Source organism: Elaeis guineensis, chromosome 16 (assembly GCF_000442705.2).
Source record: "Elaeis guineensis isolate ETL-2024a chromosome 16, EG11, whole genome shotgun sequence".
Classification (NCBI taxonomy): domain Eukaryota; kingdom Viridiplantae; phylum Streptophyta; class Magnoliopsida; order Arecales; family Arecaceae; genus Elaeis; species Elaeis guineensis.
Genome location: NC_026008.2, coordinates 22,056,037 through 22,128,125, shown reverse-complemented (window position 1 = coordinate 22,128,125; position 72,089 = coordinate 22,056,037). Strand labels below are relative to the sequence as shown.

General features: G+C 35.1%; 1 protein-coding gene across 8 annotated transcripts; it reads left to right on the top strand.

The window, feature by feature from the left end:
* Positions 1-19,698: 19,698 nt before the first annotated feature.
* On the top strand, positions 19,699-48,333 carry LOC105060652 (putative acyl-activating enzyme 19). 8 transcript variants are annotated; one of them, XM_073250045.1, is made up of 18 exons: positions 19,701-20,136; positions 20,390-20,848; positions 21,707-21,903; positions 22,318-22,521; positions 26,892-27,611; positions 28,339-29,042; positions 29,686-29,761; positions 29,883-29,969; positions 32,887-32,930; positions 33,340-33,448; positions 41,759-41,893; positions 42,247-42,306; positions 42,979-43,063; positions 43,236-43,300; positions 44,647-44,706; positions 46,621-46,665; positions 47,097-47,206; positions 47,288-48,333. In XM_073250045.1, exons 1-18 carry the CDS (start codon positions 19,809-19,811, stop codon positions 47,514-47,516), a joined length of 3,717 nt encoding a protein of 1,238 aa, XP_073106146.1. In that variant the 5' UTR covers positions 19,701-19,808; the 3' UTR covers positions 47,517-48,333. The 8 variants fall into 8 exon arrangements, 5 of the variants coding, with proteins under 5 accessions (XP_073106147.1, XP_073106148.1, XP_073106146.1 ...); XR_012137479.1 differs by lacking the exons at positions 47,097-47,206; positions 47,288-48,333 and adding an exon at positions 44,801-44,906 and having other exon boundaries at positions 19,699-20,136; positions 46,621-46,652; XM_010944441.4 differs by lacking the exon at positions 41,759-41,893 and having other exon boundaries at positions 47,288-48,332.
* Positions 48,334-72,089: the final 23,756 nt, after the last annotated feature.

Below are 72,089 nucleotides of genomic sequence, written 5' to 3'. Positions count from 1 at the left end.
ACTCAATCATTCTCCTTGGTTTTCCTATATTATTAATTACTTGGCTATAGGATAGATTCCTTGTCATTGATCAAAGCAGGAGAATGATCAATTTTTTTTGGTAAGTCAAGTATTATTTTTGGGAGGAACTTGAGTTGTTTAAATATTATCCTGACCTAATAATTCATCAGTATGTCCTTGAGAGTGAATTTTAGAGCATTCTCACTTTTTGCCACTCTTGCATGTGGAGAATATTTTAATGGAAGGAAAATTATAGCAAAAGTGTTGCAGAGTGGGTTTTACTAGCCAATACTCTTTAAAAATGCACACAAATTTGGCCGTAATTGCTTAAGGTGCCAACAAATAGGGAATATATCAAGAAAGGATATGATGCCACTTAGCCCTATCCTACTTGTCGAGATTTTTGATGTTTGGAGGATTGACTTCATGGGACCCTTTTTAGCCTCATATGGATTCGAGTATGTTCTGATGGCTATAGATTATGTATCAAAGTGGATGGAGGCTATGGCCATAAGGATCAATGATCATAAGGTTGTGATCAAATTCATTCAGAGTAATATTTTCAGTCGTTTCAGCTTCCTAAGAGTTATCATTAGTGATAGGGGTACTCATTTCATGAAATGATATTTTAAAATATTTATGAAAAAAATATTGTATCATGCACAAAGTAGCAACTCCTTACCATCCCCAAACTAGTGGTCAGATAGAAGTGTCCAATAGAAAAATTAAAAGTATTCTAGAGAAAATGGTTAGGTCCGACAGAAAAGACTGGTTCCTTTGATTAGATGATGCATTATGGGCCTATCATATTGCATTCAAGACTATTGGCATGTCTTCTTACTGATTAGTTTTTGGGAAGGTATATCATTTACCAGTTGAATTATTAGAACATCGCGCATTTTGGGCTATAAGGACATTCAATTTTGACATGACAAATGTGGGTTCGAATAAGAGGCTTTAATTAAATGAACTAGAAGAGTTACATAATGATGCCTATGAGAGTTGTTATATTTATAAGGCTCAAACCAAGGCATTCCATGATAAGTATATTTCAAGAAATTATTTGAGTCCAATCAAACAGTGTGGCTCTTCAACTCGAAGTTACGTCTCTTTCTCGATAAACTTTGCTCTCATTAGGATGGACCATTTATTGTCACCCAAGTATTCTCTCATGTAGCGATTAAAATCCAGAATTCCCAAAATGGCAATACTTTAAAAGTCAATGGTCAACGTTTAAAGCCATACATAGATGGAACTAGCAACGAAGGACAAATTGACACCATGAACTTGGTGGATCTGGTATACGAGACATGTTAAGATTCAGAAAGTCTAGTTGAAGACTCTAAATTTAATACTTTTTGGAAGGTAACCCAAATTCTTCATCTTGATTTCTTTAGGTTTAAAAATAATAAATTGACTTACATTTACTTGTAGGGACTGGGTTGGAATTATAAAGGTACCTATCAACTCAAGAGCACATTTATCTCAAGTGACATCTCTCCTTGTTCTTTCTTTTTGCCTATCACTTTATTTCTCTTACTCTATTAAGGATAATGTCATTTAAATTGGGAGGAGGGATAAACTAATAAATCTTCAAATATGTTCGTGATTATATACTTGATTATGCTTTAGACTTAAGGTTAATCATGCATTTTAAGAAACAATTGATGCACAATCTAGAGGATTTTTGAAATATTGAGGGATCAAATATTAAAAAATCTAATAAATAGTTAAGTCTAGAATGAAAATCAATTTTTGAGTATTTCTAACCCTCCCGATTAGCATCAATAAAAAATCTACTTTTTATGGATATGAGTGAAAAATGTTGATGAATACAAAAGTTTCTTCATAGAATATAGAAAGATAAATTTTATTTTGAGTACTTTTTGCTGAATAATTGGGTCTTTTTGCCTAAATAAGTATTGATGTTCACATCAAAAAGTGAGAAATATGAAGAAATCTTGTTGTACAGCGAGTTTTAATCCGTAGCCTATTTGATTCGAGTTAGTTAGTCTGAAGGGTATTTTACACCTAATATCCTAGAGCCAACTGGTTAGAGAGTCATTAGCCTAAAACTCATTACATGAATCAGATAGAAAGCTTAAGTGGTTAAGGTATTCGACAACAAATATATTTCAAAAAAATTATTTGAGCCCAATCAAAAAGTGTAGCTCGTCAACTCGAAGTTATACCTCTTTTCTGGTAAACTTCACGATTAGGATGGACCATTTATTATCATTCAGGTATTTTCTCATGGAGCTATTGAAATTCAGGATCCCCAAAATGGCAACACTTTTAAAGTCAATGGTCAATATTTAAAGCAATGCATAAATGGAACCGGCAATAAAGGATAAATTGACACCATCAACTTGGTGGATCCGGTATACGAGATACGTTAAGATTCATGAAATTTGGTTGAAGACTCTAAATTTAGCATTTTTTGGGAGGCAACCCAATTTCTTCATCTTAATTTCTTTAGGTTTAAAAATAATAATAAATTGATTAAGTTACATTTGCTTGTAGGGACTTGAATTGAAATTATGAAGGCATCTATCAACTCAAGAGCATATTTATCCCAGGTGACATCTCTCCTATTTGCTTGTAGGGACTTGAATTGAAATTATGAAGGCATCTATCAACTCAAGAGGATATTTATCCCAAGTGACATCTCTCCTTATTCTTTTTTTTTGTCTATCACTTTATTTTTCTTACTCCATTGAGGATAATATTGTTTAAGTTGGGAGAAAAAATAAATTAATAAATTATAAATCCTCGAATATATTCATGATTATGTTCATGATTATATACCTGATTATACTTTAAATTTAAGGTTAATCATGTATTTTAAAAAATAATTGATATAGTCTAGAAGATTTTTGAAATATCGAGAGATCAAATATTAAGAAATCTAATAAATAGTTAAGTCTAGAATGAAAATCAATTTTTGAGCATTCCTAACCCTCCCTATTAACATCAATGAAGAATCTACTTTTTATGGGTATGAGTGAAAAATGTTGATGTATGCAAAAGTTTCTTCATAAAATATAAAAAAATAAATTTTATTTTGAGTACTTTTCATCAAGTAACCGAACTTTTTTGCCTAAGTAAGCATTGATGTTCGTATCAAAAATTAAAAAATATGAAAAAATCTTATGGTACAGCCAATTTTAACCTGTAGCCTGTTTGATTCGAGTTAATAAGTCTGAGGGGTATTCTACACCTAATGTCCTAGAGCCAACTGGTTTGGGAGTCATATATCTAAAACTCGTTACAAGAGTCAGACAGAAAGCTTCAAAGATTAAGGCATTACATCGATTGTATATGTAAAAAAAAAAGAAGAAAGGAACAAAAGTGCATGAAGACAATACACCAATCCATCTTGGAGTTGAGAGTCGGTCAAGAAAAGGCTCTGAAATATTTTATATTCTCTACTTAACCACTCTATTGGATAGGATTAATATCCCAATGATATACTTCACTAATTTTCTGACTGTAGATTATTTGCCTTTAAATTTGCCTGATAGAACACTCATCTCTAAGCAAGAAAGTATATGATACTGACTTTTCTCTTACTCAAAGATGAGTAAAGTTCAAGTTGGAGGGTGTGATCAATGCATTAATATGATATAAAAAATATTAAAATCTTCGCTATTTAATCTCTATTATTTAGTATTGGATGCTTCTTACTTTCTTTTTTAGGAATTGTTAATCATGGAGAATTATTCACAAACTAACCAACAAGGTTCTTAATGAATACATGCTATCCCATCATACGTATTTCCACAGTTACCAAGTTCAAGATGAAACCCAAGTTAATTAATGCCCAAGTTAGTCTGCTTTTATCGATAAGTTTTCAGCCAACACAAATGTGTGATCCAAATCAGAAAAAAGCAACCACGGAGCCTACAGCAAGCCACGAACTAGTGGAAAACAGTCATGCAGTCCACATGTGCAGTGCACAAAGACGGCTACACAATCTACATGCATGGTGCACAGAAACGACCATGCAGTCCACCCACGTGGCGCACAGGCAAAGCATGAGGTCCACACGTGCGAGCGCATGGCTCACCAATACAGATGCGCACGGTCTATGCACATGGCTCATAGATGGGCGCGGACGTGGGCAGGCATGCATGCGGGTGCCTGGGACATGTAGGGATAGGGGCTTAGGGTTTTTAAAAGAGTTTTGAGAGAGGGTAGCTAAGCTTTGTGGTCACTAGGGTTTGGGGTGTCCAAGTCAAAATAGGAAAGAGGGGAGGCATGAGAGAAACAAAGACTTGGGGTGCGTAGGGTTTGAGGAGGTCTTGAAGGCTATAAAAAGGGATGTGGGGCGGCCCAAAAGAAGGAGAAAAAATTTATAGAGAAGAAAATACAGAGGAAGAGAAGGAGGCTGCTGAGTTTTGGAGTTTTGGGGGAGAGTTTTTGACGGCATAAGGAGGTTCTGCTGCTTCTTCTTCTTTAAGTTCTTCTCCAATAATAAAAAAAGATGAAACTTTTAGCGGCGAGCAAGATCCAACCCATGAGCAATTAAGCATTTTATCCTCGGAGGAGTAAATGAATTATCTAAGATCAAATTTGTATTTAATTTTTTAAATCTTATTATATTTTTTTTCTTATACAATCAACTACTTGAATATTGTAAGACATCTTTCTTTCAAATCTTATTGAATATTTTACAAATATGAATAGTTTTTGTGATTCTATTCATACATTTAAGTAGTTATATTTTTTGTTTTATGATAATTATTCTTGAATAGTTTATGGCTATATAGAGATGAGTCAGGATCTGAAGATACGATTCATACTCAGCGAGATAAATTATGTTGAAAACTAAACCATGAATTTATTTCTTGATCATCACTAAGGCTTGTAGTTTTTAGTGATCTTGATTGCTTTAATTAAATACTGATCTATGATTAAGGATGCATTCGAAAACCCTAAGTCACTTGCTTCTATTTGATTTTTTTAAAACTTTATTTCTGTCAACTTGTTTCTTTTGTCTTTTCTAAATCCTAAAATTCTTATTCATTCATCATATTTTCTAATTTGAACACAACTCAGCCCATTGATTTTTGAGGATTCGACACTTGAGCTCATACTATTCTACATAATATTTGTGTTAGATTAAAGTTTTATTTTTGATGCTTGTGACAACATCAAATTTTGGGTGGACCGCATGTATGTACCGAGCGGCATCTTTGGGCCATGGCTTGCTTTCTTCTAGCCTGTGGAACGTCTGTGGGCCATGTGGTTGCTATGGGCCATGCAGTTGCTTTCTTCTGACCTGAATCATGAATTTGCGTTGGCTGAAAACTTGTCAATAGCAACATGAAAACTTAGGCTTTAACTTGGGCTTCATTATTACAAATGTTGGGGGTCTTTATCAGTTGGTGTGTGATTAAGTCTTCATAATTAATAGTTCTTGAAAAAAAATATAAAAAATATTAAATATTAAATAATAGAGATTAAATAATAAAGATTTTAATATTTTTTATATCATATTAATGCATCGATCTCACCTCCCAGCTTGAACTTTACTCATCTTCGAGTAAGAGAAAAGTCAGTGTCATATACTTTCTTACTTAAAGATGAGTGTTCTATCAAGTAATTTTAAAGATAAATGATATTCAGTCAGAAAATTAGTGAAGTATCTCATTGGGATATTAATACTATTCAATAGAGTAGTTAAATAGAGAACATAAAATTTTTTAGGGCCTTTTCTTGACTGACTCCCCACTCCAAGATGAGTTGGTGTATTATCTTTGTGCACTTTCATTCCTTCATTTTTTATTTTTTTACAAGTACAGTCGGTGCAATGCCTTAACTTCTTAAGCTTTCGTCTGACTCTTGTAATGAGTTTTAGGCCAATGCTCCTAAATCAGTTGGCTCTAGGGCATTAGGTGTAGAACACCCCTTGGATCTACTAACTCAAATCAAATAGGCTATAGGTTAAAACTATCTGTACAATAAAGTTTTTTTATATTTTTTATTTTTTGATGTGAACATCAATACTTACATAGGCAAAGAGGCCCAGTTACTTAATAAAAAGTGCTCAAAACAAAATTTATTTTTCTATATTATATGAAGAAATTTTTGTATTCATCAACATGTTTCACTCATATCCATGAAAAGTAGATTCTCCATTGATGCTAATAGGGAGGGTTAAAATTACTCAAAAATTGATTTTTGTTCTAAACTTAACCATTTATTGGGTTTTTTAATATTTGATCACTCGATATTTCAAAAATCCTCTAGACTGTGCATTAATTGTTTCTTAAAATGCATGATTAACCTCAAGTTTAAAGCATAATTAGGTACATAATCACAAACATAATCATGAACATATTCGAGGATTTATTAGGGGTGCATATCCCCTTTTTAGGAGCTTCTTTTATAGAGGATTTGTTCTTCTTTGGACCTTTGTAGGTCCTAGCATTGTGCCTTCACTGCATACAATTGCTACACCTAAGATTGCCTCTAGCCATTCTCACCTTGTGAGGGTCCTACACCTCATCCTTCCCCCTTCTTTTGACTTCTTTGGCCTGCCAGGGGGTCTTCTATATATAGGTGCATCTAGTGGCTCATAAAAAGAGGGCTCTCATGACTGTATATTAGGTACAGAATTGATAACTAACTCGTATGCTTTCATAAAGGTCTCTTTAGTGTATCAATAATATACATATTGTTCAACTTCGTTCCTACAGAACATGATTATAGCCCTACGTGACAGCATGGTATATCAGTCAACTCAAACTTTCTGCACCCACAAGTTCTTTCCTCAAGATCAACAACATAGATATATGCATAATGATCCACCTCAAAGCAACTGCCTCCACCCCATATGATATGGCACTGCATGGCCTGCAACTTTGCTAACTCAACTTTTTTATGAATCTTTGGACATATAGGACTATTGTACTTCAATGTAGCCTACCTCTTTGCCTGAAATCTCTGCATTAGAAGCCTTATAATGGTCTCCAGACAAATAATAATTGGCTTGTCCCTAGCTTTCATGATGTAATTGTTAAATGATTCATATATATTATTCAATATCATATCATCCTTCGGCCTGAGATTGAATGCATGTCTACACTATAGAGATAACTCTTGTCTAAACAACCAATCTACTGCTTTCTGATTCAAGTCAGCTAAGACCTTCATCCTAAGCTTGAATTTAGATTGGGTAAATACTCGAGCTGCTACATAGGGCATCTTTGAAATTTTTTTCTTTGAACAACTTCCTAAAGTTGATATGTAAATGCTTCACACAGAACTTATGATTAGCATTTGGCATCATGCAATTGAATGTCTCTATGAACCCCTATCAGGATAAGACAAAGGTGAGTATATATTTATGAAATATTAGAAAACCTAACAAGGATAGATATGTGTTGGTACCTTCTGTCTGTCCAAAATAAATGTCCAACCTCATTTTTCATAATTTTTTATGTCCACTAAGAGGTTAGTCAGAAACCACATTCAGCACTCTTTATTCTTAGCCTCAACAACAGCCTATAAAATAGAAAAAATGTCATCATTCTCATCTCTCTCAATAGCCGACAGAAGTTGTCCATCCATAGCTCTTTTCAAGTGGCACCCATCCAAACTAATAATGGGTCTACATCCATCAAGAAAGCCTTTCTTGCAAGCATGAAGACAGACATACAACCTTTGGAACATCGACTGCTGCCTTTCTCTGGACAATAAATTGATGTGCATGGTACTATCAGGGTTATTCCTCTTAATGACATCACAATATTCCCATGATTTTCCTTATTGATCTCCATATGACCTATAAATGGGTAGGAGTGCCTTCTTGGCAATGTATGTTTGATCCCTGGAGATCTGTATCTTGACATCCCTTTTCACCCTTAAATCAAATCCTTTCACACTCTATTTGATATCATCCCTAATATCTTCCATGTAGGCTTCAGACAACAATCTAGATTTTACAAGGTGATTATCAAAATATCTACCATATTTATGTGTGGGTTGAAACTTTCTAATCTGATAGGTGGATACCCTCTGTAGGATGGAGGCATATATTCTCCAATCATAATTTCTCTTACACATTGCAGTTACTCTAGCTTTTTCATTGTGCTTGTAGTCATAGTCAAACCCTTATTCTATAGCATATTGCTTCAAAGTCTTTCTAAATACATTGACCGAAGAAAAAAGCATTTTCAACTTCAGATTTATAGGCTTTGAAAAATCTTTGAGCTCATTAAACTCTAGAAAGCTAGAGCTGTCCCCTTTCTGATCTGATGAGCTACCAATGCTTTTGAGCTCATCACTATCAGCAAGCTCAGACTCTTTTCCAACTATCTCCTCTTCTTTCACAACTCTTTCCTCCTATCTTTTAATATTTGTATTAGTATTTGAATCATCAAAAAACTCCTCAAACAATTCATCATCCTCCTCACCAGAACCTAAAAAGTCACTCAAGGGTTGACTACGATCACTGTCATAACTGATTGTGTCGTATCCTTTTTTATCCATAGGTATTTTATTAGGCCTTCCACCCTATTCTTGCTACTGCCATTACTCCCGTTCTTGGTCATACCCTTGTTGCTGCCTCTACTCCTGATCTTGCCCCTGCTCTTAATCCTATCCCTTTTATTGCTACCCTCCAGCTGTCTCATCATTGTTTTGGATGGCCAGAAGTGTAGTTGGTGGCTCAATTGTATTTAGATCAACTTCGTCAATTATATGTTCTATATAAACTACTATATTCCTCTCCCCCTTACAAATAGCCAATATTTGGAGCACATCTTGATTAGTGTATAGAGACTTTAGTCCGTCTTCCAAAGACTATCAAGACACTGCGTAATATGGTTGTTTTACATTCTGGTAGGCAAGCTGCTTCATCAGATTTTTTAGCTCTATACAACTCATTAAGTCTGGGTCACAATTGTCAAAATAGCTGATAGAGCCACCAATATACTGCATACTGGGGGAAAAACAAAAATATCCCCCATGGTGGACCTCTAGTGTAAATAGGTCATCCATTTTGTATATATACATAAAATATTATTAATGCAATGTTGTTACGTCATAACGATGTTATCTAATGCATGGTCCCCTCCCTTCATCACTTCCAAGCACTTTAGGTCCACTATCTCCATACACTAATGCAGCAAATGCCTTCCAATGCATTTGGACAGTGGCTCCAAAAAAAGCTTTCTAACTTCAATGGAGTGGAATCCCAACAATGCATATGGATGGATGCCCCAAAAACAAACAATTTCATACAAACCCACCACCAGAATTGACTAGAAAATCCACAAAATCGTACACATTATCAAATACAAACAAATTGGAAGCATGAAAACACAATAAATTGACTATTATCAAGCACAAAGAAGATTAAATGGTAATGGATCCATTTCAAGCACAAACACCAAAAGAATTTTGAAGCCAGTCTCTTCAATTTGCCGAATCCATTGAGGAAATGTACCTAAGAATCGATGGCTAGTGAGAATTTGGGGAAGATTGAATTTTTGCATAGAGTTGGAGATGAAACGTCTCTAGTGAATTTGAAGATTAGGGCAACAAATCCCTTCTGATGGAGATAAAAAGGCTCTAATGATTTTTTTCCTAAAAAACAAACCCCCTGATAGTTAAAAAGTATGAAGGGTATTTTGGTCTTTACAAGTTTTTCGTTGACACTGTTAAGACAACGACCGATGATTAGGGCTCTTTGCAACATTCATAAAGTTTTGGTGGTTGTTTAGAACTTTTTTCTTTGGGGATCTAAGTGTAAAAAAGCCAAACTTTGAGGGATGTCTTTATAATTTTTTCTAAGTTTAATTGAAGAATTCAAGCATGACTTAACATATGTTTATTCATGCATCGAGTACATTCAATGTGTAAACTAGTCTTAGTTATACATCACTATAAAAAAAATAATGATTTTGAACTTAATATTGCCGATGCTAGGAGGAAGCATCAGCAAGTTTGAAATACTGCATGCATGTGACGTTTTAAAGCATCAGTAAGTTACGATGATAAAAAGCATTGATGGAGGCCTAAAGCATCATTAAAATTCAATTTCTCCCGTATCCTGTGCCTCCATCCTCAATTGGAGACCTTAGACCTCTTCTCAGATCTCTCCAGCCAACTCTTCGCCTCATCGTCGTTGACCCAAAGTGAACTCCCAACCTCCCATCTCAGTCGCCTTCTATTTTAACATCATCAACATCAATCTACTACTCCTCCTAAGCCCCGATCGCCGTCTTTTATCATTACCTGTTGTCGTTCTGCTTCCCTGCCATCATTAATCTTGCCCTCACCTAAGGTATGTCCTCCTTCTCCTCTATCTGTGCAACATCCATTGCTACCTTTCACCTCCCCAATCGAAACCGTAACCTTCTCCTCGAATCACCCTCATCCTCCTTTGCCCCAACTACCTTAAACCTCAAAATAGACCTCCAGTTTTCTGCTGCAAGCCTGACAAGCTCCTCATCCTCATCGATATATAGATTTTCTCTAGATCTGATCTAAGATTATCCTCTAGTGCCAGAGTTGCCTTTTTTGCTCTTTTTTCTTCATTTTATTTTCTTCCAATGGAGGTTTATTTGGGATTGCATCTCTAACGTAGAGCCTGCTTTTCTTTTTGGCTGAGATCTTTTTGCTTTGGTTGGGGTCAGGGTTCTGGGATGCGCTTTTTTTTATGGATTTTAATTTTAAGAGATGCGGCTCAAATTATGATCATACATTTGATTAATATAGATGAAAATTCACCTCTTGAATTGATAGACTACATCTTGAGTTTGCTGAGAGCTTTTTTTTTTCACAAAAAAGTTTGATTAATATGTTGGGAAGAAAAGATTTGTATTATGCGAGTATCCACTACTGGTGCATGACAAAGTTATTCTGTTAATAATATAGATTTATGAAATGACACTTTCGTTATGTTATTGTACTTTTTTATTAAGAGTCACTTTTTTTTGATAAAATAGGATTGACTTGTTATTTCTTTAAAATTGTATCATATATGAGATAAATGCTAAAAGCTGGATTAGATAAGGGTGTGTTTTGGGTTCACTATAAGTGGCCGAAAGTGGAGGATGTAAGTTATCTGCATTGACTTCAGATTGCCCCAGCCCAAGTCATTTTAGCAATTTTTTAAGAACTTAAAGGCATGAATTGGATGTTTTTGGGACTAGTACTACAAACCAAACACATGGAAGTTGCATGATCTAATTTCCTTTCACCTCTTGCCAGTTGCAGCAAACAATATGTGTCCTTCCTTGGTCAGCATTTCTCAAATGCTTCTGAAGTGGCTGATTTGGTTAAAGTGATTTCCTTTTATTAAAGTTCTAACAATATTAAATATTATTCTGCCAATTCTTTTATATTCTTCTTTTGTTAGCTTTTCAAAATAAGAAGTATGCATCCCTTTGTGCATGTCATATATGTTTTTCTACTTGATGCTTTCTAGCTCAAAAGTAGTTGGATTAGATGCACTTCATTTATTTATGTCTGTGCGCATTGCTTACTTGTAAGGAAGTGCCATAGTCTTTACATAAGCACACAATTTTAAAAACAATACAAACTATATCTTCCCTGTCCATTCTTGAAAATTCAGCAGTAGCACATATTGTTTGATTTTTTTGACATCAATGACTATTATTTTGCAAGATGCCTTGATTCTTTAGAAATGGTTTGGTCTTCATGAAATTGTTTGCCTTTTAGGAGAAGGAGCTTTTAAAGAAGAAACAAAAGGAAATTGAAGAAGCTGCTAAAGCTAGGAGAGGAAAAGTGATTGTTACCTTGGATGTGCTTGGCCACAAGGTTAGAATTTAAGACTCATATTCAGTCAATATGTCTAATCTTCAAATTTCAAAACAATGATCAATCATGAGTTCCTTTTTGTTAGGTCCTTGACATGCTTTTGAATTTTTTGGTCTTCATGCTCTTAATGCTTAAATGTGACTTGTTTTCTTCATTGGTTCTGCTTGTCCTGATGAATTCCCCTTAATCACTAGGAATATGTCTTTTGGTAACAATAGGCAAATCAAAATATAGAAGTTGTTGATCAGGAAAGAGAAGATATATCATCCCTAGCTAGAAAGCTTCTAACATTTTTTTCTATGGTTGTGTGGGACCATGTAGATTCATTACTCAGAGATTTTTATCAAGTGAAGAAGGGCTACTGAGTATGAAAATGAAAATGCATCAGGTTGGTAATAGGTTATAGGCCTGTAGCAGAATGTATGACTATAATGGTACTTTAGGTAAAAAAAAGGATGAGACTATTCACCAAAAAACCCTTACTCCATTTTAAGGCTTAGAATGGCTTTTCATAGGAGTCACATGCTGAAGAATATAAGGAAAGAAAACAAGATACTAAAGACTGTGGACTTTTATGGTTTATTTTATTGCATTAAAATGTTCATTCCTTATATATGTATGAAAAGTTTTTTTTAATTACCTTTCAAAAAGTTTTTATTTGCTTATTCATGCCTTCAAAGGTCAATTTTGTGCATGAAGGGTGTGATTGTAATACGTAGGGTGTAAAGAGAGAACAATATATCTATTAAAAAAATTTCAATATTGGATGTTGAAAGATGCAAATATAAACCATCATTTTGATATATAAAGCTTAAAATGCTAGTGTATTTTTTTTTTAAAAAAAATCACATGTTATAGAGGCTTCTTTCCTATGCATGAACTCCAAAATCAACAAAATGTATCTACCACTAAAACTATATTTAGTGGGTCTTGGTGCATTGGCAAGAAGCTCCATTTCAGTAAGTTTTTTTATATAGATATTGTAGGCCTCGCAGTTCATATCCAACGGTTTAAGTTTGCATCATTGATGTCCAACATTGACTTTTTCAGTGCGTATAAAATCCTCTTTTTAGAACTTGTGTAATATAATGGTGATCGTATGTGTGTGTATGTATAATATATCTCTTAGAAAAATTTTAAAATTTGCATACTTTACTATTACAATAGATGAATTTGCTACAAACCATGATTCTGAAGCTTAAATGATTGCCAACTTCTATTCTACGAATGGTACAAATATTTGAATTCTATAGCTATGTAATAGTTTTAAGTGTGGTGATGGTCAAAATTGTATTGTATGGCTTTTCTTCTAGATGGTAGAGAGCTGCTTGTAATAATACATTTTTAGTTACTAGAATTAATTATATTTCTTTTTTCTGATATCTTTTGTACTTTATTTTATAGTATGTTGGTAACAGGGGATAACAGTTATTATTCTCATATAATGAACAAAAGTTAGATAAACAAGCCAAGGTCCGTTGAGAAAGGATCAATGAATAGGAAGATTTTTTGTCTATATCGAAAATATATAAATAATTCTTCTCTTGATCTATAAACTATTGAAGAACATTTGATGTGGAATAATTTTATAAGAGGATATATTAATGGATATTTCATGAAAAATCTATGTTGCCATCTCTATATAATCAACCCACATATATAGAACATAGATATGATATTGAAACCATTAATCTATCAAAAATTCTGCAAGAGAAGATGATATAAGGAGTTTGCTCAAAGATACTATCGGATTTAGTGCTGAAAATTTAGGAGATTTTAGTGAAGGACAAAAAACAAGTGTGATGCCTAAGGGGCCTATATTTACTAATCCTATGCATATTTAGAGACCCTAGCATTCATCTAATGATGAGATAGAATATTGGTATCACAATTTAAGATTGTGTAAATCTCAAAGAGTAGAAATTTTTAAATTTTAAAAGTTATAATGGTCATATTTTGATGCAAGATATTTTTCTACTAACTTTAAGATCATCAATGTCAAAATAAGTTATTACTATTGTTGCTTAATTGTCATCATTTTTTAAGTCATTATGTTTCAAAATTCTTAATCCACGAGAGCTTGATCAATTAGAGTCTGGTGTTGCACTTACACTTTATTATGTGAAAAAGATCTTTTCTCTCTGATTTTTTACTATCATGATTCATCTACTTATTCACTTAACTATAGAAATAAAATTTGATGGAATGGTATACTATAGATGGATGTATCCTACTGAGAGATGATATTGCTAAACTTTATAGTTATAATTAAAAAATCTTTAGTATAAGTAGTGTGTACTCATATTAATGTTTTAATAAATTTTTAATTTTTGAAGGTATCTTATGCATTTAAAGAATTATGTACGAAATAGAACCTATTCCGAAGGTTCAATTATAAAAAGACATATTGCTCAAGAGTGTTTAATATTTTGTTCAAGATATCTTGAAAATGTAGAGACCATTTTTAATCGATCTCAAAAAATTATAATATTATTAATAACTCAGAACTTTATAAGCTCTCAACTATTAGAAGAGTTTTGAGGAAAGTTGAAAGTATTGTTTTTGATAAAAAATCCTTGGCAAAAGTCCATCGTTATGTGTTACTTCATAGTGATATAATATTTCAGTATCACAGGTTAGTATAGTCATATATTGATTTCTTTTATTGTCTTCATATGTAATGTTCTAAATCAATCAATTAATTTTTGTTTGAAGCTTATCAAGTTTTTGGTTGTTTTTATAGCATATCTCGTTGAGAGAAAAGACCTCTCTTAGTTTAGAAAAATAGAATGAGTTTGGCAACTTCGAATATAGGGTATTAATAGAGAAATTGATGAAACAATAGAACAAAAGAAGAATTGACATAGCTTATCTATAAGAGACCAAATCTAAGAGAAAAGACAAAGAAATTTAGTAAGATAGAGTAGAAACTTTGCTATGCTAGGAAAGATAAGAATAAAAATAGAGTAAAAATTATTATATATAAGAGTTTAAGAGATATGATTGTAGCTATTAAGAGAGTACACGATAGAATAATTTCAATAAAATTAGTATTAAAGAGCAGTACATTAGTATGATTAGTACTTTATGCTCCGCAAGTAACACATTTAGGAGGACATGGATAGATTAATTCATGAGATTCATAGTCGAGAAAAGATATTTATCATAGGAGATTTAAGAAGGCACACATTGAAATATATTGTAGGTTTTGAAAGAATGCATAGAAATTAAGTTTCAGAAGGAAATGATATTTTAAAGTTCATGATGGTATATGACTTAGTATTAGCTAACACGTGCTCTAGAAAGAAGGACTCTTACTTAATAACTTTTGAAAATATACATAATACTAATCAAATAGATTTTTTCTTACTAGAAAGACTAATCGAGCTTATTGTAAAGATTATAAAGTTCTACTAGGTGAGATTTTAAATGCCCAATATAGATTGATGGTTTTGAATGTGTGTATTAAGAAATGGAAAAGATTGTCTAAAGAAAATCAAAACATGAGAATTAGGAGGTGGAATTTGTAAGGAAAGAAATAAGTGAGTTTTAAAGATAAAATATTGAAAGAAGAAAAATAGGGTGTAGATATTGAAATCAATACTATGCAAGAATAGATGGCTAATAATATCAAAAAAGTGGTTACAATGGTATCAGGAGAATCAAAGAAAAAAGGGCTACCTAGTAAGAAAATTTGGTAGTGAATTATGAAAGTTTAGTTGGCAATTAAGGTTAAAAAATGAGTGTTATATAAAAATGCTTAAATATAGGAATAAATAAATGTACCAAAGCTATAAGATGGCTAAGAAGGAAGTTAAGATGGTAGAATGAGAGGTTAAATGCAAAGCATATAAATAGTTATATTATAAGTTAGAAGCTAGAAATAGAGAGAAAAATACACATGAGATTAAAAGATTAAGAGAAAGAAAAACTAGATACCTAATTTAGGTTAAACTCATCAAAGATGAAAATCCAAATATCTTGGTTAAAGAGGATGATATCAAAAGGATGGAGGAGTTATTTAATAAAAGTCGTGTAAATATTATGCTTTACTAGTTTTGTTAAGTATAGAAATGTTATATACACATAGAATTAGAATATCTAAGGTAACAGAGGCTATGAAAAAGATGAAAATAGGAGAAAATATTAATAGAATTTGTATCAGGGTTTGGAAGTGTTTAGCTGATGCAAGTAACTTGGTTGACAAATTTATTTGATAAGATTTTAAAGATCAAGAATATATCTAATGAATAGAGAAAGAGCGTTACAGTACCGATTTATAAGAATAAGATTATTCAAAATTTTCTAAATATCATAGTAATAAACTCATAAGTTATACTTTAAAAATTTAGGAGAGGATAATTAAGTATAGATTGAGGTATAATGCAAAAATATTAGAAAACTAATTTGCTTTTATGCTAGTTAGTTCAATTATGGAATTTATAGTTTCTCCTTAATAGGTTAATGGAGAAATATAAAGAAAAGAGATAAGATCTTTATATAGTTTTGATTTAGGGAATGTCCATGATGGAGTCCATAAAGAAGTTTTATGGTGAGTGTTAGAAAATAAATATGTTTCCATTCAATATACTAATATGATTAAGGATATGTATCACAAAGTGAATTAGTATGAGAAATATTGGTGACAATACTAATAAGTTTGTAATTATAGATTTATATCAAAAATCTATGTTAAATTTTTATCTTATTATGTTAGTTATGGATGAGTTCTCAAAGTATATTTCAGATGATATTTTTCTTGGTGCATACTATTTACAGATGATAATCTTAGTAGATAAAACTAAGATTGGAGTTAATTGTAAATTGAAATTATAGAGCAGTGCATTAGAATCTAAGGATTAGTTTGTTGGGGTATGTCAGATTATAGGATTGTTTAACGATTTTTGAAAATTATTTTTCTAGATAAATTTTATCATGTTTGTTTAGTGAAAAAATTACTTCAGAAAATGGTATGGAAAGAAGATTATTATGCTTGGTTGGAGATAATTTGATATAGAAATATTTCCAAATTTACAATAATGCTCTTAAATAAATAATTTAGGCAATAATTTTTCTCAGTCTATTATTGGCCATTTATAGCCCTCTTATATAAACACCATCAATATTGGCTATTTTGAATATTGAAATATATTTATATAAGTTAATAAATATTTTTAAATATATATATATTAGAAATATATTTCTTATTAAAAATAAATTTTAGTATGTTTTGGTATCTTAATAAATATATTAATTATTACTAAATCCTATGTTAGATTATTGATAATTAATAAACTTTTTTATTAATTAATATTTATTAATAAATCACATCAATATATTAAATATATCATTATTTGTATATATTATTAATCAATATACTAATATATTTATAATATATTAATATAATCAATATTAATCATATTAATTTTATTTATATAATATTAATATAATATAAGTGAGGGTTTTTCTGTCAAGAAATAATCTTTTTAGATCACTACTACTCGATAATCTAGTATGAAAAAATAAATATCACCTCCATAATGGTATTTCATTTATGTTTTCTTTCAGAAAAATAGACATGGGATATATCATTTATTTTACTTTCTCATCCATTTTTTGTATCAAAGATGGTAATCTAATATGAGATTTATTTTTCATGTGAGAATATCCCCAAACAAATAGGTCACGATGATTTTAAGTTAAGCAGAACCAAGATGGAACTAATGGCATGTAGTTTTTGTAAACTTAGAAATAGAGAAAGATGTAATCATTTTTTATATGCAAGTTCGATTTTTTGCATGGAAAAGGAGACAGAAGAGGATGTTACTCATAAGATTAAAATAGGATGGATAAAATAAAGAAGTGTAACTAGGATACCTTTATAAGATATATGTTAAGTTGAAGAGAAATTTCATTGGATAGCCATACGATCAACTACTTTATGGTATAGAATATTGCATAGTTACAAAACAGTATATGCACAAATTGAGTGCAGTCGAAATGAGAATATTGAGGTAGATGTGTAGTAATATAAGAAAAGATAAAATAATAAATGGAATCATATCTGGTAAAGGTAAAAGCAACAATAATTGAGGATAAATTGAAAGAAAGACAACAGAAGAATGCACCAATACAATGGAGTGATTTGATACATATGGAAAAAAAGAGATGTGGAGGTAGATTTAAATTATATGAGATAAAATAGTAAGGAACGACTTGATATTATTATATTTTTAGAATGTATTGCCCTAAATAAAGTGGAATGAAGAAAATTGAATTCATGTAGCCATTTAAGGTTTAGCTAAGCCAAGTCTTATCATATAGTGCACATATGCTTTTAAAGATGTCAATGCATTGGTAGACTGGTTGGTTGTTGGCTAACTATGAGCATTAAACATATGAACCCCGATTGTGTTTATTGTTTTATTTTTTTAATTGTTATATCGATACATAGACTATTTAGCAATTTTGTGGAAATACCATAGGTAGTGGTACATAACTATTTATATGTCAAAAAAAATAGTCACCAGGGTCTAGGGTTCAAATCCTATGCATTATTGAAAAAGCTCCTAACATTTAATAGAAACTCATAAGCATCTATTAATGATTTAATGATTGTATATGAAGGCCACGATGGAAAAGAAGGATCAAGTAGTGAGATATCTTCAAGAGAGAAAAAAATTTCCCATCCATTATAATTAGGAGAGATATCAAGAGAAGAAAAATTTATGCATGCCCCAATCTTTGGAAAAGATGGGATATTCCTAACCTAGGATTTTAATAAAGATTGGATGAGGAGAATTGTAGCCAAGGCTATCCCTCTTGAGTGGTTAAGGATGTTGCCTAGATATGAAAGATTAGGATTGAAGGGTAGCACTCTTGTTATAGAAGACTGTTTGGGATCGTCTTCCATAGTGATTAGTTTTGCATGGTAGATATATGCACCTCCCCCTTCTTTGCCGTTGGTGCTTGAATTTGGAGGAGACAATTAGTCATACTATCTTGCATTGCATGAGAGCTCGTTAGGTGTGGTAAATTGCCCTAGATCAGGGTATCATTAGAAACCCCCACCAATCCATGGATGCATTATTGGAACATTTATAGAAGGGACAATAGAATGATTAGGGGGCTAATTGTTGATTATTTGTTGCTACGTCATCCACCATATTTAGTTCTCAAGGAATGCATATAGCTTTGAAAATGTAGGTCACATCCCTTTGATAATATTCATGAAAAAAAGTGCAAGTTCAAACAATGAAATACAGTCAGACCATTACCATTTGAAGGATTGTGGCAACAATGAAAAATTGGGTCTCGCACTTGTCACTTAGTATACAGTGTATCTTCTAGAATGACATACTTCACTTGGGAGCCTTTACCTCTTGGTTTTCTCTAAATCAACTTTGATGCCAATGTCTTAAGTTGGATAGTCGTGTGAATAGGGATGTGAGATTTGTGATTCAAAACTAGGGATCCGCATTGATAGCTATAGGAGAATGCTATCTATATGATGTCATGGTCGTACTTACAAAGATAAGAGGATTTTAGAAGGGGTTGATTTATGCTGTCATAGTTCTAACGGCAGCTATCAGCTAGGTATTTGACTAATAGAATCATGCTAAGAATTTCCATCCCATTTTAAGAGGCATAAAAAAAAGATGATCAGCATTGGCTATTCATGTTTATAGCGAGATTAACAATGCAGCAGACTAAGTAATTTTTTATATTTTTATATAATAAATTTATTTGGGATTTGACCCTAGAGTATCTTGTTCGTCGAGGGACATGTTGCATGTAGGTTTTAACCAAATTTATTGTCATCATGCCGTCTTTGAAAATAGTCCAAAAATATAGGAACGCTATCGACAAAAAAAATTAATTTAAATAAGCTTTTCAGGCGTATCTATGTGAGTAAGCTTGCGTTCTAAGCTTTCGCGGGATTGAGTCCGCGATACATACATCCCAGTCTGTGGAACAGTTCATGCAGTCGCTGCTTATAGTCGGTCGGAAAAATGTCCGGCGACGAGGAGGCGAAGGGAGAGACGAAGCCGTGCTGCGTATCCCACGGCTTCCTCCGCTCCGCCTCCACAAAACCTAGCCGGATAGCCGTCGTCCACGCCGCTGGCGGCCTCCGCCTCTTCCGCGCCGCCCGCGAGGGTCCCTCTGGCGAGCACCCGCGGGATGGCCTCGACGCCCCCCGGGTGAGCTCCTCCACTCGGCTGTATCCCGGCGACGAGTACTTCACCTTCGCCGACGTCCTCTCCGCCGTCGATTCCCTCAGCCGCCGCCTCCGCCGGGTTCTCGATGGTGGAGACGATGCCGATCTGGTCCGGCCTCAAGGTTAGGGTTTCGAGAAATCTCTTCTTTTTGCGCGCTTCTCTCTTTGGAGTGCTAGATTTTGAAATCCTAACGAGGTTTCTCAGGACTGGGAAACGCCTTTCAAGGGCTTCTCTTAACCATTTCATGGACAGGCTGCAGCTTTATCTACCAACACTTCAGTTTTAGAGTTTTCTATATTATTATTCTCATGGATCGATTGGGAAAAAAAAGCTACCTTGATGCTGAATAATTAATTTAATGAGTTGAAGTGCAGGTTATTCGGCCATGAGCTCAGGGGATGACACGAAGAGTTCGACAATGGAGGCAAATGGAATGCCTCGAATAGTGGGAGTATATATGCCCCCTTCTGTGGAGTACATTGTTGCGGTCCTTGCAATACTAAGGTGTGGGGAGGCATTCTTGCCTTTAGACCCATTATGGCCAGAAGAAAGGATTCTATCGCTCATTTCATCTTCAAACACTGCTCTTGTCATCAAAAGTGTTCCATTTTCTCGGTTGGGAGGCAATCGGCAATTGGATGCAGTTGATTGGATTGTAGAATATACTAGCTGTCCAGTTTTACATTTTAAAATGAAGGTAGCTTTTAGGGAGCAGGCTGGTCACTCTGATCTAGAATGGCCATGTGAGAGCAGAAGTCCGAGGAAATTTTGTTATCTGATGTACACATCTGGCTCAACCGGGAAGCCTAAGGGTGTCTGTGGCACTGAGAAAGGTAATCTGGCTAGTACTCCTGGAGCGATGATTCCACGTGTGACTTTACCTTGACATTTGCTTTGGGGATCTCCTGTACGAGTGCATCAAAGCTTACCACTCTGAATTCTGTGTGCATTGGTAGAACTAATGCTCTGTATTTGTACATCTTGGAAAAATAACTGTATGGTCTCTTGGATTATATCCAAGTTCATCAGCAACAATCACAATACCATAACAGCTAGCCATCTAAGTTAAAAATTACTCATGTCTTTAGAGTGTCCACTATTTGGGAATGAAATTCTTGCATTTATAGTTACAATTAGTGTCATTGTAAAAAATGGACGACATGACCTTTTGTTTTCTTCACTCTTTTGCCTGGTAGCCATGGTCATCCATTGATAACTGTCATTGTGGTCAAAGGAGTTGGATTTTGTTGCAGTGAGTTCAGGACAGGAAGGTCACGATGGGTCAAATCAGAATATGGTTCAAAGATGATTCAGATATTTAGATCCATTTCATGTAGGATTGGTTTTGACAATGGGATTCCACACTGTAGATAATCACTATGATGCACTCTTGTGTCTAATGTTGGTGACATTGTGGCACAATATGCCTTGATAACACAGAATGGTGGACTTATTTTAAATTCTTGTATATGTATGCATGCATTCATGTGGAAACTTTTTTTAAGCCTGGACATAGTGTGTTCAAATCATGCTAGTTACCTATCTTTTGATCAAAATTGTCTGTTTGTCACGGATGTTCTGTTCTTTAAATATGGTTTCAGTAGCATTCTCTAGTTATACTAATTCTTCTTTTCTTCTTTTGTTTTTTTATGTCTTCGAGATCTAATTGTGTTTTCTCCAAACATTTTCAGGTCTTCTAAATCGCTTTGGGTGGATGCAAGACTTGATTCCCTTGTGCACACAGGACATTCTATTGTTCAATACGTCTATCAGTTTTATTGACCATCTGCAGGAGTTTCTTTCTTCTATTTTGACTTGTACAACACTCATCATTCCTCCATTTGATGAGTTGAAGTCTAATCCAACATATATACTTGATTTTATCAAGGTTGGACTTTGAATGACTATTATTGATTTTATAATCATGAATATCCCATTCTAAGCAAATCATAGCTAGTAATCTATCTTGTATTTTGTACTTTGTTCTGTGGATATGTTCACATAATCTTTGTGATGAACTTGCTTAGTTATCCGTGTTGAACAAAACTTGACCATTTTGTGCGATGATGCTTTTGAGGGAAATGATTGCAAACTTATGCGCATAAGTAATTACTAAGCCACTGTCCATGTGAGATCAGATAACTTTTGGTGCCACGATTATTGACTCTTTTAGTTTTTGTAAAAGGTAGATATGAACGCTCTATCTACTGATGTTTATTGAGTTGCTATAGTTTCTGTATCATATGTTTTGAACTGAGATGTCTTCCAGACTGTCTCATGTTGAAAGCATTTTTCTTTTCAGGCATATCGCATTTCAAGACTGACTTCCGTTCCATCTTTGATGAGAGCAGTTCTTCCTTCCCCGGAGAGCTCACACTTTTTTCAGCGTTGCAACTCTCTCAAAGTGTTAGTTCTTAGTGGGGAAGTTCTACCTATTTCTTTATGGCGAAGTGTTCAGAAAATTCTGCCAAAGACTACCATCCTTAATCTATATGGCAGTACAGAGGTCAGCTATTAAATCTATTCTCAGGTTTGTTTCACTTGATATTTTGTTAACCATAAACCACATCACAAATAAATTTTCCGTTGAAATATGTGACAAAATGTCTTAAAATTCTAATGCTGCATCACTCAAACAGCTCAGTGCATCCTGATTATATTTGTATGTATTTTAGACTCTCAGCTGTTTGATGGTTCTGCACTAGCTGGATATTGTTGGAGATGTCTGGCCAGGATACCACCATCATGGGACCTTCTTGATATCACTCACGTTGCACCTGATCATCAAGAGAAAGAAAGAAAGAAAAATAAATACAAGGCAAGAAAAAAAAATCAAGTATGTGGATCAGCCCAAGGCTTGTCTCTACGGGGCATACAAAACTTCACTATGAAAAAGGACTAAGTACAGAGGAGATCCTCACACTCTTAACCCTTATATACAATTTCTCTCAAGTAGAAGCTACCTTTACAAAACTCTCACTAGAACCCAGGAGACTCTGCTTGACAGTCTCCATGAAGCCCCTACTTCTGCTCTCTGTCGGCACTAGGATCTGCTACAAGAATCTCGGCTACACCTATTCTCTACTGCCTCTGCACTCGGATTTTTGTTGAACATGCTACCACCGTGCCCCTTTGTTTGTCCATAGGGGTCTTTAAAGCCCTCAAACCCACTTCAGATAGGAGCAAGGACTCCTATGAGCATCCAAACAACTCCTTAAACCGTCAGATCAAGATTGGCAATGCTCCAAGCCATTCGATTGTGCAAAACTGGTGTCTTCGGTCCATTGAAACCTCGTGAGCCACATGAAATGCCTCTGAAATGCCGTCGGTCTACCGTGGACCATGAGAAATCAGGCGGAAAATGCCTAGCTAGTCCACAGAGGTCGCATGGACCGCGCAACACCCCGCGGTCCACTGTGGACCGCAAGAAAAAATGGGGCCTGGGTGCCCCTGCGCACTTGCTGGGCCAGCCCACACGCATGCCTGTCGGGCCTGGCTGCATCACCGCCAGTCCGCCGTCGGCATCCACCGCTCTGTGAGTCACGCCATCTTTTTTTGCGCGTATCTCCTCCGTCTGGACTGTTTTTGAGCTCGTTGGACTTCGTTCATCGTCCTGGATCTCGTTGTGAGCTTATTGTGGACCGATTCTCGAGGCATCAAATCTTAACAATCTCCATCTCGACTTGAGCTCATCTCTCGCCCCCATGCCTTGGGGCAAACCTCTACTGCTCATAGATGTGCAAACATGGGAGTCGAGCCAGGCCACTCGATCCCTCTCCGTCACATGCTGTGTCCTCTCTGATCTGAGATCTGCTTGAGGTAGTCTCCTACGGCAATAGGAATCTCACCTTGTGACGTCGTCTGTCATCTTCTCGAGTCTCCCATCTCGTGTTCGATCTACTTACTCCTGGAGCTCTATCTCGTATTGGACTCTCTGTCAAGAGGTAGTGTCTCCCATACTATTCTTTCATCACGACCCTATTGCCGCGCATGATCTTTAGGATTCCTTCATTAGCTCTCCACCTGTGGTCGGTCGAATTTAGTCTATTGAGGAAAATTAGATTTCTCTTGAAGCTAGATATGTATCGGACCTCATCCAACTTCCTCACTGCTCCATGTGTCTCTATGCTGACCATTCCGATGTCCTTGATCACATAGCTCGATTCATCCGGCAAGTAAACAGTACCTTCACTGTTCTCCAGAGACTGAAACAGTTCCTCTCTGCAACAAACATTATGGGAACAAGCAGAGCCTAAGATCTACTGCTTGAAAGGAGTAGATACCTCATCTGAGACCATAAGCGCATCAACGATCTCAGTGTCGTAACTAGCCGCCGCTATAGTAGCTATCATCCGATCTTGAGTTGAGGGCAATCTCTGATACGATGTCTCAACTTGTCACATCGGTAGCATTTGATCTTGCTGTAGTCCCTCATCTTGGAATTGGACCGCCCACATCGCGATCTCATGTCGTTTCGTCTTCTGCTGTCATATCCTCCGGTCACTGCCATAGCTGAGTCACCTTTTGAACTCGATGTCCGGTTCTCTCACCTGAGAATCTCATTTTGGAGAAGTGCAGAAGTCATCTCTTCCATCTTGATGGTGCTCTTTCCTACCAGAAGAGCAGTCACCAATGATTCGAAAGAGGAAGAAATGGATGATAGCAAAACCAACATCCTGATCTTCTCCTCAACTTGCTCACTAACGCTGAGGAGGTCGGTGAGGATTTTCTGAAAGTTGTTTAGATGCTCCTGTACGCTATCCCTCGATCATTCGCAGCTGGTAGAACTATTTTTAGAGAAAAAGAGTGTTGGTGAGAGACTTCATCATGTACCACTCCTCGAGCTTCGACCACATCTCGTCGGAGAAGTCTCGTCAAGCATATGGATCACCACGTCATTGCTAGGTACAAACGGATTGTACTCACTGTCTGCATCTGGAGCCGCTTCCAGACCGTCATCTCCATGATAGTCGGCTTACCCTCGTACAAAAGAGCCTCGATTAATTCCTGCTGGATGAGCACATCCTTCACGCTCGACTGTCAGAGGGAGAAATTGCTCTTTCCATCAAACCAACTGATCTCCACCTTGATTGAACTTGTTTTCTCCATCTTCTTCAATCTCAATCAACACTATCACGATCTGTGCGCTGATACCATCTGAGCTCTGATACCAGTTATTGGAGATATCTGGCTAGGACACCACCACCAAAGGACCTTCTTGATAGCACTCGCATTGCATCCAATTAGCAAAAGAAAGAAGGAAAAATAAATAGAAGATAAGAGAAAAAATCAAGTACGTGGATCAGTCCAAGGCTTATCTCCACGGGACATGTAAAGCTTCACCATGAAAAAGGAACAAGTATAAGATGAGATCCTCATACTCTCAACCCTTATATACAATCTCTCTCAATTAAAAGCTATCCTTACAAAGCTCTCACTAGAACTCAGGAGACTTTGCCTGACAGTCTGTCCGAAGCCCCTGTTTCTACTCTCTGTCGGCACCAGGATCTGCTACGGATATCTCGACTGCACCTATCTTCTATTGCCTTTACTCTCGGATTTTCACCGAACACGCTACCATCGTGCCCCTCTATTTGTCCATAGGGGCTTTTAAGCCCTCAAACCTGCTTCAAATAGGAGAAAGGACTCCTATGAGCATCCAAACAACTCCTTGAACCATCAGATCAAGATCAGCAATGCTCCAAGCCATCTGATCGCGCAAAATTGGAGTCCGCGGTCCATCGAAACCCCGTGAGCTGTGTGGAATGCCCCGTCACAAAACACCGTCGGTCCACCATGGACCATGAGAAACCGGGCGGGAAATGCTCGGCCGGTCCACAGCGGTTGCATGGACTGCACAACATCAAGCGATCCACCGTGGACTGTGAGAAAAAATGGGGCCTGGGCGCCTCTGCGCACATTGGGCCGGCCTGCACGTGCGCCTGCTCGGGCCCGGGCCGCGCCCGCACATCCGTGCGCTGGGCAGCGTTGCCAGGCCTGGCTGCACCGTCACGAGCCTCCGTTGCTCCGTGAGTCATGCCACTTTTTATGCGTATCTCCTCTGTTTGGACTCCGTTTGGATTATTCTTAGGCTCGTTGGACTCCGTTCGTTGTCCTGGATCTCGCTGTGGGCTTATTGTGGACCGAATCTCGAGGCATCAAATCTTAACAATAGATATAGCATGTTAAGTTGCTGAAAGAACATGGATATAAACTGTATTAGTTACGGGATACTGATATAGGATCTGGATGCTTCAATTTTGGGTCCTATCTGCTCATATTCATACGATATCAACTTGTGAACTTTTGCATGCTGAAAACCTGTAGATAATCTTGGTTAACAACCATATTGAACATTATTATCAAATTTAGTTCTCGGTAGAATTGTGGCTACTGTGTGATATTTAGACTCCTTCAAGATTTCTGTTGTTTCTCTTCGAATCAGTTATGATCCAAAATGATGCAGATGCTGGGACAAAAGAATATGTCTATATGGTTTGTTGGTATCTATAAACATTTATTTTGATTTTCAGGAATGTGAAAATACACATTGTTGAAATTACAAAAATATTTGTGTGTATACCTGTATATTGAGAACACTAATGCTAGGTATAAGGCTTCAAATGCAGTCACATGAGTGGGCAAATACTGAGAGGAGATTGCATGATGTGAATTTTAATTGGACTTCTTTAACAACTTGTTAATGTGCTACAAAATTCATGGTATCAGTCTGACTACTATTTGTAGTGTACTTGCAATATTTCTTTGCTCCTGATGATATCTTGTGTAGCATGCTAGGTTTGTAGAATCTTATAAACAGTAGTTCCAAACAGACTTACAAGTTTATTTTCTTTAATAATTATCCCATGCTTTCAGGTATCAGGTGATTGCATGTATTTTGATTGCAAAAATTTACCAACGATTTTGGAGGTTGAACCACCAAGTAGTGTGCCTATTGGGATACCTATATCTAATTGCAAAGCTGTTCTTGTTGGGGAACCAGACAAACCTGATGAGGGTGAAATATACGTTGAGGGTGCCTGTTTATCGATTGGATATTTTGGTGAGCCTTTGATTGGGAATCCTATTATGGACAATGGTTCTCCATTGCACTACAAGACTGGTGATTTCGCTAGACGCTTGCAAAGTGGTGATCTTGTTTTTCTTGGGAGAAGAGACCGCATCATAAAAGTCAATGGGCAGCGTGTTGCTTTAGAGGAGATTGAGAATACCCTCAGGGAACATCCTGAAGTCAGTGATGCTGCTGTAATATTTCATGCTACCCATGGAGTGCCCTCCCATCTTGATGCATACATTATGTTGAAAATTATTGGAGAGTCTCAGGAAGAGCATAAATCCCATACAGATGAACATCATTTAATTGAAGATTTAATCACATCTATCAGAAGTTGGTTGATCAAGAAGCTTCCACCGGTAATGATTCCTAGCCATTTCTTCTGTACTAAATCATTGCCTAAATCTACATCCGGGAAAATAGATTATTCGAAGCTGGCAAATTCAGCGTGTATAGGAGAATGGGATAAGAGTGAATTTGAAAGTAGTTCTTTTGATGGCTGTTTGAAAATTATCAAAAAGGTATTGCCCTTTGCTCTCTTCTTTTTTTACTTATAAATTCCACTGGCCATATTATATTTTTAATGCTTTTGCTTCATTTTTGGCTAGTGCTTAAATTAACTATCACTAGTGTAAATTCTACAGATAATCATTTCTTCAGAGCTATTAATTTAGTTTTTTGGCTGGAGCAAGAAAGTATTCTTGTCTTTTTTATCTTTTCTGACCCTTTCACATAACTAACTAGCTCCTATCCTTGCATTTTTTACTTTAAAAGAAAAACACTTGCTCTTTTCCATTCTCCTGTAATCTCTGGTCTTTAGGCACATGACTTACAACTTGTCAGTTATTTTCCATGCTTGTACTTGTATATTTGAAACTTCTAAGTTTCTTTTAGTTCTCCACATTAGATTCTTGTTATCTTTAATTATTCCAAATGCCCACATCAACATTCTTATTTACCCATTATTTAGCAGAATTTGATGTACTAAGTTGTAACATGATACTACATTATTCTTTTTGAAAGTGTCATACCTTTTTAAATTGTGAGATAAATATTCTAGTTGTAAAAAATTCTCTCTCTCTCTCTCTCTCTCTCTCTCTCTCTCTCTCTGTATATATATGTCTGTATACATACATATTTGTGTATGTTCAAATATAAATAGAATATTTTCTAACTGCTCATGCCCTATATAAATCCAACTTCCACTGGGTTTCATCACAATCTTCTGCTATTTTTGCTGTTTATCAGGCATTTTGTGAAGCGTTAATGATTGAAGAAATTTCGGACTATGGTGATTTCTTTATGATGGGTGGTAACTCAATTTCTGCTGCCCATGCTGCGCATAATTTAGGGATCGATATGAGATTGCTTTACATCTTTCCTAGCCCACACAAGCTTTTAAATGCTCTACTGGATAGGAATGATTTACATGACAATCCTTTCAGCCCTATCCCTGATTCTTCTAGGAAGAGATCAAAACTGCACAGCAGCACATTGAGCTTCTCTAGCGCAATGATAACTGATCAGCAGACATCTTCTGGAAAAAGGGTTCATGATCTCCCTGAGGAGCATAAAGCAATAAGTGACCTGGAAAGAAATGATGGGTCTTCTAGTATTGATGACCCTTCAAGAAGAGATTGCAAATTAACCTCTGCTTCGCATGGTACGGTTTCAACCAACTTATGGATTTTAAACTCTGATTTTCCAAAATGGTGTTCATTCAGCCGCTGCAGTCAATTCATGCATGGAGCTGAAATTGAGTTAAATTATGTACATAGATTATGCTCATTGGTTGAAATTCCAAGATATAAAAAGGGATGTCTGCAAGAGCTCTGGAGAGTAACACTCAAGTCATGTGTTGATGCTTCACCATTGGTTGTGTTGATGGATGGAAATGTAAACCTTTTTATTGGAGCTCACTCGCACATGTTTCTCTGCATCGATGCTTTCAGGTAAGCATCATTTTATTAATTTTGCAAAAACTAGTAAATATAAACGTTATACATGCTTATATTGTTGGTTGAGTTTCGGCATAAAGCACAACCATGATGTCCTTGGGCAATTAATGGTTTGGAATTTAAGGCAGTTTAGGGTTGGTGGAACATTTTGATTATCTGTTGATGTTTTGGAGGTCTTCATGTTGGGTTCACTAACTCTATTTATCAGTTAATATTTTTGTCTATTTGATGATTAGTGCACTTTTCAGTTTTCTTTTGCTTATAATACTAAATACTGTCATGTACTGTGAAAAGGTGGGGTGACTGTTTTGGGGGAGGGAGAGGTGCATGGACTGGGATACCAGAGTATTTCTATCCTTCAAAATTGTTTTCTGAAAATATAAAATGTTATTAGCTGAAAACATGATTGGATAATAAATTGTTAGTGCCCAATCCCCAGAGAGAGAGGGGCCTCTTTCTTCTTCTGTTACTCTAGTGAATCAACTCTGATGGACCTGATTTTACAATTTTTCTGCTACTCTTTGTAGTATTGACATGCAAGCCTAATTTTAATTTTCTTTGAATACTTACATAGTATGCTCTAAATCATATCAAAAAATATATTTAAATTGTGGGGTTTTCTTTATTGATTGATTAGTGGTCTTGTACGATGGGAGGTCAAATTGGAGGGTCGTGTTGAGTGTTCAGCAGCTGTTACTGGAGATTTTTCTCACGTATGTAAACTCAAACTTTACATGGCAGCTAGTTTGCATGCAGAGCTTCATTTCTACCTCCAGTTTTATGAATTTTATCTTTTTAAGAATATTTTGACCAATAAAATATTTACTTTTATAGGTAGTAGTTGGATGTTATAAAGGAAAAATTTACTTTCTTGATATCATGACGGGGGACATCTCTTGGGCATTCCAAACAGATGGAGAGGTATGCCTGGTGTTTATTTACATCCATATCTACTTTTCAATTTGCTTTTTCGCTTAGCTCACTGGAGGATAATTTTGAATTTACCATCAAATACTCAAATTTCGGGCTGGATAGTAATTATTCTCACTTTGTTTTACACATACATAACATCTTGCTAATTGATTACTAAATAAATATTGTATACCTATGTGGGAAATATATGTCAACAGAATAACATAAATCGAGGGCTGGATTGGACCAAAATTTTTCTTTGCTAAAACAAGAAAATTTAATGAAATTTTTATCAGTAAGAATTAAAATTATATTGTTTTGATTCAATGTTCTTACAGCTGCAGTAGTTAAAATGCTGTCGACTCGTAGTTCTTGACCAACCTGACGTCATTGGTTATAACCAAGACCTAATTTAACCATCACGTAGATGATTAGGACATGCTCAATGATGACAACCTGTCCTCCCTTGTCACAATGCTAATTATGTGTCTAGAATTTAGGTCACCTCTAATTAATGCAACATCATGTAAGTGGTTTGATTGATGCTCAGGTTTCCTCTCGTGTTTTGTTCAAGATTATTCCATGCATGTTGGATCTGTATAATGGTGAACACAAGTGGTAGAAGAAAGATAGGATTCTACAGGAGGTGACAGGATTCTACAGGAGGTGGTAGATCAGGAATCAACTTGTGGATCAGGACAAAATCTTTATGGGTGATTGTGAAACTTGAAGCTAGTCCACAGAGTTGGATGGCCAGAAGGTCAGGACAAGGGGTTGAAAAGTGAGTTGTGATATGATGTCACTTGTTCAATAGTGATGTGCGAACTTGAGCATAAATGTAGTTGTAGTGCGAAGGGCTGGGGAAATAGGATGTGAATAAGTGGGTTATTGAGTGTATGGTCGTTGACCCAGGCCTCCATGCACACAAGGTCAAGACAAGACTGAGGCATGAAGGACTATGGTTGCTTAAGCTGAATTTTAATGGGCTTGGACATGCAAGTTGACCCTTTGGCATGGAGGGACCTCAGAGGGTGGTGGTTTGGCATCTGGCCTTGCAACACCAACATTAGGTTTACCTTAGTCCATTGTAGCAAAAGGATATTGCATGATCATGTCATGTGGATTTGATAAGTGTGCATAAAGCTGGCTTGGTTAGGATTGTAGTGGGGAGTCATGGCATGGAATGTGGTGCTTGATTACATAGGTTGCATGGTCCTGGCGATATTCAAGGTGATCTGGCAAGACAATGTTGCAGCAGACAGGTGCCATGCTGTTGTGCACCATGAGAAAGATCTGCCTCGTGGCATGGAGGTGTTCATGGGCATCTCGCTAGCGCCAATCATGTAGTTGCTCATAGACACTAGAAAGCTCATACATACAGAAAGTCAAGCCAAGCTTGGATTTTTTGTTGGATTATTCTGTGTTCCAAGCATGTGCTTAGGGTAAGAACTCGCGATGGATGACCTCAATATGTAGTAATACTAGAGATTGTTCGATCATTATAGTGTGTTTAAAATTAGAACTCATAGTAGATGACCTTGACATAGGTAATATTGGGTAGTATACAGAATCTAAAGGCTGACTAGTGTGATAGGACATGGTACCTAGGACCAGTGAAAGTGGCAGGCACCCTGGTGACTGCCTTCGACATCCTTGGATAAAACAACATTGGCTAACCAGAATTGGACTAATTTCAGCTTTTGTGAAATTACAGCGAAGGTTGGATCTAGATGTCCAGTTTAACCTAAATTTCATGGTCAAGCTTTGGCCATAGTTGTGACTCAATTCAGGTCATGAGCGTGGGTAATCAAATGGGTATGCATGTCAGTTCCAATCATATTTTAGGAAAAATATACATCATTAGCTATTAGTCCAGAACACTTTAAGGCTAGTGATCTTGGTCATTGGATATTTATCCAGTGGTCAAAATGACTAACTTAAAAAAAGGAGGAAAATACCTAACATCCAGATTTGTTTTTGAATTTTATACCCTCAGATCTTGCCACCTCAACCACCAAAAACTACCCTTAGTTTTTATAATTTCTCCTTGTCTTCTTTCCCTGTGGGTGTGGTTGCTTGTGCTTAATGAGATAAAAAATGCCAATGACAATCTCTCTCCCTCTCTCTACTCTATACAAAGTGGCAACCCAATAAGCAATAACACAAACTCATTTCTCTCCTACTCCAATCTCCAATAAAGTATCCAAGCCAATGTAATTCGCAACCCAAAGTGGAAAGAGTATTAATGTACTGTAAGAATTTGCTGGACATTTTTCTAGCTGTTTCTAATGTGGACTGATTGGGCATGAGTATGGATTTCTTGGGTCAAGCAGATTATTATATTTGTCAATAAAGTCAACCCACCCGTGGCTTTGTATTTGAAAATAGCAATCTTTTCTCACCCAAAAAATAGCGATCTTTGGTAGTTTGTGTCAAGTTTTAGTCAAGATTGTTCTTGTCAGATTAGAAGTCTTGCCCACTTTATACCTGTCTGTAATTGCCATGTTGGTGATCACATATGCTTTGACAAATTGTTTAAGTGGTTTTTGGCTATTTTCAACATGTACTTGATAAATACACAAGCGATCAGTCCAAGGTTCGTCATCTCGGTATTAGATTCCATACCGGTACATTCTATTATAGTATTGGTATATGGTTCAGTACAGTACAATATCGTCAGTATGTTATGATATGATAGTGTCGGCACGGTAGCACGGTGCAATGCTCGTACCCAGCGGTACGGGGTAGTATGGCAAGCACTAGATCAGTCTATTTATTTTCAACACTTATTAGGCTATGATAATAGGAGTTTACTATTTTCCCTTTGAGGATTTCTTTTTTTTTTTTGCAATGCATTGTCTTCAATTTATGTATTTCCCATTTGGGCTTCCTCAACTGAATTTTGATCTTTTTTACTCTTTTGAAGGTTAAAATGCAGCCGGTTGTGGACAAACAGAGAAATTTGATATGGTAATGACAGAACTTTCCCCTGAATTTTATGTTAAGCAAAGAATTTTACAAACTAGTTCATGTATGACGAGTTTTATAAGCATCAAACTTATTTGATGCTTCGGTTCTTGGTAAAGTTTTCCTCTCTTTATTTGTTATTTTGTTTCAAAGGTCTGCAATCAAAATACTGGGGAAAAATAAAAGAAACCAAAAACGTGTTTACTGAGTTGCTTGTTGAATACACATTATAATCCATAATTTTGGTTTCGCAAACTTACAAGTAACCTTTATAGTGAAGAAAAGGTATTTTGTCCTGACTGAACTTATTTGGCATCATTCGTAACGACTAACTTCTTTCTTATGCTCAAAAAATTGTAACATGTTGACATTTACCTGGCCTAATTTATTTGTTATGCTGAACAAAATACAGGTGCGGATCACATGACCATTGTTTGTATGCGTTAGATTACAAAGAACACTGTTGTGTTTACAAAGTCTCATGTGGGGGGAGCATTTTTGGTTCACCTTCTATAGATATGGTATGTTTATAGATATCTGCAGAAGTTTTGCTTTAATTATATTCCTTGTTCTCTCTTTCTCTCATGATCAACAAGGAGGTATTTCCATATTTTTACTTAATAATCTGCTTTGTTTATGTTCACTGTTTTCTGTTTCTTGTTGTTGGACCTTTATTGGAGCCATTATAAGCCAAACTTATATAATTTGGGAGCCAGTAAATTATTAAGGGTTTATTGTCCTTTTTGCACTAATTAGCGACTGGCCCATTTTTCAATGAGAATTGATACTGCATGGATTGGTTTACTCTTTATCATGGTTTGGGAGCCATGTTGGAGCCTCGTGCTTTTTGGTTGCATGCTTTCAAGAGTAGCTGTTGGAATACATTACAATGCTCCAACAAGTTTTGATCCTGATTGTGCTGCTGTGGGTTTCTCATAATGTGTGGGGTGTGTGTGAATCCCATGTGTCATGTCAATTGATCATAGCCCTCTTTTATTTTATGAAGCACGTGATGCCTTAGAAGAGGCTGTTGAAAGCTGATTATGATCATTAAGTGCTGATTTCAATTGAGAAGTATTTGTAGTTTATACAATCAAGATGCAGTGCCAGGACAAACAGATTGTGGTAAATCCTCTTGCGCTATTACAAATAAGTGAATTCTGTTCTTGCTGTCTTGTACTGCAGAAATCAGCATGCTATTATTTGGATTCCTCAGGGTCTGCATACCATCTACCTCTCTTGGGCGTGCTTGTACCCAGTCCTAATTGTGCTTAAATTGGTGATTTATACTTACTGATGCATATTGTTTCCATCTACTACTATTTCCATGGGTGATATTTGGTGTCAAGGTTTCGAATATCGGCAGGATAGTAGGGTATCCCACCATCCTGGATGTCAGTACAGGGCACGGTCCCAAGTGTTGGTACAAGACAAGTCAGGAAATGGACTGGGATGAGATGGGACATATACGTCTTGATTGTCGGAACACGAGGCATCCCATTCCATAGAAAAATTGAGACGGCCCCACCCCATGATATGTGGGGCTAAGAGCTATTTATAGTAGGCTAACTATAGCAGTTCTCCTCAAGGAAATAAGGAAAACATGAGCATCTCATTGGAAGTCCTCCAAGTAATGAAAAGAGGAAAGAATGGGAAAGATAATTTACAAATTATGACCTTATTATGGAAAGGTATAGAGCCTAGCTTTATTAATAATTTGATGTTGTATGACACAACAGAAAAAGTATGGGAAACTACAAGAGAAATGTATTCTTTAGAGAAAAATATCTCTTGAATTATGATATATGAACATATTTTTTAGCTTTAGCAAGGGAATAAATCATCAAGTGGTTATTATAGGCAATTGAGAGGACTGGGAGAGGAGTTAAATGTGTATTAGCCTCTCGCAAAAGATCTTGAGAAACAAAGGTAGCAAGGGGAAAAGTTCAGCGCTTTCTCTCGTGACTTAGTTATAATTATGAGCTTTTGGAGGGCAGTTCCTGTGCAACAATGTGCATGCTCGTCCTCAATGAGTATCCATCTTTTCCTCTATTCAACATATAGGTGACAAATCTATGTTTGTCTGTTCTGGTAGAGAGAGAGAGAGGAGCTCGAGGAGACAATGGAAGAGGTTGTGGCAGTCTTGTCATAGCACATTGAAATTTACCAAGTGCGGGTGCATACTCACACCATGGAATGCTGCTAGGATGTGATTAGAAGGCTGGCTTGGGCTAATGCCATAAGTACTAATCAAGCATTTAATTCTAATGCTTTTAAGCTTGTTGTATCATCCAATGCTGATCCATTAACATTGTCCACCTCAAGTAATACAGTCTCTATTTCTTGGAAGGAGTATAATCAATTTCTTCTGCAGAAGTCTTCATCTAAAGCTATTGTTGGCTAATTAGGTGTATTATTTGCTCACCAACTTGGATATTGATTCACAGGCTTCTGATCATGATGGCATCTCTTAGTTCTTTTTCTCTTAGGTCTGACTCTTCTTCCAAAAATTTACTTTGGCTAATGGTACCTTATCTCCTAGTTGTGTGTAAGGAGAGGTTTGAGCTTTAGTCTCATTGTCTTCACTCTTCAGTTTTATATGTTGTGCCAACTTGTTAATGGAATCAAGTTAATTAAGTCCTTGAATAATGCTAGTACATTTTATCCTACTCATTGTGAATTTCAGGATCTCCATACAAAGAGGACTTTTGGTGGAGGATGTGATCCTGGTGGTGGTTACCCTTCATATCGAGTCATAGAGAGTCTCCGGTTAAATGACATTGTCGTTTGGAGCATCCATCATTTTCTAGGTCTTGTATTTTTAATGGTCTAGAAATGTCAAGAATTTGTGCAAGTCTTGGGAGTTTGCTAAATGTCATCGAACCATACTTCCTCCATGTATTAGAAACATAGGCAAAATTCTTTTGATCTTGTGCATAATACTTCATTTTTTAGGTGGATTTAATTGTTTTATTACATTTATTGTTGACTAATCTTGCATGACATGGCTCTATCTCATGAAAAGAAAAACTAAGTGTTCTCGATGTTTACATTTTTCACACAAAAAGTTTTGTATCATTTTGATGTCAATTTTAAAATTTCGATAATGGAGAAGAATACACGTTCAATGAATTATTATCTTTAGGACCAAGGAATTCTTTTGCAGACATCTTGCATTTAAATGCTTTAATAAGATGGAGTTGTTGAAAGAACAACTAACGTCTTTTCAAGGTATCTCATGCTCTTTATTTGAAAGGAATGTTCCAAAATCTTATTTGAGTGATGTTGTGTCAACTGCACGTTACTTGTTCAATAGTATTCTTTCATCTTTGTTGGGTAATAAGAGTCCCCTTCAAGTGCTCTGTACTTAAGAATCTGTTCAATAATTCCCCATGTCTTTTGTTGTGTTTACTTTCTGCAAAATCCCAGTCCATTTAGGAAAAAGTTGAACCCTAGATCTTTTAAGTGTGTTCTCTCTAGATATTCACGCTCACGAAAAGCATATAGGTGTTATAATGCTGTTTCTCATGAAAGGTATAAATATCTAGAAGTCACCTTTTATGAAGATATTTTGCATTATTCTAATAAAGGTCATTTTGTAGAGGATACTTGTGAAGTTAATACAAAAACTACAATTTGTCCTCTTGTACTTCCCTACTTGATGAACCGTCTAGCATATCTCAAGTCAAGTAGCCTCCCCAGACAATTGTAAACATCAGGAGAAAGAAGAGTAAGGCACTCAAAGACATGATTTTTGATCAATCAACCAAATCTTCATCATCAACCAATTTTGTTGGAGATCTAGGTACAAGTATCAATTCTACATCTATTCTTGTCATTTATTGTGATCCGCACATGGCTCCTTGAAAATGGAAAAACATTTAGCTCCCATCTCATTTGTAATTTTATTTGCTTCGACTCCCTTTCTCATGTACATATCTTTTACTCTTGTAATCTCTTCCACATCTACTTTGAGGAATTTTTGAGAAGCTTACTCACATCCTGACTTGACAAGGCTATGATAGTGTGATGGAAGCACTACACAAAAGTGGAACCTGGGGTTTAGTGCCTTGAAGGGAAATGACTAGTTGGATGCTATTGGGTGTACACAATTAAGTATGAAACTAATGGTTCTATTGAGAGATACCTAGCTCAGCTATTGTTGGGAGCTATGTCCATACTTTTGGAGTAGTTTACTTCAAGACTCTCTCGGCAAAGCTCAACTATGTTCAGATTGTTATTTAAATAACTGTTAATCTTTGATTGTCAATATTTTAGCTTGACTTGTAGAGGAGGTTTATATGGATTTACTCCTGGGCTTTTCTCTAGCTAAAGGTTTAAAACTTATTTGTAAAATCCATTTATTTTTTGAAGCAATCTCCATATGCTTGATTTAACAAATTTAACCATATTGTATTTGATTTTGGATTCAAAAGAAATCAAGCTGATCACTCTTGTTTTTAGAATACTACTCATGATATGATTGTTTTTATCAAGCGGTGCTAGATGCTGTACTGGTTGGTGACTAGTAAGGTACAGTATAGCATACCGGTCATCTGATCAGTATGCTAGATTCTTTTTTTTTTAATTTTTAGTTTTTTGGTTTTTTGAATCTTTTTGTTCTTAGTTACTATTTTAATTATTTTGGTTGCTTAATTTAGGATTTTGTTGTTGTTTTGATGTCTTTTTTGTGATCAAATGAGTTTAAAGTATAATTAATGCAATTGTAACATAACTGAATGCATGAGTACATATATATATATATGTATACAATGTAAAATGTGCTTTAAGTACAGAATAAGTATTAACATCTACAATTCTGTAGACTGTATATGTCCTTCGTATGTGTCGGCATTGCGATTACAGTTTGAGCTTGGGATGTTAGTCCAACTTTTCAGGTAATTTGTCCCATATCCCTGCATTCCATTATCTTGGCCTGTTGGATAGCTACCCTGATATTGATCCTCTATTTGATATGGACTAAGCCATTAGAAGATTTCAACCTATAAATTGCTGAGTCTTTGGAGGGTGGTAGCCAATCTAATACAACACCTTAGATGAAGAATATCCATGAGTCATAGCCTAGCTGGTGCAATAAAATCCTGGTGTGCAATTAAATCAAGATATGTCCAAGGACCCTACTTGATTTGTGAGGTCATCTATAGTAGCAATGTCATGTCCCAAACAACCTTGAGGAGCTTGTCTCATGTGATAGTATCCTCATGGGCTCTGTTAGGTCATGCACTATGATCTCTATCTTATGTGGCATGATTGAATTGGGCCTTATGGTTATGGGTGAATTTAAGACCTTGGGGTTGAGTCATATATAGTCGTGCCATGTCGATGCTACCTCCCTAGTCACCAAAGACATCATTGCTCGAACTGTCATTGTCATCATCACACCTTGTCTTTCTGGATCTCCACGTTGCACCATCTACAACTTTAGTGATGGTAGTCCAAAAGCATCACCTCTTGATCTTAATCTATATCATGCTCTGGATCCTTTTTGTATCCATTTCTGCAAGTTTGACAAACGTATGTCACACCTTGTCTTTCTTGATCTCCACGTTGCACCATCTACAACTTTAGTGATGGTAGTCCAAAAGCATCACCTCTTGATCTTAATCTATATTATGCTCTGGATCCTTTTTGTATCCATTTCTACAAGTTTGACGAACGTATGTCATATATTTTTCATTAACTGATTAATTACTTTATTGATTATTTAAAAATTATGATTTTTATTGCAATGCAAAAATCACCGAATTACTTCGGAAATTACTTCTACATTACATATACAAGCTACTGATTTTTCATAATTTTATAATTATGTAAATATTTTTGAATTATTTTTTATATAATAAATTGATATTCAATTATAACATATCTAGAAAGTTAATTTTAATTCATATGATTATGGATGCTGCATATACTTTTATATCAACTGATCATTATTTAATTAATTATTTAAAAATTAGTAGATTTCATTGCAATGCAAAAAATCATATACTATTGCTTTAGAAAAAACTCCTGAGTTTCCATAGATGATACTAATTTTTCACAATTTTGTAATTATTTAAATATTTTTTATTTTTAATAAAAAGTTATTATTAATTATAACAATATTTAGAAAATTAATTTTAGTTCGCATTAGTGGAACACCCTATCATATTTTCCTTAGCACATGGGTATGCACCAATCACACTATTTTTTCCAATTTATTTAAGTTTGTGCTTAGGTTGCTACATGCATGATCATGCTTGAATTTAAATAAATTGTTATCAAATTGAGATAGCAAGTAGCATGTGTAGCCTTAAACATGCTATCGATTTTTCCAAAAATTTTTGATCATTATTTTATGTATTATTATTTTTAATTAAAAATATATTTTTAATTTAAAAATTTCATGTATCCAACAAAAATTATGATTTTGGCTGCATTGCCTAGATCTACGGCATATCGTGAAATCATGACAAAATCCAAAATTTTGGCATGATCTTCCCTCACTTTTCCCACTTTTGGCCAATTTTGGCATGGCAAGAAAAGGAGAGGGAATGGGAGAGGGCTTTTCCCTGATTTTGTGTTGGATATGGGCGGAAATCCATGAAAATACCTTTTCTTCATCATCTTTGAGTAAAGAAAAAAATATGGAAAAGTGTAGAAAGCATGAGAGGTCTTCTCTGCCTCCCTCTCAATTATTGAAGGAGGAATAGGGCTCGAATTGCTTGGTTCGGGCCCTATTCCATGTTGAAATGCCAAAGCATTCCACTTCAGGGGTGCTATGGTTCATGTTACGCGCCCCCCGTCCCCAAATCGGATGGTTCAGGGCGGTATGATTGGTTTTTATGATATAAGATATTGTTCTTATAGGGACAACAAATCAATGGTTAATCAGTTCTTAAGAGAGGTGAGATCAAAGATTTAAGACAACTTTATTATTTCACAAGAATTGAGATGTGCATTCCAAGAAAGATGTTTCACTAAGGAAGTATGTCATGGATCTTCTTGAAGATATCCGACTTCTTGGTTGTAAAATTGCAGACTCCAGTGGACGCCAACTTAAAATTACACACTGACCAAGGGGAGCTTCTACTTTATCCAAAAATGTATTGTTGACTAGGAGAGTTGATATATTTGGTCATTGCTTGACTTGATATTACTCATGTAGTTAGTGTCGTTTGCTAGTTTATGCTGGTCCTCATCCAAGTTGGTTTCAGGCTCGTATTGGCTACCAACCAACTTGGTGCAATATGGATCCATATTGTGCTATGCCATGGCATAGCGAAATAGGGAGAGGCAGGAGGGGAGGGAAAGGGAGAGAGATGGAGGAAGGGGGAGAAAGGGCAGAGGTTTCTTGGCAATGGTGTCACGATGTCGAAGAGGAGGGATCGAGCAGCATCCGATGGAGAGAGATGGATGGGGAGAGAGAGAGAAGCTGGGAGGCTTATCGATGATGTTGGTGTTGAAGAGGGAGGAGTGAGGGACATCCGATGGAGAGAGAGAGAAAGAGGAGGCTTACTGGTGATAGACAGCATGGACATCAAAGAGGGGGGAGCAAGCAATGTCTGATGGAGAGAGAGAGCATATGAGAGAGCCCTTGAAGCCTCTCAAATCGTCAAACCCGAGGGGTGATGATATAATCGAATTAACCCAACTTGTGGAACCATCCTGACTTGGCATCAGTTTGGTTTTTTTGGTATGTATTGAACCACCGGTTGAGCCAGTTCGACGATTGTTGGTCCTCGTAATCCTCATCTTGAAGTTGTGTATCAGGCATGATTTGCTGTATGGCTTGCCTTGCTCGATATGTGGTGTAACATACAATATCAACACTTGGTATGCTTTTTCATACTATACAAAACCGCATACCAACACCATAAAAGGATGGACGGGTACGGGATTTGGTATCGAGATAGTGAACCTTGGTATCGGGTTTTGAGATATCTAAAAGATCACCAATACAAGGAATATTTTGTAGTTGGGGAACATAGTAAAATGTTTGGGAATATTTAGATGTTGATCGGGCAGAATGTCCTTATTGCAGAAGGTGTACTTTTTTTTTTGGTTCGGGGTTGGGGGGGGGATTTGATTATACACAAAGCAAGAAAAATACTATAGCAGCAAGGTTGATTGTGTAAGCACAATATAAAGCTATTCTGCCACATGTCAATTTATATGGCTTTGCACCTATTTAAGTGAGGATTTATGTCTCCCAATCTATTCCCCTCTTATGTGATGAGTAGCTTTCATGTATATTGCAACTAATCCAATTTTCCATGAGAGGACTAGATTTATTGAAATAGATCTTTGTATTGTTTAGGGAAAGTTGCCAATAAAGAGATTATGCTTTATGTTCAGTCAGTTCTCAACTTGAAGATGTGCTTACCAAAGCTCTCCCATGAGATCAATTGAATTACATTATTGTCAAGTTGGTCAAGATTGAAATTTATGCTCTAGCGTGAGGGTGGCTGTTATCAACAAGGAGGTTTTTCCATATATTTACTTGATAGTCTGCTGTATTATGTTTGGTGGGTTGTTCTCTATTTTTATTTTTGTGTTATTGGGCCTTTTTGGAGACCATAAAAGCTCAAACTTATATTGTATAGGTTCCGGTCACTTATTAAGCGCATTATTGTCTTTTTCGCCCTAATTTGTGATGGCTCACATTTTTTATTAATAAGAATTGATACTGCATGGATCAGTTTAATCTATGTGGAATCCTTGATCTCTCCTCTTTGCCTTCTCTCTCCTCTCCTCTCCCAACTTCTCATCTCTCTTACCATCTCATCTTTTGTTTCTTCCTTTTTGCTGCTGTTTTGATGCCGTAACAGGCATTTGTGTGGCCATTTAAGAAGAGGAAGTTAGATGCGTGTCCAAGGGTCTGGAAAAAGCTGGGAAGACTAAGAATACTTGTTTTGAGAATGATTTTGGAGAAGTTTGTGACAACAAAGAAAGCGATTTTAGTGGTAATTAATGGTAAAGAAGGATTTATAGATTTACCTAGTGACTTAAGTTTTTGTTTTTGTCTTTTTTTTTTTTTTTTGGGTTTCCAGTACAAGTTCAATAGCAATGCCTTAAGTCCTATAATCAATTGAGTCTTGCAACATATTTGAAATGATATTGATGTTGGATGATCCTTCTCAGTTGCAATTGTGATAATCATCAGCATATATAAACTGCAACTGGACATTATGGACATATTAAAGTTAGTAAATCAGAGCTTGAAATTCGTTATTCTTTTCAGATTTAATAATAACAGAGTCTAGATTAATTGATTGCCTTGTTCATGATCTAATCTATGTGGGTGTTCTTCTGTTAGGTTCATAACATGATCTATGTGGCATCTACAAGTGGCCGTGTGACTGCAATATCACTAGAGGTATTACAGTGATCATAGTTTCCTATGATGAGAATATCTGTTAATTTCATTGCACTTCTAAACTATCAGGTTGGTAGTCGTATGCTAACAAAAGGGGAATATCTTAGAAAGAAGGCAAGTTTCAGGGTTGCTTCTAGTTTAACAAGATTACAGTTTGAGTTCCTTAATGCCTTTTAAGCTAAAGTTTGATTACCTAAATTATCATGTTTTTGTATCAGAGTGATCAGTGTGTGGTATATAGATCTAATGCGGGTCAATAATTCTGGCATAGTTTTGGATTGCTTGTCAAAATTGGACCATAGAGTTTATGACACGATGTATGTTTGGTCAAAAGGACTGTACAAAAGCCTTGGATAGCAGTTCTTATTATAACAAGAACATATCTTGAAAGAATGGATAAAATCCTTTTCTGTTATTGTATAAGATGACTGGCACTGTGAAAACATGAAGACTATTATCATTGTTGTCGTCATCATCATTGTTGTTGTTGTCCTTGCTGTTTTTTCTGCTATTTCTTTCAATAATTAGGGGAAAAAAAAATCCTCCAAAGTTTTCTTCTAGTTTTTATCTGTGTTTGCATCATAACATTTCTTAATCTAAAATTTCTCTTGTAGGCCTTAGTATGTTTTCTAGATTGTACGAGTTTGTTTCTAATTGTTTTAAACGAAGCAGGTATTGCCATTCAGCATTGCCTGGTTGTATGAGGCAGGAGCACCAATTTTTGGATCTCTTTGCTTGGATCCTCTAGGTGGAAATGGTACTTGTCTATTTTTTCAGCCAAAATCAAGCCACCCCATAGTCCCAAAGCTGCACTTTAGATATGTTTACTTATTTTTTTTAGTTCTTCAAGAAAAAAGGGGTCTACTGTACATGGCGTACCTTTTATGTACAAGTTGCATCAAAGTACTCATGGAAAATTTGTTCTGCAGTTATTTGTTGCTTGGTAGATGGGCATGTGGTTGTGTTGAACTACAAAGGAGCTGTCATTTGGAAGGTATCTCCATATAATGTTGCTTAATGCTCAATGCATGCACATGTTAATCCAATTAAACAATGTTTTCTTTGATCCTTCTCTGGAAGTGTTGTGCGAATTTTAACAAATGATTTGAAATTTTTCCATCATATATTTTATTCATTTAATGATTTAAAAATTAGTATGAAGAATTGCAGGATATATTAAAAGACATATTTAATTCACTGTCTTTGAGACATTTAATTATTTTATTTATTACATATTTTATTCGTTATATATTTTATTCATTAGATCAGGTACTTTTTTTTTGCCCTTCCCATTCAAATTACTGCACAGACAGCAACTTCATAAGATGACATTAACAGTGATGCTGATGTTGAGATGGACTCAAGGTTAGGATTTGGTTCTTTTAAGTGCCTTTCAGTGCAAGGAATGCATTTGATTAATTTACTGTCCTTTTGTAGATCAGCGAATAAGGCTGATGTATTTGACTGTAGCTAGGGCTCACAACACATCACTTGTCTTTCTCATGTCACCCTTTTCTTGGCCAAAGTTGTCTTGGCTAGAAGTTTGATCCCAATTTGTAAGATTCAGTGCAATGTTAAGAACCGGTCATAAAACATTCTCAAACTTCAATTTGCCATTTTGTTATCCATGCAGTTTAGTTTATGTAATTGGGATTAAGTTTATAAGGTTAAATTCAAAGCACTATGATAGTTAGGTTATTTTAATAGGTTGACACCATGAAACAACATGGCTTTCAATCACTTTGTCCTTGAACAATAAAACTAGAAGACATGCAACACAAGGACTTCTATGGGGTGCTTTGTAGTAATCCTGGGGCCTAGGCTTGCTTAATTACAAATTTCTAGTGGGATCCCATTACTCCTGGTATAATTGTAGTGATGCTAGAGATATAGACCTATTTAAGAGTGTGGTTAACAAGGATTGTTATGACCAGCAACAGCTGTGATAGGGCTTTGATGGTTATTGTTATTCAGTGGGTATAAATATTTTTTTTGTATCAAAATCTATTACTTGAATTTACGAATCTGAAATTACGAGGACATAATAGTCAACTAAATATTCTTCTACGTCTGTTATTTGAATATGTTTTGACTTAAAATGATGGCTGGTATTAGATTTGTGCTTGTTTCAGTACAAATATGTTGTGGTTAATATATTCTTCTTTGGTTCTAACCTATGTTGACTAGTGGAATACACGAAGTTTTTTATTTCATAGTTTATTAATTTCTGGTGGCTCTGAAATGTTTGTCTTTTAGATCTGACTGTAATCTCCACCTTTGACATTGCATTTATTATCATTCAATATTCATTTTCTGATAGTTGTATTTTAAATGTACTAGATAACTATTGATGGTCCACTATTTGCTGGAGCTTGCATATCTTCTGTTCTCCCAAGTCAGGTATGATTTCTTTAAGCAAGCACTTCTTTTAAATGACATCTCAAGTAACCAAATATTATTAAAATTGCATTGACATTCTAATTGGAGTTTGTAGATGGAACGCTAACAGCAAGCACCTTGTGATGTCATTAGTTACCTTCAATTATACTACCTAATGATGCATAATGCTAGAAGGTTCAAGACTTAGTCTGATGATTAAGGTCTTTTTCCCCTCTTCCCCTCTCTGAATAGCATCATGAGGAAACTATCTTATTTCATGATTCATATCTTGCAGTCTTAAGTCATCAAATAGTACTAAGATTGCATGAACATTCTAATTGAATACTTAATACATGGAACTCTAACTGCGAGCACCTTTTGATGTTGTTATATGGCTTAAATTTGGACTATATTATGGTGCATAATGCATTAAGGGGCTAGAAGGTTCAAGATATAGTCCTATGAATTAGGTTTCCCCCTCTCTGGATATCATCATGAGGGAACTATCTCATTTCATGAACTTCATATCTTCTTATGTTACAGTCTTTATGTGACTTTCTGTTTATTTCGAAAGCGTTGTTTCTTTCATAATTATTGTCAAGTTATTGGTCACTACTAGGGATTTCAAATGCTTTTTCTTTTTTTTTCCCATTTGTTTCTTTCATATTTCATGTGTTTTTCAAGCTTTCCTTTGACTGGATATCTATGTTGTTGATCTATGTCATACTAGTACATCTTGTGCTTACTCTTTTTTTCCATAATTTACTTGTTGATGGGAAATATCATTTTGCATCATGTGAGTTGAACATCAAGACCAAGAGTTGCATTATATTTACAAGTCTATCAAGTGAATATGAGAGGGGTTCTGAAATTTGCTTTAGAACAGCTGGTAGTGTCTTATCTAAGATCTTCAAGCAACACTAATTCTCATTGCAGGCAACAATGATGTTGATTGTATGTAGAATATTTGGAGGGGGCATTTGGTATGGGGTGATCCATCCAAGATTAAGGATGATGTGGGTGAAGGTGATGAGATTATAATGTTTGGGTGCACCATGGTGATCCTATATGGTAGCGATCTCAAATCACCACTCAACTCAATGATGGGATACTTATCCTTGAGGTCGGAAATTCAAGATCACCCTTGGACAGTGATCTTGGGCTAAAATTTTAAGACAAATACCCCTCAATCTTGCAAAAAATTGGTATATCAATATACCATTAATATATTATATCAATATTATATATATTGTATTATATTATATTGATATTATATATTATATTTATGATATAATTACGTTATAATATATTTATTAATCATATTATGATTCAATGATAATTTTAAATTAGAGTAGAAATATCTTATTGTACTCTATGTTTATATAATAAAAGTATTTAATGTATTACTTCTATTTGCCTTATTTTTTTAATCAAAATAAATATTCATATTAATAGATAATATATAATAATTTTATAATAATAATTAATATATTTTTATAGGATTATTATAGGACTAATGAATATATTTTTATATAATATATTAATAATTAATATTAGTAATATTTTATTATAACACTTTTTAATGATTAATAAATATATTTTTAGAAATTTATCGTAGGTAGTTTTAGTATTATATAGTCGGTGATCTTGGATTCTTATGGAATACCAAATAGATTACTCGTATATACCTAATGATCTTTAATCATTGGATCATGGCCGACCAAATATAGTGATTTTATATCACTGGGGATCAAATCACCATAGGATTCAGATCATCGGTGATCTTAGATCACTATAGTGATTCTATTTGGGTTACTAAACACTGCCACAAAGATGCATGCAGTTCCTTGATGTAGTAGCAAATATGCAGTAATCCTCTCATCTTTAGAATCCAATTGATTGTTGCACTAATTGTTTGTTTTGTGTCATCTGAAGGTGCTGATATGTTCCCGCAATGGAAGTGTGTACTCATTTGATTTGGTGAGCTCTGGTGCTCAACGTGTTTAAATTGATATTTTTCCACTTTATTTTCAATGGTTTATCTAATTTTACATGCAAACCCTGAGCAAGAGTACCCTATGAGAAATCATATGCAATTTTTATGATATTTGCCTGGTGCAGGAAATATGATGTGAAATGATAAGCGAATTTAAAATTTATCGGCAGCTTATATTTAAAATGCTAAATATTGGAAGTTCATTCCTACATGACTGATTATAGAAGTCCCAACCTGCACAAGTTTACAAATTTAATTTGCACTAGTTGTCATTTAGATGGATGTTGCTTGTTTTGTACGCATAAGACACTTGAAATGGTCACTGAAGTATGCAGATTTGCTCGTGTTACCAGAGATATGAACTGATAGATGGTCACAACTCCTGTCAATCTGAACTGGTAAGTGTTATTTGCAGGAACAAGGAGCTTTAATTTGGGAATATCAAGTTGGAGACCCAATCACTTCGTCTGCTTATGTTGATGAGCACACCCAGTTCAAATCCAACCCTTCCTATCCATGTGACCGGTAAATGGAATTATTGGTGACCAAACGTCTCAGATCCATTTTGTCCCCTAGAGAAATCTTCAGTTATCTATTCATTTTCAGGTTGGCTTGCATCTGCAGCAGTTCAGGAAGCATCCATGTCATTCGGATAAATGAAGATGCCAAGCAAGAGATGATTCATCTGGAAGGGGTTCCAGAGAGCTCACCTGTACAACAGTTTGCGGTCATGGACCTTCCGGGGGATATCTTCTCTTCACCAGTAATGATCAGCGGTCGCATCTTTGTTGGTTGCAGAGATGATTATATCCATTGCATCGCAGTGGTTCCCTGACATCATTAAGTGATTTTATATGGGACTGTCACATATGTCAATAGAGACCATCCCTACTGGTTCATGCCAGTGGTAGATTAGTGTCAGACAAATTCGCACATCACCTGTTGGAAAAGGATGACAAGAATTCCGATTCCGTTGCAAATTCAGCTATAATATCCAAATGCAATTCACTGTCCTTGGACTCTTGATGGCAAATCAAGTACTGTACATTTGCACATGCTCTCAAGGTGTCAACAACATTGTCTTTGTTGTTTTAAGCGTCCCGCATGCTACAGATCTACTGGATCCTCCTGTGGTGTTACCTGACATGCACGGTGAATCTGAGTGGGACCTCAAGCAATTGGTGACTTTGTTCTAATATGCAACCAAGAGACAAATAGAGGTTCAATTCTGTCCTGAAAGCTGTCTGCAGGAGCTGACCTGTCTAATTGGAAGGGATGAGAATCGAAACAGCCATTCTTACATCTTGACAATTGTCTGCAGGAAGTTAATGAGAACTCGAAAGTTGTCCCAGCAAAATAATTGCCTCTACCTTTTCTAAGATTGTTTCTAGGTAATTGATAGCTATGGTGTCCATATGGTTGCACCCATGTTCTGCTTCAAGGAAAGGGACAAAATTATATCCAAATATATTGGCATGATAGATATCATGTCGGAGAAAGGATGAGCTTTGGTGCAATAGTTTAGGTTCAAAATATGGAAACAATTTTTTTTGAATTTTGGGATAAAATTGTATATATTTGACTCTCTCTAGATCTCGCAATGGTGGGAGTTTTGTGCACTCAACTATCCTTTTTTTTTTTTTTTTTTAATAAATACTATGTTGGAATCATGTCAAGAGGTTGCATGAAAACTATCTATCCACATCTAAACCTATCAATTGTGCACGTGCTGGCTATTTTATATTCCAATTGTATGTTTGGCTGCATGGAAATTGATAGAAAATGGAAAGCTAAGGGTTATTTAGCATTTTTTTTCTTATTTTTTTTAAAGAAAACAAAATCATAGAGTATTTGGTGCTGTTGCTATACTTTCTTTTAATGTCATTTTTATTTTTTCTAAAAAATATAGGTAATAAATTTTTTTTTTTACTAGTTTTAAAATAAGAAGGATATTTATATATTTTATCAGCAGTGTACTTATTATATCCATTATTGCTGACATTTTCATGCCCAATTTCATCACACCACCTTTGCAATCATGGCCTTTATCATCAGTTCAGCAACACTACCACCGTTGGTCCTCACCACCACCGTTCCTATGCTACTGCCTCTACCATCTTTGCCACCATTAGTATCATCTTGATTATCATTTTAATATTTATAATTTTTTTGAAAAATATAATTTAAAAATAAAATAAAAATAAAAATTATATTTTTATGTTTTTAAAATAATAAATGGAATTGATGCTAAATGGCATTTAAGATTTTTCATGAAAATGAAAATATTTTCCACAAATGTTACTTATAAGTTTTCCAAATTTGCTACCTTTTTCCAAGCAATTCTTGTTGCATTCAAAGACACCGTTAATTTATCCTGACTTATGCTACAGTTTTTTTTTTTTTTTTTGAATTTTTCAATCGAAGCGCAAGAAAAGTTAAACTCCAATTTCTCCTGCATCGCTTGGAGTTTTTGGTTAAACATTGATCTATAGTTGCCCCGCTTTAAATGGCCTTCAGGCTATTCCGATTCATCGTTGACTGAATTTTTGTTTCTCGGCAAAGTGGTGAAGATACATGTATATCAACATTGAAGATAGCATTTGCAGAAATCATCTTCCATTCCTTGGATTTTATTTTTCTCTCTATTTTTGAAAGTAATAGATCTTTGTTACCAAAATCTCTGAAGTTTCGACGTAAAGAAAGGGTTTTATCAAATATGCTCAATCTAGTTCAGTTTTCTGGGGTTTTGGAAACCTGAAACAGAAAAAGAAAACGATAGCAAATGTACCCCAATAAAATTAATAATGTGTTATTTTTCTGTGGTCCTGCACTGCGAGATTGCCTTGAGGTTTTCCCGCAGATTGCCTTGAGTAACTCTGGCAGGCAAAAGGATTCCCAAGCATTCAATAATGCCTTGAGATTTTCCCATAGATTGGCTCGAGTGACTGGCAGGTAAAAGGGTTCCATTGCATTCAATAATGGCTGAGAGGTTCACCAGTAGACAACCAAAGAATTGAGCTTCTCATGGTTGGTTTGATCATACAGAGGCAAATTTTGCTGCAACCATCCAAATGAAATAGGTGTAATGCTTGTTATCGGCTCAGTCTTGCTGTTCAATGTGTTGGAATAGGTATCCGTCATTTTTTCCCCAAACTTCTTTTGATGTGATTGCTACAAATCTGATGAGAACATTTATATAAACACTTATAACTCTTACAACAATTCAAATGACTGAATACCTAACTAAAAAATACAGTAACTCCAAGGGGCACTGTGTTCCCATAACTTGTTATTCAAGCACCACCAACCCCAAGTGCCACAAATAAAGCACCAATGAGGGAAAACAAATGAAGCCAGAACATGTAGTACCTCCATATTTCTACTGTGTCTAGCACAGTGATTATCTAAGGAAATATGAGTGTTGACACATAACCAAGCAAAAATTTAGCTCTTTAGACATCAACATATACCTGCCGCTTATCTGTGATCATCAAGTATACATTATATAGAAATGGGTGCAGGCAATTTCACCGTCGAAGAGCAAAGGAAGATATCCACCAAGATAGACGCATACTAAAGCAATTGATAATATATCATGGGCATACAATGGGAGATCATTGTCCATCAACTACTTAATATGAGTCGTGAACCATAAGAAGCTGCAAGGTCACCTGTAAGTCCTGGCAATGAAAAGTTAAACCATGCGAGATGTATGAACCTAGTAGTTGAGGTAGCAGAGATGCGTGTGGAGCCATCCTATAATACAGCAACATCCAAGCTCAAGTGGCTGCCAATGAGCAGAAGTTCGAATAAGTGACAGGAGCATCATTAGATTCTCCATGTCTGCTTACTTGACACCAAACCTGCTCAAGGCTCTCATTGCTTCTGCTATTGGCAGGCTGTCATGTCCCAAACCCCACACTTAGTTAGCCACGTGACATGGGTGTATATCTCCTAGAGTGTAATTCTAAAGTATATGCCAGACCTGATATATCTGAATTAAAATATTTAATTCTGAGAGATAAATAGCTAAGGCAAACCATATATAATATTTTTTATTGAAAATTAAAGTTATCTAAAAATATATGGTTTAGATACTTCTAGTATCAGTTACAAAACTTAATTGCTACTATCTCTCACCAAAAAGTTTCAACTTAGTCTGATCTAGTTTGATTTTTGTGGCTCTAAAAAGAAATAAAAATAATAATATGAGCTAACATCTTAGTAGGGATTTTCTAACCATACACAAATGTATAAAAAGATAATAATTTTTTAATAAATATATCCATTGAGAAAATAATGGTTTAAGTCTCCGCAATTAATAATTGTGTATTCATTTACCTATCTCTATAATGATATTAGGATATTCATCAAATTCAAGATATAATAATTTAGATGTATACAGTACTTCATCAACAATAGCTCTAATATTTTCATTATATATAATTAGATAAGAAATTTCATTCCACTAAGATTTCATTTTTAATTATTATTATTTCTGTTAACACTAGTACTAAGCTATTATTCTCATTTATTATCTTATTATAATATGTCTAATATGGATCGGATCATAATTTCTAGCATTTAGACTATTCATGGTCATGCTCCTACTCGTCACTGGCCATACTAATAAAAGTATTATAGTTCTATTCATGACGAGGCCATACTAATAAAAATATAATATTTTTGCCAATGGCGAGGATATACCGATAAAAATACCATATTTCTACCTATGGAGAGGCTATCTTATATCGTGATTAGTCCAGTTACCTCAATTTTAGATTATTATAAATCATTCATTTCATTTTATTATTATTATTATTTTATAAATTATTTTTATATGTTATATTTACGTAATTGGCATAATTTAGAATCATAAAGAATTAAAGCTTACAATACATGCAGGTATGCAATGCCCATAGATTCTAACATATGATACCAAATATTTATAATTAATGTATATAGTTGTGATTAGAGATCCTTATCTCTAATAGCTTGCAAAATTCATCCAATACCAACTTAAACCACCGCACAACTAAAACATCCGATTCATCCTAAATCAACATTCGGGGTTAGAAAATTTAGAAATCACTCTCTTTTCTAACTTACATAATTATGACTTAATTTTTTTGATTTCTAAGACTCAATATATCATTCTACCCATATGATAATAATCCACAATTAGCTTAAGAAATTAATGGACTAGACTTTATCTCAATTAGTAAGTCCGAAAGAGACTCCACACCAATCTTTTTTGATCTCAATATGTTGAAAACTAGGAAAACGAATAAAGTCAAGATTAATCTTTGATTAAGATTAACCATCAGCACAAGAAGGACATAAGGATAGATTAAAGAAGAACATAAGGATATAGAGAGATTAAGAGGAAGATAGTAGAGGGCTTGGTCCATCTTTGAGTAGTAGAGTAAGAGAACAAATAGATAACTAGGCCTATTGCCAAAAGAGAGAAGAAAAGAGATTTATTTCTCTTTTGGTGAAGGAAGTGATGGCCATAACATCCTCTATTTGGCTGCAACCCATGAGGAGGGTTTCATCCTTCAAAATAGAAATTAACAAGAAGAACATAAACCAACAAGAAGAATACGAAGACAAGAAGTTAGATTTAACATTTACCTATGTGAAGGATCAAGAAGAGATGGGTTAACATCTAGCATGGAGGAAGAGGAGAAGAAGAAGAGAAGAAGAAAAGAAGAAAGGAAGAGAGAAAACACAGGGCAAGAGAGTGTTCAAGAGAGAGAGCATGGGAAGGAGAGAGTTGTTGGGATTTTATGATTTCATAGATGCAAAAATTTTCAAGATATATATGTAGTGAAAATTTAAAAAATTTAGATTAAAATTATTTTAATCTAAGCATGCATAAGATCAAATCTTTAAAGCATGCAACAAGATCTATATATATGAGATAGGATTTAGATACAGAAATTAAATAAAAAAGTAGAGAAGATCTAATCTTTATACCTTCATGTGGATCGATCTACATTGTGAACCGATGATCGTGGATATTTTCAGAAGGTCTCTTAAAGTCATACAAGCATCCGACCTCTACGGATATCTATACCAGACCTCGATCTGATCAGAAGCTTCTTAATCTCACTGGGCTGCTAACTCTCTTGCAGAGATTATATCTTGATGGTTGAAGATGACTCTTCTTTCCTCTCAAGACCCTCTTAGAGAAAAAGAAGAATAATAGGAGGAGAAAGATCTCTACGCTAGACATCATGAGAATGAATGTCCAACTCTTGGACATCTATGGAAGAGAAGACATGTCCAACTCTTTGACATCTAGGGAGAAAAAAAAAATGTCCACCTTTTGGACAAAGAGGGAGAGAGGAAGAGACCTTAACAACCAAACTTTGATTGTAAGAAAGAAGGGATGAAGCCCTAACTTCCTTAGCACCCCACCCTTTTCTTCTTCTTTTTTGTGTGCCACACCCTGTCACGCCGTCCCCTCTCTTTTTCTCTTCTTTACATGCCACAACAACCTCCAAAATTAGCATTAGATCTGATAAGAGGTGCCCCCTATTTATCCCTAACAATTAGGGTTAGGTTGGGAGGGAGTTAGGCTATTAAAGTCCTTAAAAGAGAAGGACTTCTCCCTTGCCGCCCCATCCTTCCTCTTTTGCGCCCACATCACTCACGAAAAAACTACTTGGGGCATGATTTATTTCACACAAAAACAAGTGGGCGTGGGGTATCATGGGTGGCTCCTCATGGGGCTTCCATAAGTGGCGTTGGGAGAGAGAGAGTTATAGTAAATTGGGACTCATCTTTAGGTAGCTGTTTAAATCAAATCAAACTCCAATCAATCTTAATTTAATTAGAAATTGATTAGACCCAAGGAGATTAAAATTCTAGTCAAATTAGGAACCCAAACTCTCTTGATTAAATCTTAATCTAATTAAAAATTAAATAGCACTTAAATCCTAATCAAATTAAGAATTAGTCTCCCTTATAATTGAGTTATCTCATAATCCAATTAGACTTGATCAAATCAAATCCAAAGTAAGCCAAATTGAATCCCATTCAATTAAACTTGTTCCAAGCTCCATTGCTCAATCAAATTGAACCAATTAGCAATCTAATTACTAATTTATCCTCCTATAACTCACTAACTCTTAGTGGGTTATTTAATTATAACTTTTGCATTTAGTTAATCATCAATCATGTTGATGATTAAATCCTATTGCGATTCATAATCATAATTCAACTATCTGATTAGTCAAAAATCTTTTTTGTGTGTAATGCTATAGGTTCTATTCTATCTGGTAGTAAGACATATTGTGATCTCTATCACAATATCATTGAAACTCCTTTCAATGGATTGGAACCATTCCAACTTTGCCCATCAAGGATCATCGATTATCAAGATAATACTTATGGATCTCATAATTTATCAGTCACACCTCACAGTATGTAATGGCAATCCAGCAAAATAAAAGGTGATGAATCTCTAGGTACAGTTATCGTGTGATTCAGTCCCTCTGTTGTAGTCCCGACCAGATGGTAGGTCATAGGTAAATCATCAAACCTCAACATCGGTTATATGATAAATTTAATTAGCTCGAGTTCGTTTGTGATTCTCATGAAAACTCTTTTTCATCAATCATATTGCTATGGCTATAGACTTTAAGAACTTTATCTCTCAAATCCCTATAAAACTATTTTCCTCTACTAGGATCGATAGATTCCATCTAGATGCGCATCCTGCTCCTATAGTAGATCAACTATCACCAACATCTACTATATGGACTCATTGAGATCATATTTATATGTAGTCAAACTCCAGCAGTCTCATTGTGAGCAGCTATGGCATCGTAGGTCAAAGGATCAGTCACACTACTGTAGCATCGAGTAAGTCAATAACGAATGAGCAGATATCCATGTGACTTCTCATATTGGTCACACTTAGTGCTAGTTATTCTTTAACAACCACCTGCACTCTCGCTCCAATATCCCTACATCGCAGACTTGAGACTCGTCTGTCTAAAAGAAGTGATCCATGCATCAGTCTGTCCGGACCTATTACCATCTCCATGATGATCCTATGACCAAGAGCAATTTAGAAATTAACCATTAACGACATATGCCTTAAATTTTTAATTCTTTGAGAATATATATTATCATTTTGTTAATTTCTTGGATGATTCATGGACACATACAATATGAATGATTATAAAACTATCCATTAAGTATAAAAATCATATCCTAGAAATATAATATGCGTCAGCTAAGATTGTCTTTTAGGACATATTTAACAATCTTTTACTTGTGCTAAAGCCAACTTACATATACCAAGCCCTATCTTCTTAAGACAGGCTTTGATTTTTGGCTGGCTAAGTGACTTAACTAGTGGGTCTATAATATCTCATGTGGAGTATACTCTTTGTACCTCTATGTATTTCTACATGAGGTAGTTGCATATACTACTGCTCTATGTGCTTAGATTTCTGGTGAGACTTTGACTTCTCAACGAGAGCTATGGCGCCATTATCTTTGCAGTACAGTGTTATGGTATCTGATAACATAACATCCAGTTCTATAACTAACATTAGAACCAGAATGCATCCTATACATCTAAGCGTACTTAGCTTTCATTGATCGGTTGCTTGAAATCCTTCCAATATACCAAACCAATATTGTATAAGAATATATCTTGATGTAGACATTCTATTACCAGCATCCATGTATCCTTCCACTCCTAGCTCTGATCCTTCTCCAAATATCAGGAACAAATCCTTAGTGCTTCTCAAGTACCTAAGGATATTTTCATAGCAATCTAGCGCTTCTAGCCTAGATTCGATTGATATCTACTTGTGACACTTACAGCAATAGCTATATCAAATCGAGTATATACTCCTATGCCTAAGAGGATAGCTGACCCCTTTCAGAGGTTTCTATACTGAATCTTTTCAGCATCTCCTCAATATACTTTTCTGAAAAAACCCAAGCATCCACTTGGATCTATCTCTATATATCTTTATATTTTCAGAATATAGGATACTTGCCCTATATTTTTGATGGAGAATTCTATATACAACTATATTTTAACTGATGTCAGTATGAGATACTCTCAGTCAGGAGGATGTCATCTACATATAATACGAGGAATGTGACAGCACTCTCACTAACCTTCATGTAAATACATAATTTCTTCTCATTCCTGATCAAATAATTTAATTACATCATCGAAATGAATGTTCTAACTCCCAGATTCTTGCAGACTTTGTGATATCTATCATAGAAAGTGAAACCATAGACTACTCCATTCAGATATCTTCTTAAGATATCCAATCAAAAAAGCTATTTCACATCTCTTTATCGGAGTCGATGTCTAGCATCGTCTCATTACAGATTTTGGGATCATCTCTATGTTCCCTATCTCCCATGAGAAATATTTTTTTCTATATCCTCTATGAGCATACCTAGGTATCTTTGGAGAGGATGGGAGATCCTGTAAAATCTATGATGTGGAGGTATTACATGTACTGGCTCATTATGAATAGGATTTTTAAATCCTATGACTTGTTGCTCTTCATAGACTATCTCTTTGAGCTCAACTTTTCTCCCACTGCTTCATCTTGGATAAACCTTTTTCCAAGAAGATAGCTTCATGGGTCACAATCGCATTGTGATCCTTTAGGAAGAAAAAACAGTATCTCAAACTCTTTTAGGATATTCTATAAAAGGAGTTCTCATAGATCTAGTCTCTAACATGTCTGTCTGTGTCCTTGATACGGACTAGACATCCCCAAATCTTGAGATAATTAAGACTCGATTTTTTACCATGCCATATCTCATATGGTGTGGTAGAACGAATTGAGAGAAAACTTTATTCTATAAGCAAATTTCAAAAATAAAGCATGTCCCTAAAGAAATAAAAGTTATATCAGTGAATTTCATCATGGATTAGATCATATCTTATACAGTCTCACTCCTCCTCTTAAATATCTCATTGAGCTGAGGTGTACTTGGAGAGGTCTACTATGAAACTATACTATTTTTATAAGATAATCAAAAAAATTTTTACTTTAGTATTGCATCCTCGATCGGATCGAAGTATCAGTTGAAGAAAATATGCGGTAGTACAGTACATGTGGTTTTAAAATTTTATGCTGTGAAAATGAATGATTAAATAATTTAATCCTAATCATATATATAAGATCTAATCTTAAACTACTATATCATAATCTTTGATATGAAAAATATATACTTTAGATTTAAAAGCAAAAAGACACATTGATCTCATCAATACTGAAATCTCAGATCTAACTATTAGATCTACCATAGGAATCAAGATAAGTTAGAGATCATTATCAAATAAATTTTGATCTTGATCTCCTCTAGTCCAATGGTTGGAGAAGGTATTTTTCAGATCACTTGCAGCCACATGGAGTCATCTAGCTTCTACAAAAAAATCTACACGAAGACTGGCGCAGATTAGGGGCTCGAAAATACTAGTCTGCAAGCAACTTCGACAGCTGATCTCTTCCTTCTTCTTCAAGTATCTTGGATACTCTAAAGTAGTAGGTGATCTAGAGGAGGAAGAGAGGAGGAGGTGAAGAGCTCTAAAAAATAAAAAATAGTAAGAAAATTGATCATGGGATGTCCAAGAGAGAGGACCCCTTTTTATAGACTAAGAATTAGGATTTTTTCAAGAAAGGGTGCCAATAGTCCATGCCAAAACCACCTTTTGGCATCCCAAAAAATTTTAAGAAAACCACTAAGATATGGAGAAGAATTTTGGAGTCTCACACATCAAAAGATTCTCTAAAAAAAATAAAAAAAAATAATATGATGCCAATAATATTTCATGTATGAATTTTTTTTTCTAGTTTACATCTTATCTCTAAATCGGATCGCATTCGAATTAGGCAAGAGATAAGATTATGACTCATCAAATATTGTTGCCCACTCTTATTGGACCCTCTATCATGATACCAAAAATCATAATCCAAATCCAATTAGGCATGGAAAAATTGGCATGGGTTCAGGAGTGGCGCAAGAGAAAAGGATAGAGTCCAAGTTAATAAGGACTCTTCATTTCCAATTCTGATTCTAATCCAAATCAAATTTGGATTGAACCAACTGATAGAAATGAATCTAATCCAATTAGAAACTCAAATATCTCATCAAATTCCTAACCCAATTAGGAATTAGCCGAGTCAAAACCCTGATCAAATTAGGATCAAATTTTTTTTGTATTCGGGCTCGATCATATCAAATCCAATCACAGTCAAATTGAATCCAATTCAATTAGAGTTGATCCAAAGCTCTTTGCTTAATCAAATTGAGTCAATTAGTAATCTAATTACTAACTAATTCTCTATTAATAGTAGAGTCTCAGTCTCAGTGGGACTCTCCCACAGAGTCTCAGTTCGAGTAGGACTCTTTACCAGAGTCATAATCTAATTGGACTCTTTAGCCATTAGATCTGATCAAATCTTCTAATGTGTGTGACCCCATAGGTTCGAATCTAAGTCGGTAACATAGAAACAACTTCTTCTACTAATCGATGTAACCATCTAATGATGGTGACCCAACGATCGGATAGGTCGAAGTATTGCAAAGCAACCTTCTAGAGCCTACTGGCATATGGTTACCATATAATTCATCTTTTTGACCCAAATATTCAAGGTGACCTAAAGTTTAACTGTCAACCCTAATTTAGTCGACCACATTGTATTTCAATCTTTTAAATCTATCTCATGGATTACTCTGGCCAAGATTTTACTGAATTGAAATACACTAATGCATATCTCCTACTAATTCAGAGGGGTCAATTTTATCTTGACTCACACATCGACTTGACAAGTACTTGACTGTATCCAGTATCCTTCCATCACTGAGTTAAAAACGTAGATAGTCTGGTACTAAAGTATAGTGAATTGCATACAAGTCACCATGGTGGTCTCAGGTCTGAGGGACACTTATACCCATACCCTTCATGAGCTACTCTTAACAGCAGAGTGCTCGGTACATGATCACGTTCGGTACGAATGTACTCTTACATTCCATCTGTATGTCATAATAGTGTCTCCACACTCCTTGGTTAAGAGGACAATCAACTCATATGACACACAACGACCTATACTTGATATCGTTATTATCCTAGTAATAGTGTATCATTTGGTTACAAATATTTTTAAGGACTTAACGACAAATCCTCTTTTGCCGATTAATTATAATCCTAAGAACTCTATTACAACACAGGAGTTCAAAGATGATCAATTTATAATGAAAATACTAAATAATTTTTATTAATAAAAATTTATATATAATTTATAAAATGAGCACAATCATCAACAGACTGACGATTGATTTTGGGATATATTTTCGAACAACTCCCACTTGAACTAAAGCCAATCGGTACAGTATCAAATACCTATCTTCGACTTGTGGTCATCGAACTCCTTGATTCCAAGAGCTTTAGTAAATGGATCGGCCAGGTTCTCCTTTCCATCGATCTTCTGAAGGTCAATGTCACCTCGATCCACGATCTTTCAGATAAGGTGATAGCGGTGCAGAATATGTTTGGTGCACTGATGGGATCCTACCTCCTTGGCTTGAGTAATGACTCCAGTATTGTCACAATATAACAAGACAGGGCCATCAGTAGAGGGTGCCACTTCGAGCTCATCGATGAATTTTTGTAACCATACATCTTCCTTCGCAGCATCGAATACCGCAATATACTCTGTTTCACAAATAGAGTCTGCCACAGTATGCTGCTTGGAGTTTTTTCAACAGATCGCTCCATCATTTAGGATAAAAATATAACCTAACACACTCTTGCTATCATCATGGTCTGATTGAATGCTGGAGTCAGTGAACTCCATAAGTTTCAAGTCAGTTTCACCATACACAAGCCACTGGTCTTTAGTATTTCTTAAATACTTAAGAATGATTTTTACGATCTTCCAGTAGTTTTCTCTTGGATTAGACTGATATCTACTCACTACCCCTAGTGAGTATGCCACATCTGGTCTCGTACATATCATGGCATACATAATAGAATTCACTGTCGAAACATATAGAACTCTACTCATACGCTCTCTCTCTTGAGAAGTTATCGGACAATCTCTTTTCGAAAGAAAATTTTTTTGACCTATCGGAAGATAGCCTTTTTTAAAATTCTCTATGCTGAACTGTTTCTGCATGGTATCTATGTACGTGGATTGGGAGAGTCCGAACAGCCTCTTAGATCTATCCCTATAGATCTTCATCCCTAGGATGTAAGCTGCTTTTTCCAGATCTTTCATGAAGAATTATGACGACAGCCACACTTTTATTCCCTATAATGCAGGGACATCATTTTTGATTAAGAGAATGTCATCTATATAGAAAATAAGAAATATAATTATTAGATCATTATCTCACTTATATATGCAGGGTTTCTCTAGGGATGGCAATGGATAGGGTTTGGGTCGGGTAGTATACTACCCATCCCCAAACCCGAACTTAATACCCTATACCCAAACCCTACCCGATACCCAATCGGGTAAGAAAAGAGATACCCATCCCCATACCCAACGGGTTCGGGGATACCCGTGGGTAACCCAGTTTCCCATACCCAATCCATACCCGCCCCATACCCATCCATTCTATACCAAAAAAAAAGTAAAATAATTTTATGCATATTATCAATCAAAAATAAAATTATCAATTATACATATATACATACATACATACGCACATACACACTTCTAACACACACACATACATACATGCATACATATATGCATGCATACATATACATACATACATATATATAATTATATATATATATAGAGAGAGAGAGAGAAAGAGAGAGAGATCATATATATGTGTGTGTATATTTGTGTGTGTGTGTGTGTGTGTGTATATATATATATATATATATATATATATATATGTATATGTATATGTATATGTATATGTATATTCGGATATGTATATATGTATATGTATATGTATATATATATTCGGATATGTATATATGTATATGTATATGTATATATATATTCGGATATGTATATATGTATATATATATATATATATTCGGATATGGGTTCGGATATTACCCATATCCATAGGTTCGGGTCGGGTTCGGGTAGAAAATAGCACTACCCATACCCTACCCATACCCGTACTATAGTTTTCGGGTTTTACCCAAACCGAATCCAAACCCAGTCAAACCTTATTTTTCGGGTTTGACCGGGTTCGGGTAGGGTGTATACCCATCGGGTCGGGTTAATTTTGCCATCCCTAGGTTTCTCTCCATTCTTAACGAAACCATACGTTCTGATCATCTTATCAAAACATATGTTCCAACTCTGAGATACTTGCTTCAATCCATAAATGAATTTCTGAAGCTTGCACACCTTGGACTCATTTGTAGATATAAAATCTTTAGGTTGTATCATATACATCTCTTCATTCAGCTCTCCATTTAGAAAAGCTATCTTCACATCCATTTGCCAGACTTTATAGTCCAAGTATGCTGTTATTGCAAGCATAATTTGAATGGACTTGAGCATTGCTATAGGAGAAAATATCTCATCATAGTCAATACCATAATGCTGATGATAGCTCTTGGCAACCAAATAAACTTTATAGATCTCCACCTTTCCATCTGTGCCCCTCTTCCTCTTGAAGACCCACTTACACCCTATGCGTTTAACCCCTTTAGATGGGTCAACCAATGTCTATACATCATTGACCTTCATGGACTCCATTTCGAATTTTATGGTTTCAAGCCATTTATCAGAGTCGGACCTCTGCATTGCATCCATGTAGGTGATCGGATCCTCATTGTTCTAATCAAGTTCGACAGGATTCTCATCCCGGATCAAAAAATCTAAGTATCTATCTGATTGACGTGGTACTCTATTGGATCGCCTTAAGGATGTTTGTTATTGGGCTCTGAATTTGATCTTATCAAATTCGATTCAGATTCAATTATTGGTGTCAGTTCTCCTACCTGTCGAACTTCGTCAAGCTCGATTTTAGAAGCACTTATTCCTTCACTAAGATTTTTTTTTAAAAAAAATGTGCCTTACTGCTGACAAACACTTTTTGTTTAGCAGGTAGGTCAAAGTAATATCCCCTTGTTTCCTTGAGGTATCTTATGAAATTACATTTATCAGACCTAGGACTGAGCTTGTTAGTTTGTAATCGTTTAACATAAGCCGGACACCCCCAGACCCTAAAATTAGAGAGGTTCGACCTACGTCCTGACCATATCTCATATGATGTCTTACTAACTGACTTACTTGGAACATTATTAAGCACAAGACAGGCTATTTCAAATGCAAATCTTCAAAAAAAGATCGACAGAGTTGCAAACCCCATCATGGACCGAATCATATCCAACAAGATTCAATTCCTCCTTTTTGAGATGCCATTATACTGTGGTGTTCCTAGAGAGATCCATTGAGAGAGAATCTCATTCTCTCCTAGATATGTCAAAAATTCACTGAAGAGATATTCACCTCATCGGTCAGATCGAAGAATTTTAATATTTTTTTCAGTTTGTTTTTCTACTTTATTATGGAACCGTTTGAACATTTCAAATGATTCAGACTTGTGTTTCATCAAGTAGACGAACCCATACCTAGATAAATCATCTGTGAATGTAATGAAATAGCTATACACTCCTCTAGCACATATGCTCATGGGTCCACATACATCAGTATGTATCAAACCCAGCACATCACTGGCGCGTTCACCTTTTTCAGTAAAAGGTGACTTGATCATCTTTCCAAGCAAACAAGACTCACAAGTAGATAATGATTCATAATCATTTTTATCAAAAATTTTTTCTTGAGCTAACCTGTTCATCCTATTCTTATTGATATGATCTAGCCTATAATGCCAAAAGTAGACATCCATGACATCATCTATTTTAGAGCGTTTATTTGAAACGTACATTACATTATGCCTAGATATAATATAGATATCATTGTTCAACTGTCTACGTAGAATTGTAACACCATTCAAAATGATATCACAATTTTTTTTTATTGATATTTCATAATTAAAATTGACCAAAAGGCCTACAAAAATAATATTTAAAAAAAAACTAAGATAGTAATGACACTCATCAAAAATAATGTAACGAGACTCGAATACATGTTTGATGATTCCTAAAGCTAGAACTAAAATTGATCTTTAATCTCCAACATTCAGAAATCTCTCGCCATCTCCAAATCTCTTAGTGACCTGAAGATCCTGCAATGAATTGCAAATGTGAATAGGACTACCGGTATCCAATACCTAGGTCATTGTATCAAAAAGAGAGAAGTTACAAGGCATTATCATATAAGTATCTTATCCAGCAACTGCTGATAAACACCTTTTATTCAGCAGGTAGGTCAAAGTAATATCTCCTTGTTTCCTTGGGATATCCTATGAAATTACATTTATCAAATCTAGGACTGAGCTTGTCAGTTTTTTAATCATTTAACATAAGCCGGACACCCCCAGACCCTAAAATAAGAGAGGTTCGGCCTACACCCTGACTATATCTCATATAGTGTCTTACTAACTGACTTGCTTGGAATATTATTGAGTACAGGATAGGCTATTTCAAGTGCAAATCTCAAAAAAGAGATCGATAGAGTTGTAAACCCTATCATGGATCAAACCATGTCCAACAAGGTTCGATTCCTCTTTTCTGAGACGCCATTATGCTGTGGTGTCCCTAGAGAAATTCATTGGGAGAGAATCCCATTCTCTCCTAGATATGTCAGAAATTCACTGAAGAGATAATCACCTCCTTGGTCAGATCAAAAAGTTTTAATATTTTTTTTAGTTTATTTTTCTACTTTATTGCGAAACTGTTTGAACATTTCAAACGATTTAGATTTGTGTTTCATCAAGTAGATGTACCCATACCTAGATAAGTCATCTGCGAACGTAATGAAATAGCTATACCCTCCTCTAGTACATGTGCTCATAGGTCCACATACATCAGTATGTATCAAATCCAGCACATCTCTGGCTCATTCATCTTTTCCAGTAAAAGATGACTTGATCATTTTTCCAAGCAAACAAGACTCACAAGTAGGTAACAATTCATAATTATTTTTATCAAGAATCTCTTCTTGAGCTAACCTATTCATCCTGTTCTTGTTGATATGATCTAGCCTACAATACCGAAGGTAGGCATTCATGACATCATCTATTCTAGGATATTTATTTGAAACGTATATTACATTAGGTCTAGATACAACATAGATATCATTGTTCAACTATCCACGCAGAATTGTAACACCATTCAAAATGATATCATAAATTTTTTTTATTGATATTTCATAATTGAAATTGGCCAAAAAACCTACAAAAATAATGTTTAAAAGAAAACTAGGATAGTAATGAAACTCATCAAGAACAATGTAACGAGACTCGAATACAAGTTTGATGATTCCTAAAGCTAGAACTGAAATCGATCTTTCATCTCCATCGTTCAGAAATCTCTCGCCATCTCCAAATCTCTTAGTGACCTAAAGATCCTGCAACGAATTGCAAATGTGAATAGGACTACTAGTATCCAATACCTAGGTCATTGTATTAAAAAGAGAGAAGTTACAAGGCGTTATCATATAAGATCTTATCCAGCAACTGATTGCTTCTTCTTCTTTGGCCTGTTCGGGTCAAGAAAAGTGATATACTGAGAATAATTCCTCTTCCAGTGACTCTGCTTCTTACAAAAGAAGCACTTTGCCTGACTTTGATCAGCTTTGAACTTGAGTTTTTGGGACTGACTCCCAGCATTAGGCACCTTCTTATTCTTCTTCTTTTTCTCTTTCTTAAAGGGATGACGACTATCCGAAGAAGATCCTCTCACTAAATTCACTGTCTTCTTGTAGAATTGGTGATCCTTCTAAAAAGTTTGTAGTAACTCCAACAGACTGTGGTAGTTGACTACAGGCTTTGTCATTCTGAAATGACTGAGGAACGGCAGGTAGGACTTAGGTAGGGAGTTCAGGATCGCATCCTTTCCCAGCTGTTTGTGCAAGAAGAAGTCGAGTTTGCTCAATTTTTTAATCTGCTCGATCATATACAATACATGATCGGTAACAGATGCACCCTCCCTCATTCGGATGTTGAAAATGGTGCAACTAGTCTTACGCTGCTCAACATCATCAGGAGTACTAAAGGAATCCCTCAACACTTGAAGCATTTTCTCTGGCTGAGCCTCTTCAAACTTTTGATTGAACTCATCGTTTATGGAGGCCCACATGATGTAAAAAATTATGGTGCGATCATTGAGCTACTTCAAATAAGTATCTCGAATCGCTCTTTAGGCGTTAGGAGCAGGCTCCTCAGGTATCGGATGCGTTATCACATAAAGGATCCTCTCATGCTCTAGGACTATCTTTAACTTTTGATATCAATTATCGAAATTCGATTTGATAAGCTTTTCACTGTCCAATAGTAATCAGAGCGATAAGTTTGAGGCCATATTTGCACATACAAGAAAAATACAAAACCTAATTAGTTTATAAATTTATTGATCCTAAAGACTTGGACTTCAGTCTAAAGATCCTCCCATTATTTTATATGAATTCATAGCCTCTACCTTCAATTTAAAAAATTATCTTCATTCTTTAGCAGGTATTAGAATCAACACAGACTACATATAGGTCTGAAGATGGCTCGGTCAATCCGTATGCACCGATGGGTAGGTTTTCAATCAATTATTTCTCCAAACAACTTCTAGTATTTAATTTAGCTCTAGATTTTATTTCAGTAGGTGATGGGCCTCCACTGAAAGTTTCAGTTAGGTCAAACCATTAACATAAATCTACTTAATGATTCTAATTAATAAATGATCAGGTCTAAGGATGGCTCGATCAATCCAACCATCATCAAATAGTTTAAAGAGTCATCATATAATGAATGATAATTTCATTATTCAGAATGAACACCAGGCGGATGGCGCCTACAATGTCAATTATAAATAATAGATCCATTATCACTCATCTTAATGGGAGGCTATGATCTAGTTATCACCATAACCAGCTCATATTAGGGACCTAATAATTTACATGATTTAATCAATTTAGAGAAGTGAGAAGAGAAGATCAATCAGTAGACCATAATTTTCCCACTAACTTCACCAAGTCATTGAATAGGGTTAGGTCATGCTGATTGAACTGGCACCTAGATCAGTCACACTGATCAACCTTAATGGTATGGGCTAACTCAAATCACTTAGCAATCTAATCAAAATCTAGTTCACCAAATTGATCAGGTAAGTGAGATCGATGGGAGGATCTACTAAGCTTGCCTTAGACACCATTGAAATGGCTAGGTAACGCGCTTCCAATTAAAAACCACCGATCGAAATGCCAAACTTATCTTAGACACCAATTAATTAACTAGTTTTGATTTGATCAAACTAATGATTCGAGTTCAACCACTAAGCTACAATCAAGGTCCATTTGGTCCAATCAAAGATATAGACTTAACCATCTATAACTATTATATTAGAGAAATTCTGATTAATCCAATTCAATATTTGGTTAGACTTAATCAATTTCTCTATATGGTCAATTAATTTTTTGATTTTAATCTTAGGTCTTATCTAATTAAAGAGAAGGATCTGATTTGAGCTAACCCATGCCCCATGTTTTATGCAATGTCATTAGATCTAAATCATAATTCTAGATCTATTGAGTTTAACACTTAATTCTTAATTAAGTTTTACATCAATATGGTTAAGATTTTAAAAATAATTTTTTATGTAAATTTTTTATATTAAATTATAAATTTTTTTAGATCAAATTTATTTTTTTATAATTTTAAATCAAAATAATTTTGATTAAACAAGATTAGATGTAACTAACTTCTTCGCAACTTACATCACATACAACAAGATTTCAAGATCTAGAATTTTGCAAGAAAGTAAGTTTTCTCATTTCATTTTTTTCTTCATGGAACCTTACAATAGCACCCCTACATGCTCTGAAGAGCACCCTATTGAATGGAAAGAGAAGATCATGAAATCCTACTTGCTCTTATGACCGGACAGCCTGGTGATTATCCAATCTGAATACTTTGCTACTCAGAACATCTAATCTAAATAGATAATAATCAAATCTAAAAATAAACTAATTTAGATCTAATCTAAATCATAAATAATCAGATCAAATAAAAAAAAATAGATCTAAAATCATATTAATTCACATCAAAACAACCATGCTCTGATACTAGTTGAAGAAAATATGTGGTAGTACAGTACATGTGATTTTAAAATTTTTATACAGCGAAAATGAATGATTAAATAATTTAATCTTAATTACATGCATAAGATCTAATCTTAAACTACTACATCATGATCTATGATATAAAAATTATATACTTTAGATCTAAAAGCAAAAATATACATCAATCTCATCGATGCTGAAATCCTAGATCTAATTATTAGATCTACCATAGGAATCAAGATAAGTTAGAGATCATTACCAAACAAATTTTGATCTTAATCTCTTCTGGTTCAACGATTGGAGAAGGTGTTCCTCAGATCACTCACAGCCACATAGAGTTGTCTGGCCTCTATGAAAAAATTCACGTGAAGACTGACGTAGATCAGGGGCTCGAAGATGCAAGTCTGCAAGCAACTTCGACAGCTGATCTCTTCCTTCTTCTTCAAGTACCTTGGACACTCCAAAGCAGTAGAGGATCTGGAGGAGGAAGAGAGGAGGAGGAGAAGAGCTCTGAGAAACCAAAAAATAGGAAGGGAATTGATCATGGGATGTCCAAGAGAGAGGACCCTTTTTATAGACTAGGAATTAGGGTTTTTCCAAGGAAGGGCGCCAAGAGTCCACACCAAAACCACCTTTTGGTATCCCAAAAAATTTCAAAAAAATTACCAGGATGTGGAGAAGGATTCTAGAGTCTCACATACCAAAGGATTCTCTAAAAAAAATAAGAAAAAAAATAATATGGTACCAATAATATTTAATATATGAAAAATCTATTTTCTAGTTTACATCTTATCTCTAATTCAGATCACATTCGAATTAGACAAGAGATAAGATTATGACTCATCAAATATTGTCACCCACTCTTATTGGACCCTCTATCATGACACCAAAAATCATAATCCAAATCCAATTAGACATGGAGAAATTGGCATGGGTTCAGGAGTGGTGCAAGAGATAAGAATAGAGTCCAAGTTGACAAGGACTCTTCATTTCCAATTCTGATTTTAATCCAAATCAAATTTAGATTGAACCCACTGATAGAAATGAATCTAATCTAATTAAAAATCTAGATATTTCATCAAATTTCTAACCCAATTAGAAAATAGCCGGGTCAAAATTCTGATCGAATCAGGATCAAATTTTCTTTGTAATCGGACTCGATCATATCAAACCCAATCAGAGTCGAACTGAATCCAATTCAATTAGACTAATCTAACTACTAATTAATTTTTCAAATTGATCTTTGCTCAATCAAATTGAGTCAATTAGTAATCTAACTACTAATTAATCTTTGCTCAATTAAACTGAGTCAATTAGTAATCTAACTACTAATTAATTTTTTATTAATAGTAGAATCTCAGTCCCAGTGGGACTCTCCCACAAAATCTTAGTCTGAGTAGGACTCTTCACTAGAGTCCCAATCTAATTGGACTCTTCAGCCATCAGATCTGATCAAATCTTCTAATGTGTGTGACCCCATAGGTTCGAACCTAAACTGATAGCATAGAAATAATTTTTTATATAAATTGATGTAACCATCTAGCAATGGTGACCCGACGATCGGATAGGTCGAAGTATTGCAAAGCAACCTTTTAGAACCTATTGGTGTATGGTTATCGTATAATTTATCTTTTTGACTCAAATACTCAAGGTGATCTAGGATTTAACTGTCAACCTTAATTTTATCGACCACATTGTATTTTAATTTTTTAAATCTATCTCATGGATTATCTGGCCAAGGTTTTACTGAATTAGAATACACTGATGCATATCTCCTACTAATTCAAAAGGGTCAATTTCATCTTGACTCACACACTGACTTGACAAATACTTGACTGCACCTAGTATTCTTCTGTCACTAAGTTAGAATCTCAGATGGTCTAGTACTAAAGTACAATGAGTTGCTTACAAGTCACCGTGGTGGTCTTAGGTCTGAGGGACACTTATATCCATACCCTTCACGAGCTACTTTTGACGGCAGAGTGCTCGGCACATAGTCGCGTTTGATGTAAATGTACTCCTATATTCCATCTGCATGCCATAACAGTATCTTCACACTCCTTGATTAAGAGGACAACCAACTCATATGGCATACAATGACCTACACCTGATATCGCTATTATCCTAGTAATAGCGTATCATTTGGTCGTGAATATTTTTAAGGACTTAACAATAAATCCTCTTTTATCGATTAATTATAGTCCTAAAGACTTCATTACAATATAGGATTTCAAAGATCGTCAATTTGTAATAAAAATATCAAATAATTTTTATTAATAAAAATTTATATATAATTTTCAAAATGAGCATAATCGTCAATAGACTGACGATTGATTTTGGGACACATTCCTAACCGTACCTTTAGAAATTTTTTCTACTTCACATCTGAATTCTTTGAATTTTTCAAAGATTTCAGATTTGTATCTCATACACGTATCCATAATATGATTTATCATCAATAAAAATAATGAAGTAGAGACAACCTCCCTGAAACTGGCACATCGAATGGGCCGCACACATATCAAATGTGTACTAGGATAAGTACCTCAGTGGTCTCTTTTTTCTTATCCAACAAGAGTAGCTTGATTATTTTTTCTCAAAGAGATGATACACAGACTAGATATGACTCAGCAATCAATAAGCCCAAAAATTTATATTTCTCCAGTCTGTTAATCATTTCTTCTCCTATATGACATAGCCTAAGGTGCCACATATATTTCAGATTTATCTCAATTCTGGATCTCTCAGATCCAATGACATTCACTATTTACTCAAATAAGTTCATAGATACTTCACCATGTAAATGATAGAGATTGTCTCTAAAAACTAAATCCAAACGGTAGTCACAGAGATTAGGTGCCCATGGTGATAGCACAACTCTTGCCCTGTTGCCATGTTGAAGGATTACTTCATCTTCCCTCAGTCTTCTACCTTTTTTTAGACCCTACAATGAAGTGCATAAAAAGCACTAGAGTTTAATACTCAACTGAGAGAAGAAAAAATTGTAAGGATAGTTTTGAGCAATTCTGACATACCTTCTTAAGATGTGTCCTTATTTTTTAGACTTTCCAGATATGTATCTCTGAACTTTTCAAGGTCCCTTAGTTATCAATATATTGATCAATTTAGATAAAGTGCTATCATGGTTATTCATATGGTAGTTTACCATAAACTGCCTATACAAACCAAGAAGGGATCGCAGGATCAAATCCATTAATAATTCCTTATGCATGGTCATGTCGAGTTTCTCAAGCTCCAAATATCTTTGATCATTATCAAACAATGATCATGGACAAACTGCCCATCATGTATCTTATGCACTGTGCGACTCTGATCATCTTGCAACTCTTGCAGATGAGTCAGTATATCATTAGCGATGTTCATGTCCTCATACATGCATTGGAGTTCATCTAACATGAATGCCAATTTTAAAGACCTACTTGTATTATCATTGTCCATCCACTTATCAAGTATAGCTCATTAACATTGGATTGGACGGACTGATAATATAGGAAAAATCTGAGAGAGAACATGACTTAATTTTTTAAAATTTAGAAGGATTCTTAGGTTTTTGAGTCAGTCTATGTAATTGATTTCAGTTAAATGGTTGATATCTAGAGTTTGAGCTAGAGGGTTGGAAGCTGACATAATAAATAATAGAGTATAAAAATTTTAGTTAGATATTTATACTTATTTTATAATTTATTTTAAAAATTTTTAGATGCAAATAGGCTTCCACTATTTTTCTCAGATTTCTCATACTCTTCGGATAGAAAAACAAAAATTCTAATGTGACAACTGAATTTCTAATGGATGCTGCGGTCCCATCGATATTGTATATCTCATCTGCTAGATATTGTTAACATGTATACCGATATGTAGATAACTCTTTATCCAGATGCTTCTTTAAGCATGTTGCAGCGACTTGATCTTTAAGTCATGTGAACTCCCCTGACAGATATTAACCATACTCTCTAGTTAAGCCCGATCTACTATTCACAAATAGATACTAAGCCGTTATTATGTCTCTCACCTGTAAGATATTGGACCCAACCCAATTTTTATCCTGGTGCAACTCTTTGCTAATAAAGTGGTTGCGTGTTTCCGATGCAACTGAACCACTATAATCAGTCATGAATAATCAATGCTGGTAGCACACTCGCACATCTACAATGATGAAAAATCATTGAACTTAATATTTATAGGAAGATTTAGGTTCAGATCTCATTTAATCAGTCATCACATAGCTGATCTAATTGACATGAGCTAAACCAAACCGTCAAACAATCACATTCCAGACTCAATCTTCCAAATTAATCAGATAAGTGGAGATCGATGGGAGGCTCCTCCTTAATGGATTAAGGGTTCTAATTAAGTAACCACCTCTCAGTTACTTATCTTAGACACCAATTGATCAATTAGTCTGAATAGATTAGCTTAGATGAATCAGGCTCGAGCCACAGAGCCGAATTAGGTCCTTAGGTTAATCGATTCTACATATGGATGTCAATCGATTTAATCAACAATGATTGTATGATCTTAAGCTCTATTGACCTAATCCTAATCAATACTTGATTTAATTTGATCAACTGCTAAATCGATTTAGACCCATTATAATCAAATTAAAAATCTTAGGTATAATCTAATTCATGACCTAATTTGATCTACCCATGACCAATCTTTCATGCGCAAATATAAATTTCAGATCTTAAATCTAAATTTTTAGATCTAAATTTTTGACATGAAAAGTAAGTTTTGGATCTCAAAATAATTTTCAGATCATGCATACAATCATATATCATATATATGAATTAAATTCAGATCATAAAAACTAATTTCAGACCTAAGTTTACTTTCATATATCATATATATGAATCAAAAGAGATCTCAAAACTCTTTTTAATCTAAACAGTAAAATATATGTCATATATATGAAGAAAAATTAGATCAAAAATTTTATTTTAATCAAAAAATTTTAATATTATTCTAGGATAACTATACAGCATAACAAGTTATGCCGGGATAACCTTATGTCAGAATGATATCAAAAACTTTCAGATCTAAAATTTTTCTCTATAAATTTTAGATCTAAATCTTAATCTTATGCATATGATGTGGCTCTGATATCGTATTGAAATTTCATGATTTCATGCATACAAAAAATTTTCAAAATATATACACAGTAGAAATTTAAA

Excerpts from the sequence above, each read along its gene's own strand:
- LOC105060652 (XM_073250045.1), top strand. The coding sequence starts at position 19,809 with ATGTCCGGCGACGAGGAGGCGAAGGGAGAGACGAAGCCGTGCTGCGTA. Across the intron at positions 22,522-26,891 it reads ATCTATATGGCAGTACAGAG|GTATCAGGTGATTGCATGTA; the intron begins GTCAGCTATTAA and ends CCATGCTTTCAG. Across the intron at positions 41,894-42,246 it reads CAAAGAAAGCGATTTTAGTG|GTTCATAACATGATCTATGT; the intron begins GTAATTAATGGT and ends TTCTTCTGTTAG.